The sequence below is a fragment of the Gossypium raimondii genome, chromosome 8, assembly GCF_025698545.1.
Source record: "Gossypium raimondii isolate GPD5lz chromosome 8, ASM2569854v1, whole genome shotgun sequence".
NCBI lineage: Eukaryota > Viridiplantae > Streptophyta > Magnoliopsida > Malvales > Malvaceae > Gossypium > Gossypium raimondii.
This window is the reverse complement of record NC_068572.1, coordinates 59,380,889-59,452,100: the sequence shown is the minus strand read 5'-3', so window position 1 is coordinate 59,452,100 and position 71,212 is coordinate 59,380,889. Positions and strand designations below refer to the sequence as shown.

The following is a 71,212-nucleotide window of genomic DNA, read 5'->3' as shown; positions in this document are numbered from 1 at the left end:
AAGGATCGTTAGGAACCTAGTGCTGCTACCCATTCGTTTTTATCAAACACCAGTTTGCATTAGGGAGATAGAACGAAGTGATTGCAGCTGCGGAAGTGGTGGCAGTGAGCCGAAAACGGCGGCAATGGCTCGTCGGGCTATAAACCCTAGAAGCCTATAATACGGGTTTTGGTGGTGGAAGAGGGAGAGAGTATTATCTTCTAGAATCTGCTTCTGCCTTCTGGCTATGAAGCAAGTACAACAAAGGTTTTTTTTTTTTTCCCTCTATTTTTTCTTTTTTTTTTTCATTTTTGTGGGCCGAAGAGATCTTTGAAAAAAAAAACTCCAGCTACTATTTTATTTTTCCAACTATGAAAAATTAGAAAATGATGAATTAATTATTTAATTTATTTTTTTGTCATCTAATTATCTTAAATTTTTAGGTGTTTTCATTTTACTTTAGCTAGTTGGTGACAAAAAGATAAAATTAAACAGTTAATAACTATTTTGTAACTTTTCATAATTATGTGACAATAAAATACTAATAATTAAATGACCATTTTATATATTTTTATAATTAGGTGAGAACAGAAAAACTAAATAACCTTTATTGTAGTTTGCCCAGAAAATAATACGTTCTAAATAGGTTTAATATGTCAAAAGTCACAAATTTAATCATATATTTTATTTTGATATATTAAATTCCTATATTCTTTTAATTTCAAATGTAAATCTAAATTGTATATATTTCTAATCCCAAACATAAATCTAAATAAGTGGTTTGATATGAGATTATCGTTGGAAAAATACAAAAAATTCAATTATTAAATTATTTTCTTGTAAATCTTAGGATTTTGAATCTATTTTATTTTATGTATTTTCTAAAGAGCAGGGACTAAATTAATAAAAATTATAAACATTAAGGGTTAAAACTTTATTTTATCTTTTTATAATTTTCACATCAACAACTCTAATAGCAAAATTGGATGGAGGGACTAAGATTTTTAAATAAAAAAGTATTGCAGACATGGTAATCGGCACTGTACCGATACAGGCTGGTACATACCGTTTCGGTCAAAATTTCGATGCGTTTCAGCCAGTTTCAGTCAATACCAACTTGTATTGTTAAGTACAAAAATTTGGTATTTTAAATCAATTTTTAAAATTTTTATATTAACCATTTAAATTTTTTTTATAATCATATTTAAAATCAATAGTTGTTAAATTAAATTATTCAACCTAATTAATAATCTTAAAACTTATATTATTATGTATATAATTAAGATATATTTACATGTATATAACATATAATTTAGTAAGAAACTAAAAATTAGACTATAATTATATATATGAAAAATATTAAAATGTATTATAATTTATAAAAAAAACTAAAAATAAAACTATATATATGTGAAAAATATTTTAAAACATGAATAATGCTGAAATAATGCACTGAAATATGTCGGTACTAATATGTATAAGTAGTAAGACAAAACGAAACACCCATTAATATGGTACTAAATATCTTGATTGTAAGTCTAAAAATTAAAATATAGGAACTAAGTTTTAAATTTAAAAATATAAGGACCTTAAACACAATTAAACAGTTTTATTAAAAAATATTGGTGTTTAAATTGTAATCAAGTTATTACGGAGTCAAAATGAGAAAGAAGTGATAGGGACTCAAGTCTAAAAGGTTAGCCCATCATGAGTAAACAACTCAAATAGGCCGCTATGATTATTTTTAATACAGTGTGTTTAGATTTCAAAGGATCACATACGTATCACCATTCAAAGGATCACTTCGTGAGCAAAGCGCGTGTCGAGTAAAGGCAGCCGCTGTTGACGCCGACACCACCAAACACAATCTGGTGTCCTAAACCAACGCAGGACAAAAAATAAGATTAACTCACCCGCCACCCCCACTCCACTTGCATGCTAATCCCAATAACTTTATGATTATTTCGTAAATAATATGCTATACAAAATTTATGTCTGCAATCTTATGATGGATGTACCATTTTTCTTCCTTTAAAGAATATAAACGTGCTTCATTGAGGAATTCAATCAAAATTCTGACAACTCAAGAAATTTTAACTCCTTCATTTACTTCAAGATGAGTACATATTTCGATTTATTTGAAGATGAAACTCATTTAGTTAATAACTCTACAATTTTTCCTAATTTCTCCAGCATTTCCAACAAGAACTTGAATATTCCCCATCTTCACCATAGCTTGAGCGAACCTTGTTCTAAACAAATTCGCATTTGAAGCAAATCTCGATACGATTCCACTCGATAATCTATCATCAGCCAACTCTTGATCTATCTTCATCACCCCTTTCTTCCCCCGAATCTGCCTATAAAACTCATTATCAAAACTAAAAGACGTGCCCTGGTCCAGAAACGCCGTAGGGTTCGATCCATTACCACAAATCCCTTTCAGCGTAGTCACCAAACCCGCATCCATACTCGGGTCGGGTTTCCCTGTCCCTTGGAAATTCGTAAGCCGACCCGAGAAGAAAAAGCAATGTGCCACACCAACTGTATGGCTACCTAAAAGTGTAACCATATCGTCCATTGTCAGGCCTTTATCCTTAAAAGATTGGAAAGCTTGTGAAACCGATAACGACGGTCCCGGTAAGTTAACTTCGTTGATATTCGAGACCCGACCGTCTCGTCTTCCCGTCGGAACGTCGTAAGACGGTCCACCGGCAAGAACAACGGAGTCTCGGGTGGCTAGGGTTATGATGTCAGCACATGAAACTTTTGATGGGCAAACCTTTTCTAAGGCTTTCTTTGCTTCATCGATGAGCTCGTATCCGCGTACTGTCAAGTTGGGACCGGATTCTTTCTCTGATCGGCTTTGATTGGTCGAATCTATCAGAATCGATGCATCACATCCCTACATAAAAGTAAAACTCCCATTAGCAGAAAATATCAGGTGACTATATGAACCAACGAGTAGATTTAAAACAGCTCTTACTCTAACGAAACAATCATGAAAATGCATGCGAAGCAAGGCGGCAGTGATGGATTTATCAGTGTTGAAACGTTTTTGAACAGCGGCTTTAACAATGGATTCAGCTCGAGGACAACTTGTCTTGTAAAACCCTACTTTTAGTTGTGCTAAAGCTAAAGGAAGAAGAATCGTGAAATAAAGCACAAATATAATCTTCATTCTTCTCTTTTTTTCTCAAGAAATCACTATATGCTTGTGAGTATCAATGTGTGCTTGTGAGCTATATATATACACACATGTGTGTATATATAATATAATAACATAATTGCCTAATTGGGTTGTGGTTGGCCATGTTGAAACGTGCAAAAGGTCAAAGTTTTTCCAATATGGAACACGGTTTCTGAACGAATCACGGGCAACTATGTGATTCCTTTTTCTTTTTTGTTTACAATTATCATAAACATAAACTAGACGAAAATGGGGGTAGTAAGAGTTCACTTACGTGTACTTTTTTGTTTCTATTTAATTTCTGTTCTGGTTTATCTTGTAAATCGTGTTTATTATATTTTCTGAAGTGAATAAAATTTTGTATGATTATATATTAAACAAATTACAACAGAATAGAGATATACTAAAAAATTTGTGTTCTCGATCTGCATCATATGTGTTAGATTTAGGGGCGAAGTTAGAAAATATTTGTAGGGATCTGAAATTAAATTGTAATTTTCATAATAGTTAAAATATAATTTTAATATTTAAATAGTCTATATTTTATAATTTTTAAAAGATTAAATCAAATTTTTATCATTTTTAACGATGCAAACTGTAATTTTATCTTTATTAATTTCAAATTTTAAAAATTTTAAAGAGCTTAAATGAAATTTTTTCATTTTAAGAGACGTCGGGCACCTTAGATATCCCTTAAAATGAATGAAGGAGAGTCTCCACTACTAAATCTAGTGATTTATTTGCTAAAATATTGATTATAATTGATTTAAAATTTTAATGATAATACTAATAGTATAATTTACAAGAGTTTTAAAGGCTAAAATGTAGGTTTTAATTCTTTTGGATTTCTCTTGCAAATTTTAGTTTTGACCCTATATACTTTAAGTTTAATATAATTTAATCCCTTTAATTTTATAATATCATTAATTAATCTAAATAATAATATTGTTAACTATTTCGATTAAAATGTTGACGTCAATTCTTTTTAAGAACATTATCCAAACAAAAATATATATTATATTTTTCATATTGAATCTACATCAACATTATCATCATTATTTTTTGTTATATGATTTTTAACGAGTAACTTTAGAAAAAAAACATATTAATTGCATATGGAATTTAAACATTGATTTATTTCATAAAATAGTAATTCATAATTCCATTCTCATTCAACACGGTTGGAAATTAAATAAGTAAATATTTATATTAGATAAAAAGAATTTACTGTGATCAAATAATGACCTCTCTATATATAAAGGTTTTAATATGGTATCTTGTTATTTTTGTTTAATCTTGTATTAATATATACTTTATAAAAGTTATATATTTTGGTAGTCAAAAGTAATGGTGCCGTTGATGTTTTAGTGTTTAATTCGAGTTTTGTAGTTGATTTGATGAAAGTTAATTGTTAATATTATTAAGTTTGATTTTTTCAAGATATTTAGAATAATAAATTTATTGTTCATTGTGAATTTGTTTAATTTGTCAAATACAGATTCGATAGATGTTTTTTCGTCAAATCAACTCTAAAACTTAAATCGAAATTAAAACGGTAGCATGTTACCTTTAAGTGTCAAAATATATAATTTTTTCAAATATAAATATCATATTGTACATATTTTTTAATACAATATACTTCAACATACTCAAATCCACGTTGTCATACATTCACAACAACACCTTCCAAATAATTAAGACATTATATATAAGATTTTATTTTCATATTGATCTCTAATTATTAGTCTCGTTTATAAATTCATGGAAGTTTGGGCAAAAGTATTAATATAAAAAATAAAAATTTAGACAAAAATTCAACAATACAAATGGTCTCTTTCTTTGGAGTAATTGCAAAAATAAAGTAAGAAATGAAGCTGCAACTCACTTTCATTAAATCAAAATTATTCTGACCTTTCCTTGTAATCAAAGGCTCACGGGATGGAGGAGAGAAATCCATGTGCCAATCATCCCAAACCCTAATTTATATTATTATTTTATTCATATTAACAGCTTGTGTCGTCAAAAGTATTTTATTTAAATATTCCTTTATCCATGACTCAAAATAAAAATAAAAATGTTAATTTATAATTTTATACCCACCGCTTTTTCAGACACGTGATGTACGGACGGAGTTTTTAAATGGCATAATTGCAAAACTCACCTTCAAGTTTTAGGGGTATTTCACTTCAACTTTTGTTAGTCCACAGCATTGTAAAAATTTTCAAATAACACCAAAATTGTTAGGCCATTAATGGTCAACCATTTTGTTCAATGTGGCATGACATATCAGTTGCTGACATGGCATGTGTTATTAATTTGTAAGGTTAGTAATAAAGAATTTAAGTAGACGATTTTTTATATTGATCGCTAATCATTAAATAAGTGGATTTATCTATTTTGCTTTATGTGAATATTTTAAAGCTAAAAAAAGGCACTTGGGCTTTAATTTGTTAGTGCAAATAATTATTATTATTTATTTGCATCTGAACAATTATTATTTTTATTATTGTAGCACATGTAATAAGTGTTTGTATATAAAATTCAATAATGTCGTTTTAACTATTTTGTTTTGTTATTTTAAGATTAGTAGTATCCTAGAGGCAAGATTAAAGCCTTAAGGACGGTGAATCACACTTTAAGTTTAAGTTTCTTTCTTGTACTACGATTTTTCTAACAGCATGACACGTCACTAATGACCTGTCATTTTGTGGATTAAAACTATAAAAAGAATACTTGATTGAGGTCAAATGGGCCCACTTATATTGGATCGAGTTTGTACGAGGCCAAATTCGGAGTCAAAATGCAAATCCTAACTCAAATTGTCAAAATAGAGTATTATGTCCCAAGGCAGTGAAGTTGTGTCTCTAGAAAGTGATGCCTCCCCTATTTCAAATCTTTTGCTTTGAGGGGTTCATGACTTGAGAAAGGCCTCGAGACTTAACTCCTCTATTTCAAACCCTTAGTTTCAATGTTCTCTATCTATAGACAATGTACTACATTCTCGACACATGCTCATTGTGTCTCGAGACCACCGTCTAGAACTACATGAAACAATCAATTTTGTTCTTGATATCTCGAGACGCTAATGCATATATGCAGAATTTAAACATTCTAAAGTATGAAAAAGGATAAAAATAAATATTATTTTTGTATATCTTGCATGTTTTGTTAAGTATACGTTAGGCATTTGTTAAATAATAAAGGACAAAATAAAGTAAAGAACAATATGAAAAGTTTATGTTATTGAAAAAATCTGGTTTAAAGACGGTTTTTTGTCATGGCGGAAAATTAGAAATTCAAAAACCGAGTTGGTTTGTAATATTTATAGCAACAAATTTTTCCCAAAGAGTAACTGTGCTTTGAGCAAGACAGATCATAGGCATTCCCCGCTTTCAACCGAATGGCCTTCTCCGCTATTCTTGTACCACGGATTGTTTCGAGTGTGGACTCAAACAATCATGAACCAAACACAGATGCATAAACGATTTATTATTTTCAATAGGGAAGTAATTTTATCTTAATAGAAACCAGTAGAATCTTTATCCCACAAAAATAGAATTTATACTTAGAAAATAAATTCTCACTATTTTTTAGTGGAATAACAATATCTCAGAGTTGTGTGAAACTTGAGTAAATAGCTCTACCAAGGTCATCTATTTATAAAGAGAGATGTGAGAATTGGTAATTAAATTAATAAAATATAAAAACATTTATTTAATAGAAAAATTAGTCTTAGTTAAATACACTAGGAAGTCACCCTCAAATGTAATCTGAGGGAGTTTGGGCCTTTCTTGTATTTGATCCAATTATATGTACTTTCTTAATTTTAACCCAACACTTTATAATTTAATTCAATCTAATACACGTTTTTTTTGAAATAAATATGATTTACTTAATTTAATTTAAATAGATAAATTAATTTTCCAATTAAATAATTTTCTCAACTCAATTCTAATCCGTTCAAATCATAACAATTTTAACGTAAAAGAATTTATGAAAAAATATATTTAATTTTTATTTTGAACAAATTCGACTAATTAATTTAATTTAATTTTTTCATTTGCGAAGGTGGGCCTTTTAATAAGATTCATTCCATTGATTTTCAAATATATCCCCTACTCCACTTCTGTGGCAGTCACAACAGTATTCAATGCATTAAACAGCTTTTGTGCATTAACTGTTTTTAGGCATCATGGATTTAGATTTGGGTCATATAAGCGTTTTCAGTTGGAGTTGTGGATCCTGTATTATTAAAATTAATTGTAATGACCATTATATCTATTATTAATTTAGTTAAATTTAATATCAATGTAAAAAAAGTCTACGTTTATGAGCCAATTTTAGTCCACTAACGCTGAGCGAAGCCGACGTCGGCTAACGAATGACCTCTCCTGCTCAACCTGTGATGCTGTAGTGGAAACGGTGTCGCATGTCTTCATGGAATGCCCGGTGGTGTATTGTGTAATGCAACAGCTGGTTCCAGGTCCCTTGCAGTGCTGTTTTTTCAATTGTAGCATGTATGATTGGGTATGTTGGTAACCTTAGCATGAGTTTCAAATGCTGCTAAGACCGAGCTACATGGGATGTGCTCTTTGGGGCGGTGTGTTGTATGCGTGGAAGGACCACAATTACTTGCTATTTGACGAGGGGTTTCATGGCCGCGACTCGCTGCTTAGCAGATGTATGGCTTGGGCTATACATATTTCAGCCTCTCTGCTTGTCTCCACTGCCCATTCTTGTCGTTTGGAGCGGAATATCAAATGGGAAGCACCGGATGTTGGGTGGATAAAGCTGAATACTGATGGGGTGGTGGCAGTGCCGAGTGGGGCTAGTTCGCCAAGGGGAGCATTCCGAGACCATAATGGGCTGTGGTGTCGTGGTTTTTTGCAGGCACTTGGGGAAGACGGATATTCAGAATTATGGGCTCCTTTTACCATTCAAAAAATTTATTTATTTTTTATAATTTTTCAATAATTATATAAAAAAAAAACCACTTCTAAAACTATCATAACCCCTTCAACTTTATTAAAAAAATATTTATAATATTTAGAAAAAAATATTTTGATATCATAACTCCTTCAACTTTCTTCTTTTACAAAGGGGTAAATTTTGTTTAAAAATCAAGTTTGGGACAAATATCAACTATAATTTCTTTTTCTAATTTAAAATACAAATTCTGTCCAGACCATAGATGTCTTGTTTCTAAAGTCTCATCTCATGTTTAAACATTTTCTTGAACTGCTTGTTGGATATCATGTTTTTGTCACGTCTTGAGAGCAGTTTGAACATGTCTTTAGAACAACTCAAGATCAATATAAGTGTAGGTGTTTTTTTATTATGTAATTAATATTTGGCTATGTTTAAATGTTGTAAGCAACAAATGAAAGGGTAATTTCATGCTACACCATGGAATGGTACTCTTATCAAGAAAAAGGAGGAGAGTTTCATGATTGAATATATTTATCTTGTTATTCGTCTTATCTGAAAATAGAGGTGTTGAGGGTCTGAAATCTGAATCGAGTTGAATTTGAACTTTATTTAAATATAATATTAATATATTTTATATTTATTTAAACTTTGTTCGATTAGAAATATAAACTTAAAATTTTGTCTAAACCCACTTATATTTACAAATTATTAACCTAAATTCATTTTTGACAAATCTATGTTATTTTCTTAAAAAATTTTAAATTTTCATATTATTTTAAAGTTAATGTTTAATAATTTTATAATTTTTATTTATTTATATAGGATTTTGAACATTCTTTTAGTATTTACATTACAACATTATAAATTTAGTTTTTATGTGTCATAATTTATATAATATGTATGAAAAATAACATATTACAATATAGGGGTAATATAATTTTTAGTCCATGGACTTGATAGTTAGGTTCACTTTAGTACTTGTACTTTCTTTCTCCATTTTGGCATCTGAACTTAGCAGCTAAATTCATTTTGGCCCCTCAACTTGAAATTGTGCCACGACACTTTGAAATTGTGCCACAACATCATTTGGAACTTTAACAAATTATATAATTGTTTAGGTGGTGATATGGTACAATCTGAGAGTGATACATACAATATTCTAATAACCAGACAATTACAATTGGTTCAAGTGCTAAACCATCAATAATTAAATATTCATAAAAGATAAAATTGAAAATAAAAATAGAACTTATAAAAATAGATCAATGTGTTCATCCCCTTTATTTGAACTAATATACCAACCAGTTCTTAGTCTAATCGACTCGACCAATTAACGCAATCATATTCCAAGAACATTGGATGAGTCATCAAATCTTAACGAAATCCAAGTTGGACCAAAATTGATTTATTTGTCAAGTTTAAGTATCAAAGTGAACAAATATGGGCCTAGTTGCCAAGTTTAAAAATAAATCGAGAAATGTTCAGATTTGGATGAGTAAGAGATGCAGTGAAGACGTTTACGTTTCAAACCCAATCCATACTGAATCAAAGCTTGCACAAAATTTATTTGAGTAAATCGGGGCAATTTAGATTTTATCATATGTTGAAATTATCTTCCTTTATGGTCAAAACGCAAATACGGATGTTGATATTGGAATAATTTAATCAGAAGAGAAAAAAATACACAGGACTATCAAATCAATATAGTTTCAATGACTTATCATAGAATAATGAAACACTATTTACCATGAAAATTTTCTTCCATTTTCAAAATTGTTCATATTGTACACAACTTTTTCAGAATAAAGCAAACCTCTAAACATGGGTATCCGTTAACAATCAAATCGATAAGAACCGAAGGACAATCCGATCAACTTTCTTCTGCTTTTTGGTTTCTTGTTTGTCAAGTTACGTGGAAAACAAACATGCAAGTGTACGAAATGTCTTTCTTTTTTTTATATATATAATCGCTCCGCAGATGATGAACACCACTCCAATCATTGTTTCTTCTAACTATTTACAGAATTCTATCTTTAAAGGAAGAGTTGAGACATTGCTTACCTTGTCAAGAACTCAACAAGTGATGAAACTTGTTCGTTTGATGATCCTCATGTGCTCTCTGAAAAGGGTGCAGGGTTTGCTTCCAAAATATGATTGCCGTCTGGTATATGGTCTTGGCCTTCTGCTTTAGATTCGAAGGAATCGAAATCTTTGCCTTGTAAAGGATCTTTCTGTGCGGGTCTAATACCTAATGTAGCCCATATAGGACTCCTTGAAGCTTCGTTCGGATCATCCATTCTTAATGTCTTTGGAACCAGAATGCACTTCTCCGGTTTCTCCTCCTCGACAAAATTTGCCTCTCTGGAATGTTTGCCTAGTGTCGGTGAGACATTGCCCGAGCAGCTACTGTTACTAGTCGAGGATGATGGAGATAAACAACCATTGGAGCCACTGAACGATACATTTCCCCCGGAAGTGGTCCATAGAGGCATACAACCCCAATAAGCAGGCACAAACTGTACCGGAATGTTTGGTGGGCAAAATCCAGGGACGGCCACCAATGGTGTAGGACACCATTGAGGAACAACATTGGAAGTACTACTATTTGGTGCACTAATACGATCAGAAGAACACTGAACGGCTGCCACGGGAGCTACATTATTCGGACTTTGATTCCAAGGAAAAACCCAGGGTGGAACAGGATAGCACTGTGGCAGATGCTGTGTATTCCGGTCATTAGGTCCAGTCACACCTATTCTCTCTTTTTGCATGACATGTCCAGGGAATTCATTCCCCCGTATGCTACAAGGTGCCACTGAAGATCCACACGAAGAGGGTTCCTTTCGTGTTTCTCCACAACTGACCATACCAGTCTCAACACATCTCTTCTGTTCTCCAAGGCTAAGCGCAGTCTCCATGGATTCACAAAGTGGTGCTTCAGCGCCAAATTTCAAAACTGTTCCATTCCCCATGGAAGGCTTGAAAGCAGCTGTAGATTCACAAGGAGATACAAGTTGATTTGCTGAGTCGGGGGTTTCTATCTGAGTCATCGGTACTCCATCGGAAGAAACTATTATCTGACGGTATTGCGAGGTCAAGTGCTTATTCTTCCTTCTCCCGGCACCGATAGGAACATTTCTCATTGTTCCACCAGCTGTCCAATATCTCTGGCAATTCTTACAGAAATGTCGAGGTTGGTTGACATTATAGTTATTGAAATAACAGAATTTCGTGTCTAAGCTGTTGCACCGTGGACATGGAAGGATCTTGTCTGGCTTCTTGAAAACTATCTCCTGATCTGTTCTATTCGTCTCTGGCTGTTCGTCTTTGGGGTTAATTTGTACCTCATCCAGTTTCATACAAGTTTGAACTTCTTCCTTACCATTTTCCACCCTAATGGACTTATCTGGCTTACCAGATGTATTTGTTTGAGAAGTTTCAGTTCCTGGGTTTGTTTCCTCACCACATGTATCCTGAAATTCAAAACCAGAACAGCATTAGAAACTTGGTGAATCGAGGAAAAAACTTTGGAAACAACATCTCCAGCTCGATTATCATTAAACGAAACATAACAAACGACATCCTCAGCACGATTATCGTAAAACATCAGTTAGTTCACGATAATTCCATTAGCAACATGTAAGAAAGTATGACTGAAATACTTACACGATCAGCTGTTTTTCGCCATCATCCAAAGACAATAAATACATACACAAGTGTATATATATCTTTTTAAAGCTGTTTTTCAATACGAAAATTATTGTTTTCTAAGCAAATTTCATCAAAAAGAAACAATGGTCACTTAATTTTGCTACAATGAACAACTCCTTGATAGAAATGGAGTTCTTATACATAAAAATCTGTATAAGAAATAAAAGGAAAAGAGGCATCAATTACTTCAGTTTCCTAAATAACCAAACTCTATTTTTTTTTTTGCTGCCAAAACTCAAAATCAATTTTTTCTCAAAAAATTAAGGTATGTTTAGTTCATTTAAAACCATAAATTAGAGAAATGTAAAGTTAAGAAAGGAAACAATTTATCATTTATACCATAAAAAGCAAGCAGATTCATCCCAAAATGCAAAGTCAATCAATTCTTTCAATAAAACAAGAAAATATGGAAAAAAATGCATTTTAAGTCATAAAAACTTCAACTTTCAGTGCATACAATAGCTTCAAAGGTTAATATTTTCCCCAACAAATCATAAACAAAAAAACCCAGAAATATTAAGCTAACAACAACAGCTAAAATTGTGGACAAACAACACATATATACATTAAACCAAAATAAAAATAATATAAAAATAAAAAAATGAACTTTGAATATATGTAAGCTTACCCCAGCATGAATCTGAGGTTCAAGCACAGGAATCTTCCTTCCAAAGAGCTTGAAAGCTGGATCTCCACCGTTCATTTTTTTTTTTTACATACAAATTTTGATTTTTTTGCAGGTATGAAGAGCAAGAACCATAACTTTTAAACCCCAAAAAAAATTAAAAAAAAGTTTATTTTAGAATGAGTAAAAGAAAATAAAGAAGACTCTTTTTAGAAGAAAGGAGGCAACTTTTTATAGTGTTTTTACTCTTTTTCTCTAAAATCCCACAAAACCCCATAAAAACACAAAGAAAAATGAAAAAAATATTAAAAAAAAAGTGTCTGTGATAAAGCATAAAGAACGTGAAGGATCAGAGTACAATTTTAAACTTTTCTGCCTTTTGTTTTCTATTTGGAAATTATTTAATTATCAAATTTGTTCCTAAATTAGTAATTAAATAAATTATAATCACCAATTAAAGCAAATCCTTCTTAATAATGTTTTATCCATCAAATAATGAATAAAGTTGTCAACATTCAGCAGCAGCATTTAATACAGTAATAACAATATGATAAATGTTACAGATAATATTTGATAATGGGTTAAGATGATATATAAATATATAAATGCAATTAATACATTATGTCTTATTTCAATGCTAAAAATTTATTAAATAATTATATAAAATACTATATTTGATTTTTGGCTCTTGGCATGGTTATAAAAACTAGGCCATGTTATCTTATTTTTATAATAAAAATTGGGTACTCTTATTATATATTTTGTGCAATTGGGTACGGATAAATTATTTGATTAAAATTATAGAATCATTTTATGGTATCTTGGAATTAAAAGAGAAAATAAAATTGGAAATAAAACCATTATTAAATGTTGGAGTCTTATTTTAAAAGAAAAAAAAAAGTAGTGAATTTTTTAAATATATCTCCAGAATTATTGAATATTATTATGCTATATTTTTATGATTTTATGGTTTAATTAAGGGATTTGAACATTTAATTAAATAAATAAATAAAAACAAATAAATTGTTAGAGTGTAATATAGAATTAGCTGGATTAATTGAGAAGAGGGGGTTGGTGCCAGCTGGCATCCGAATCAGCAAAAGAAAAAAGGATTTGGATGTAGTGGCTAAGGATGATGCTGATGTAAGAAAGACAGAATGAAAGGCATTAAAAAGCTAAAAATACCCAAAATGTGGGGCCCTCTTTTGTAATAAAAATAGTCGCTTTTTACGCCGCCTTCAATGTCTTTCCCCGTTTGCTTTATTTTTCTTACCACAGGGACCAATTTGCATTCCCGGCATTGTACAAGGACCTTTGAGTAAACTTTCACCAGCTCATGTCATAGATTAAAAAATGCCACGTAATTTTTCAATATCCACGTCATCAAGCCAACAGTCTTATTGTTTAACTGTTACAAAATTCACTGCTTCACTCAAATAATGTTATTACACATAATTAACATTATATAGTAATCTTGTGACTATGAATTAAATTCTTTAATAAAATACATTGGATATTCCTAATGAAATTTTCATTAAGAAAACAGCTGGCTAAAAAGAGGTAAGCAGGGGGAACATTGGATTTGGATTTTTGTTGTTTATTTTTATTTTGGGTACATTTTTGTTTGGTAATTGGGAGTCCAAAATTTTGTTGCATTTTGCAAAGCTTGAGGTTCATTATATTAGACATAAAGAAGCTACCTACCTGCAAAACATTCAACTCACATCAATGTTTTAATGCATAATATCAAGTTTAATTCTTGAATTTGTTTAAATAGACTTAATTGGTACTATTTTATCGTCTAAATTGATACTTCTACATTAATATTGACATCCCCTCACTATGTCACGTGGCAGATATAAATTTAAAAAATTATAAATATATAAGCTAATAAAAAAAAGTATACTTATTTTTCACATCAAGAATCAACCTGGACAAAAATTTATACTATTTTTTATTAATTTATTTTTTAAATATATTTTTTAAAATTTATGCTCGCCACATGGTATTCTGAGAAGCTGCCACGTGTCACCACCAAATTGGCTATCAATGCCATGTTAGTAAAACTAATTGTGTTAGACTGGAGGTACCAACCTGAGTGACAGAATACAAATTCAGATACCAATTAGGTAATTTTAAACAAGTTCTGAGAGTAAACTACATATGAGCCCATGTTTTAATAATAAGACCCGTGATCATTAATTTTAGTTTTGATTGATTCGACCGCCAGTCCAATATTAATTACATAAATAATTAAAAGATTGAAAAAAATATATAAACAATTTAAAATTATTAAAAAATTATAAAATCGATTCAATTCCAACCGTCTATTTTAAGCAGTTGTATTAACGGTGGGTTCAATCCGATATACCAAGATGTTTTCATTGCTGTGGGAAAAATCACAACTTTGGAAATTAATGATGAATTTTGATAAGTGGGGTTATGAAGAAAGATGCAATTTTTTCCCTCCTCCTTTTTAGTAGAAGAATAAAATATGATAGCCTTACTATTTTATTATCATTACATCTTTTTAGAGCTTTATTGTTTTAAACATGTCCCATTGTGTGGGATATCATTGGTGTTGGATAAAACAAAATATTGGTTTATGTTAAGATTTTATCAGGTGCAAATTACTATTAAAACTTATTTGGAAATAAATTAGAGAATAATTAAAACTCATAAAATGGAGGGGTTTCTTTTTGTTATTTTAACCTAAATATAAAAATACAAAATTTTTAGAAGTTTATGTTAAATAAAACAAGGAAAGGGTGCATGCTACAATTTCTTAAAATATGTTAAAGGATTAAGGCAGGTATAAAATTTGTAATAAATTTAGTTTTGAGGTTAAATTAAGAGGAGAGGAAGATATAAAATTTGGATGAAGTCCCACATAGGTGAATATAATGGTAAATTGGGACCACTATATGTGGGCAGGGATTGGAGACGAAGATGTCAAAGTGATGGTGAGAAATGTAAGAACAATCTCATCCTCAATTTAGGGTTTAGTGATGGCTGCTTTGGGCAAAAAAGTGATCCCCATCTCAAAAAGTTCTTATTCACACCCCCAAAAAGCCAACCTTTTGTTGTGATCTAGAAAGTAAGCACTTTTGTCGTCCCCACTAATATTCCTTTTTAGCTTTTATCTTTGGACTTTCCTTTTTCCTTTTTACTTTACTTCAAGAAGTAGCAATAAATTGGTGTGACAGTATAACTAGCTCTATCTTTGTTCTTTATTCTTTATTCTATATTTATATTTTTTAATTTATAATTTTTGGGGGCAAAGTACTTATATGACAAGTTCACAAATTTGGAGGACTACAAGAGGAATTTTACCAAACCAATGGGTTCAAGGTACATTTTTCCCATTTAATAGCTGACAAGATTACAAATTTAGAGGACCTAAATGAGGAATTTTACCAAATCAAGGGGACCAAATTTTATTTTTACCATTTAATTTAATGACAAGTTTATAAATTTAGAGGACTAAAAGAGGAATATTTACCAAACCAAGGGACCAAGTCCCTTGCTTGCCCCTTTGTGCTGCCCTTGGTTTTAATCGATCTGTTGATTAACATTCTTTTGGGAAATTGTTAATCTATTTTTAAAATTTAATTTGGATTGGATTAATTGAAAGAGTTAATATTTGATATAACGGGAATGCATCTTTAAAAAATTGTCACACTGCCTTTTTTTTTTTAATATTTTACTATATCTCTATATAACACTTGTCAATCTCTAAACTAAACGAGAATCTATCAACTTGATATTTTAACTGAATCCTAAATCGAATAAATCAAAATAATCAACTTAATTGAAAGCCCAAAACGAAAAGCTAACGATTAAGTAAATTAATTCGATTTGCACTTACTTTCTGGATTGGAGTTAATTACAATTAAACTCCTATTCTTTCTAATACAATTTTCCTATTTGTACATTAAATTCCTTTATTAAAAATATGACCATACAAAATAATTATATAATTAAGTAATTAATAACAATTTTATTATCAAAAACTTAAAATGAAATTAATAATAAGACTAACATTATTTATTAATAATTAGCAGACATGTTAACCAACGAGATTGATTATTAGTCGATAATTTAAGCCATCACATAAGATGCGTTAATAAGGTCTTAACTTAATGGTACCAAAAGCCATAAACTGAAAAGAAGAAGAGAAAGCTGTCAAAATTTTCCAAAAAAAAAAACCGAAAGCAGCCACTTTTTTGACCATTTAAAGCAAATATTGAATTGAAAGCAAAAAGGACATAGCCATATGGACTGCTCCTATTTTAAAAAGGTTACTGTAGAGGGTCAAAAATAATGACGTCTTCTTAAAAATTAATTTATGAAATATCAAAAATTTAAATTTAAATTATTCGTAAATTAAGAACAAATAAAATACCTTAGACTCACGACCTCCTGCACTGGCAATAATACCATCGAGTTAAAACTCAATTAACACTTTTTTTATTAATTTTTAAAACAATGTATTTTTGAATATAATCGTAAAATAATATGTAAAAAACAAATATATATATATATATATATACCATTACTTTTAAATGGAGTTACTTAAAAGTTACCCAAACGAGTAAATATGGCAATTTAAACCATAGAAAGCTTTTTACGTTATACTATTTTTTAATTTTAATTTTAATAATTTTGGAAATTTTATGTTATTTTAATTGTTTATAATTTTAAATTACTTGTTACCATAACATTTATCATAAAATAATGCACAGACTACCATATCAACACATGGTCTAATTTCTTACGATTCCATTAAATTATAACGAAATTTATCCAACTTGATGAAAAAGGTTGAGGGTCAATTAAAGAAAAAATGAGTTAAAATACACAAAAACTATAAAATTGAAGACTAAATTTATGATTATAAATAAATTTTAAATGAAGTTAACAAAAGAAAAAGGCTACTTAAAGGATAGAACGCGAACAATTCAAAAAGTAGAGTTATAAATGACATAGTTAGAGGATAAAACACATTTAAATCCACGTCTTACAATAGTAGTAATGATATCTATCAAACTAAAAATCAAGCAACGCATTACTTTTAAGTTTTTATTAATATTAAAATTGGAATCAAATATATATTAAAATAATTTTAATGAAACATATGGAATGAAGGTGTCAAATATATATTAAATTTGGTTGTGATTAAAAGCCCAATATTAATACGAATTGGGCTTGAAATTAAATTAATTCATATTTTATATTCCACTTATTTTAGCTAAATAATACTTGAATATAAATTTGGTAATTTGTGTCTAGGTTAAGGCTTAAATGGTAAAAAAAAGTTTTATAAAAGTAAATTCTTAGATGAAAATAACACTAGATTGAGGTTTTAATTCAAATTTAAAAATTAATTAAGCTTTAAATTTTGTGTTTATTTATTGAAGTTTTTATTATTTGTGATGATGATGTGGTAAATGATATGGCAATTGATAGAAATGATGACGGGATGGGGTGAGTAAAATTTTTACTTGCCTCGACCATGACTTGATATTGCGAAAGTTTAATCTAACTCCAACTTTATTTCAATTTTACCTCTCCCATACGTAAATAAATACTATACTCGACTTTGACTTCACTATAAAAAAATTATTTCACATTTAGAATGAATCTAGATAAATGATTGTCTAGATGTAATTTTTTTTTGGTAATTTTGTATATTTTTCTTATAACTTAAAAAACTATAAAAACCTAATGTTTCAAAAAAAATTTAGTATTTTAGATTTTTTTATATTTTTAAAATTTTATAGTAAATGTAATTAAAATCCAAAATAAAAGAAATTTTCATAACACAAATATGAAAGTTATAAAAGAAAATTGAGAATTTTTTGAAAGAAATCATTAGATGAAACATCGTGCCTGAAATTTTTGCAATTGTATGAGATGTAGTTATAATTTTTGAGTTAATTTCCATGTTTTATAAATTTTTTCTTTTGTATTACTTTTATTATTTTATAAATTTTTAAAAAATTTTGCCACTTCACTTGCTAAATCATCCCTCTAGTCAACACAAAATTAATGACGTCAGGAACTGTGAAAACTTAATTAATGGTTAGGTTACATTTGATAAATCAGGATTGGATTTCTAATTAATATATGTGTCTTTTAATTTTGGTATTTAAATATTTCTTCCTAATTTATACCCAAAGTATCATTCTATCATAGATTTTAGTTCAACTTTTAAATGATGTGTTAGAGGCATGCGTGAGGAAAGGGAAGTTTAGGTTAAGCTTTTAATTTTTACTTTTTCAAAATATAGTTTTATTTTAATAAAATTATTTTATGAATTACATAGTCAAAATTCAACAATTTTTTTTGTTAACGTCAGTTATGTTTATAGGAAATCGATTTATTTAGAAAAAATAAAAGTATTTTTATATTTTAAATTAATTTGTATATATACTTATTATAAATCCTCTGATTTAATTAAAGTGGATATTACATTATTTTCAAGTGTGAATATTTAGTAGATATACATTATGCATGCGGTCATCTAGGTCACTCTTATAAGTTCTATTTAGACCACATCATGGGTCAGGCTAAGCTGGGTTCGAGTTGGATCGATGTAAAATTTTAAGTTTGTTTTCTAAGCTTAGCTCTGGCTCGACTTGAAAATAGGCCTAAAATTTTGTCCAAGTCTAGTCTAAATTAAAAATGTTAAATTCGAGCTCGATCTAGCTCGCCCGTATTAAATTTTTAATATTATTTTTATATAAAAATAAATTTAAAAAATATAATACGTCATATGCACTAAAAATATTCAAACAAATGTTTCCTAACAAATTAAAAATATATTAAAAAATTAACAATAAAATAGAGTTATACAATATCCAAATAATAACAATAAAATAGTAGTAATATAATAGCAAAATATCAACAAAACGGAAGTAAACAACAACAAATTTGAAAGTTTAGGCTGATTCGGGACGGGTTGGGACCAAAAAAATCCTACCCAAGACTTGACTCATTTAGAAAACGAGTATTACTTTTTGTCCCAACTCATTCTTTGAGTTTATATTTTTGCTCAAATCCTTTCACTTTTCGGATGGACCCTCGATAATGAGTTTTAGTACCATTCTACCATTGAGGAATGAAAAAGGAAGAAAGCGTACGAATGAGGAATTTGTTGAATTCCAATATTGGAGAGATGAAACTTAGATTATTGAATTATCCTAGGAGAGTAAGCTTGAGGGATGAGGTGTAACGACCCGATAATTACAGGTGTCGGAAAGTGCATTTTCGAGACTCCGTAACCGTAAATGAACTCGTAAATATTTATTAAAAATATTTACGAAGCTAGTTATGTAGTTAATTAGGTTTTGGTTAGGTGAATTTGTATGAATTAAGAGTAATTAGGTAAAAAGACTAATTTGCATAAAGGGTGAAAGTTGAATTACAGATTAAAGAAAAATTAAAGAGACTAAAGAAGCAATTATGCCATTTTTCTTAAATGAGACGACATAAGTAAAAATATATGTAAAATTTAATATATATTATAATAAAATATATTTACTTAACATTTAAGTATATATATTATAATAATATATTAATGTATAATAAAACAAATAAATAAAGAAAAAAGAGAAAGAAAGGTAGAAACAAAATAGAGAGGAAAGAAAGAAAAGAAGGAAGGAAGGAGAAAGACAAGACTTAGGGTGAGTTTGGATGGGCGGTGCGTTTAACTGCGGTTAGTGTAAAAACAACGGTGACAGTGAGATTAGATGCTGTAGCGACACTGTAGCGTGAGACAAAAAGTAAACTAAACGCACCGCACCGCACCCAATCGCCCATCCAAACCCACCCTTAGGGTTTCAAAGTTCCAAGTTTAATTGGTTAGTCAATTTAGTCCCTTTTTCTTGTAATTTTTATATTTTTGGAATTTCAGTGTTAAGTACTACTCGACCCATGTCAAAATTTTAGAAATTATTGAGTTTTAAGTGTTGTCTATGTTGAATAATTTTAGTATTAGGGATTAAATTGATAGATTTTTAAGCTAGAAATGAAAAAGGATTAAATTGTAGAACAAATAGTAAATTTTGAGTAATAGGGACTAAATTGTGAAATTTTTGAAATTTAGGAATTTATGTGAAAATAGGGAGTTGAATTTAGTCTAAAGTGGAATTTGCATAAAATAAAGAATTAAATGTGAAGAATAAAAATTAATCTCGGTTTAGGGACTAAATTGGAAATTAGGCAATATTTGAGTAAAAATTGAAATATTAAACATGCAATTGAATTGTGTTGTATTGATGATTTTTAATTGTTTTAATTACGTAGCTAACGTCATACAGGAACCCTCGACTAAAAAGGGAAAAGATAAAGTCGACGAGGAATAGCTCAAAATTTCTAGTTTGTATTTCTATAATCCGAATTTAATTGTTAATTGTTATAATTAAATTTAATGTATATGGTAAGTGTTGAGGTGAGAATTATTGTGTTTTGCAATTGAAATGGATTGATTTAGTATGTGATAAATTTATTGAATTTATATTAATTGAATTGGTATATATATTGAATATATATTGATTATTTGAATTGAATTGAATGTTGGTTGTATTTGAAAAGTGAATTGAAACCCTATTAACTATATCAGACTGAGTCGGATATAGATGGCATGCCATAGGATTGGAAGAGTTCAGGGATTTCTTCGACTTTGAGTCGCTGAGACACTGGGTGTCAATTTACTACTTCGAATTAATTCGATGAGGCACGGGGTGCCAATTCACTTTGTTTTAACCGATGAGACACTGGGTGTCAAATTATTACTTCGAATTATTCGATGAGGCACTGGGTGCCAAACTGGTGTGTTTTGGTTGGATCCGTGTATCCGTCCGAGTCCGAGTCGTGTTAATAGGGGTAAATGAATAATAAAAATTTATGATTGATATTGAAATGGCATTGTATGAGAAATAGAAGTGAAATAGTGAATTGGAAATAGAATGTGAAATATGTTGCAAATATATGGAGTATATGAGTTATATACTCATGAAATGAATATGGAAAGGATAATGCAATTTCATAAAGAAATGTGAAATAAATTGTGAAAAGTTATTTATATAGCAAGTATGAGAATTGAGATATTTGTGAAACAAATGAAATATGATATGATTGTTGTAATAATTAAATATTAATATGTGTTTATATTTCAATTCTATATTTGTAATTACTTATCTTTAAATATTCGGATTATAGAAATACTACTGAGTTTTACTCAACGTACGGTTTGTTTTCCCTGCGCAGGTTAGGTACTTAATTTTGATCGTCGATCCAGCATCCAACAACAATATCCCGATCTCAAATGTGGTGATGTTTATGCTTTTGTGTCGGCATGTACCTAGGGTGTCTAACTATTAATCATTTTGTGGATTGATTGTAATAAGGTTATAAGTTAATATTGGTTGGTTATATACATATAAATATGTATTTATGTTTGAGGTCATATTATGACATGTTTAAGTTAATGTTTAAATGAACATGAAATAGGTAAAAATATAGATTGAATTTGGCATATTTACAAATTAGACTTGATTGATACTTTGATGATATAATTTTGGTACCAATGAGGGTACATTGGTTAGACACCTAGGATGTATGTTTTGATATGATTTGGATGTGTTTGGTCATGTGAACCTTGCAACTTTGAAAATTTTTAATATTTTGCTAAAAATTCTCTGAGTTTCCGAATTAGTCTCGACTTGTTTCTATCACGTATTTTGGGTCTCGATGGCTCGAATAAGGGACAATATGTATAAGTTTGATTGATTTTGACTTAAATATTATATGATATGAAATGTTTTAAAATCATGTTTGTTTGATCGGTAATGCTCCAAAACCCTATTCCGGTGAAAGATGTGGGTTAGGGGTGTTGCATGAGGAATTTGTTTTTCTTTTCTTGTTTCAAAACCCTACAATGGAGGGAGAGTCTTGATTGAAGGTATAGATTGGTAGGCTGTTGTAGAAAGAGTGTTGTCGGTGTTTTTGGTCGTGCTTGGTTATAGTTGACATTTCATTAAAGTGTGATTGGCCTACATCTCTGCATGACCATCTTAAAATACTTGTATAATTGGGAAGTGATGCTCTCACATGCTTACCATCTCATTTCTTAATGTCTTATGGTTTTTCTTTTCTAATTTCCTTTTGGTTTTTGTATAATGCCACACTATTAACTAGTTTGGCTCAATCATTTTTTTAAGGCATAACTTATTTCATCTTAGTAAAGGCAAGAAAAGGATCACTTTAGGAACATTCACTTTATTACATACTTCAGCACACATTAACTTCCATTAATATATTTTTTATATATAAAAAAAGTAACAAAATTTCTTGATCTAATGACAACTTTGAGTTCAATTTATAATAAGCACCGTGAATCCATAATATTCTTAATTTACAACATGAACCCACAGTTTCCAAATTAATCATGTTAGATTATAGTACAGACATTCTTTAAACACACAATTACAATAAAAAAAACAAGTTTAAAACATAATTATGGATACAAAGAGAGACAACCAAAAGAAGAACTTGTCGTAAACCAAACCCAGATCCAAACTCTGAAATTTCCCTCATTCTATATAGATAGATAGATGATATGTTTTTTAACCTGTTCCTGGAGTTTTAGGATCATGGTTCTTGTTTGCACCAGGTCCTGAATAATCTGTGCTTGCCAATAACATCCTTTCATTATTTAATGCTTCCCCTTCCTCACTTCCACTCAATTTCATTACATCCTGCCCCAAAAAAACACAACAAACCAAAACCTTAACCATGTTATTCCATATATAAACCATAATGTAAAAGGATAAAAACCCTGTAAGAATATCAATTAGGGCTTTCAGAATACCTGAACAACTACATCTTGAACACAAGGAGAAGAAGGGATGAAGCATCCTATAAAAAAACCAAATCAATTTAAATATCAATAAACAAATCAGAATTAAAAGCTACAAAAATTAAAATATTAGCCTTACTTGTTACAGGAACAGCAGCAGAAGAATTGAGGAGATAAGAAAAACCCAGGAAAATGATCATCCAACTAACAACAAATTTGTTCTCTTCCATTTTTAATGCTTTCAACAAACTCACAATGATGACAAAAGAGAAAAATAATTTCGATGATGGCAAAGGGAAGCATGTGAGTTCCCTGCTTTATATACCTAACAAGCAAGTGAAGAATCTTTTTTATTTTTTTTTTTACAATTTATATTTGATGATTTATTCGTGTATTCACAAAAATAATATAAATAATATTTGATTGTCTCGTGACACTAAATTTTATAAAGAAATTAATATTAAAATAATTTGATTCACAATTCTAAACCTTATAATTTGTATATTCAATTTTTTCATGTGTTAATATTTTTATCAGATATTAATTATTTAATCAATAAATGAAGAATTTGGGGAAAAAAAGAAGTCAACTTCTTTCTACCATTTATTTTATTTTAAAGTGTGGCTGAGTTCCACTTGCCTAACAGTCCAACTTTATATCCTTTCCTTAGGTCATTCACTTATCATTAAAATTAAAATAATTTTAACATAAGATTGCTTGTAAAATAAAACAGTGAATTGAATGTGTGCATTAATTAATGTTTACATTATATAACGTAAATATTATTTATCTTTAATATAATTAGCATAGGACAACAGATACGAACAAACAGCTAGATATTCACGAGATTGAATTTTTGTAGTGTCACACATTGACTGAGCCACTGAGGTTTGTGCATTTGTATTATATTTTATATGGAATAAACGTCTAAAATTATTTATTTTTTATATTAAACAGTTTCTTTGATTATAAAATTAACATATTATTAAGTGTAACATGTATTGGTTTATAAATATGTTTTGGTAATTCAACCTTAAAAAGTTACAAAATAATCATTGAAATATTTAGAAGTTTTCATTTAAGTTACTATATTGTTAAAACTGCTATTGTTATAACATTCTTTGTTCGCATCACTTACACCATCGAGAAGTCCCCTTCTCAATTTATTTTCATGAAACAATTTTGAACGTCACGAATTTACAAACTAAAATTTAAATAAATTTATTTTCTGATCTTTGGCATTGACCATCAAATTGACTTGAATCCAATGTATGTTCTTTCTACTCCTTGATAGGTATTGATCCGCCGTCCCAATTATCGAATTATCGTTTGGAGCTCGCTAGCTAGAGTTAAAAAAAAAAAAACTTAACAGCCTAGTGACTTAAATAAAAACATTAAAATAGTTTAGTAACTTAAATGAAAATTTTATAACTTTTTGAAGTTAAGTGACTAAAACGTAAACTTACTAATAATTTAGTGACCTTGGATGTATTTCACCTTTAATATAATCATTAAATTATATTTTAATTCTCAAAAAATATAATTAAATTATATTTGAAAAGTTGAATTTCTAACTTTGCCTATGTGAGTGATAATGATGAAAAAGTTTTTTTTTACTCAAGTGTCTATCTTCAATGGTAATGACTAATCCTCTCGTCGTAGATGCTTTTTAAAAAAAGTAAACAACTGGTCATGAAATGTGCTCCATTCCCATGGACAGGATCAAACCCCTAATCTTATGGTTAAAGGATGAGATGAACAATCACTACATTACACCTCATAATTAAAACATAATAATGTAATCATTTAATTCCTTGAATTTGTATTATACTTGTGCCTCGGTCTAATTTCATATTCTAAAGAAAACAAAATATACAATCATTTGTTTTAACTTTTAATTTCAAGAAATATCAATTTATTTTTTAATTTCACAATAAAAAATAGATATTCTAAACTTGTGATTCCCTCTCGTATTAACCAACGGAGCTCTGATACAATTGTTAAAGGTGAAGATACTCAAATTTGAGATTTGCCAAGTAGCCAAGCTTGAAATTTTAATTAGTTTTAGCCTAAATTATGTTATAATTATTTAACTTTACATTTTATTTCTGTTTTAATCCTTTTATAACGTAATAAATTGATTCTATATTTTATAATTATTTAAATATGTACATATATTTGTATTTTGATTTTACCGTGAATTTTTTTAAAAAGAAATTCAACACTCAATTCACGTGGTATCGTGTTTTTTTTGGGGGGGGGGAAACGAATTCACGTGGTATTGTAGAACATGGATTAATTAATCAAATAATTTAATATTAGAAAAAATGAAAAAATAAAAATAAAAATGGAGAAGGAAGAAAAGGATGATGAATGGAATATAAAGGAGTGTATGAATAATTAATGTAAGAGCTTCCAAAAATTGAGTTTAGGGCGGTGGGAAGATAGCGACAACATCATTTGTCATGCGGTGGATTTTATGTGACATCACATACTACATTTTCATTTTTCTTCACCTACATAATACAACATACCCAATAAAAATTTAAATTTTAATTCAATTCTATCTAATAGATTTGAAGTTTGAATTTTAATATATATGTAACTTTTCTATTGTCATTTTATAAGAAAAAAATGAATTTTTTTATATAACAATCGATAATTATGGGTGTCGAAAAATGTACTTTTGAGACTCTGTTTTCCTAAATTAGACTCGTAAATATTTATTAGAAATATTTACGAAGTTAGTTGTATGGTTAATTAGGTTTTAGTTATGTGAATTTGCATGAATTAAGAGTAATTAAGTAAAAGGACTAAATTGCATAAAGAGTGAAAGTTAAATTATAGATTAAAAATTGAAAGGACTAAAGAAGAAATTATGCCATTTTCTTTAGATGAGGCGGCATAAGGATGAAATATCCTAAATTTTAAGTTAAAATATATATTATAATATATTACCTTAAGAATTAAGTATATATATATTATATTATATTATAATAAAACAAATAAATGAAAGAAAAAGAACAAAGATAGAAACGAAACACACGGAAAAAGAGAGAAGGAGATCGAGAAAGGAGAAACTAGGGTTTCAAAGTTCTAAGTTTAATTGGTTAGTCAATTTAGTCTCTTTTCTTGTAATTTTATATTTTAGAATCTTAGTGTTAAATACTATCCGACCCATGTCAAAATTTTAGAAATTATTGAGTTTTTAAGTATTTTTTATGTTGAATAATTTTAGTATTAGGGATTAAATTGATAGATTTTAAGTTAGAAATGAAAAAGGATTGAATTGTAGAATAAATTGTAAATTTTGTGTAATAGGAACTAAGTTGTGAAAAATTGAAATTAGAGATTTAAGTGAAATTAGGGAGTTAAATTTAGTTTAAAGTGAAAATTGAATGAAAATATAGAATTGATTGTGAAGAAATAAAATTAGTCTCGGTTTAGGGACTAAATTGGAATTTAGAAAAATGTTGAATAAAATTTTAATTATTAATTATGAGATTGAATTGTGTTGTATTGATGATTTTTTTTAATTGTTTTAATTCCGTAGCTAACGTTGTACCAGAATCCTCGACTAAAAAGGGGAAAGATAAAGTCGACGAGGAATAGCTCGAAATTTTTGGTTTGCATTTCTATAATCCGAATTTAGTTGTTAATTGTTATAATTTAATTTAATGTATATGGTAAGTGTTGAGGTGAGAATTATTGTGTTTTGCAATTGAAATGGATTGATTTTAGTATGTGATGAATTTATTGAATTTATATTGATTGATTTGGTATATATATTGATAATATTGATTATTTGAATTGAAATGAATATTGGCTGTATTTGAAAAGTGAATTGAAACTCTATTAACTGAATCAGGCTGAGTCGGATATAGATGGCATGCCATAGTATTGGAAGAGTTCAGAGATTTCTTCGACTTTGAGTCGATGAGACACTGGGTGTCAAATTACTACTTCGGATTAATACGATGAGGCACTGGGTGGCATTTCACTTCGTTTTAACCGATGAGACACTGGGTGTCAAATTATTACTTCGATTTATCCAATGAGGCACTGGGTGCCAAACTGGTGTGTTTTGATTGGATCTGTGTATCCGTCCAAGTCCGAGTCGTGTTAATAGGGGTAAACGAATAATAAAATTTTATAATTGATATTGAAATGGTATGGTATGAGAAATGGAAGTGAAATAGTGAATTGAAAATAGAATGTGAAATATGTTGCAAATATATGGAATATATGAGTTATATACTCATGAAATGACTATGGAATGGATATTGCAATTGTATAATGAAACATGAAATAAATTGTGAAAAGCTATTTATATAGCAAGTATGAGAATTGAGATATTTGCGAAACAAATGAAATATGATATGGTTGTTGTAATAATTAAATATTAATATGTGTTTATATTTCAATTGTATATTTGTAATTTCTTATCTTTAAATATTTGGATTATAGAAATACCACTGAGTTTATACTCAGCGTACGGTTTTGTTTCCCCTGCGCAGGTTAGGTACTTAACTTTTGATCACCGATTCAGTATCCAACAACGATCGTGAACTCAAATGTGGTGATGTTTATGCTTTTGTGTCGGCATGTACCTAGGGTGTCTAAATAATAGTTATTTTGTGGTTTGATTGTAAATGAGGTTATAAGTTTAATTTTGGTTAGTCTTATACATATAAATATGTGTTTGTTTTCGAAGCCATATTATGGCATGATAAATTGAACTAAATCTAGATATGTGCACGTGAATTTAATTCTATGTTTAAGTGCTCATGAACTAGGTAAATTGATTTGGATTTGGTATGTTTATAATTTAGATTAAAATGATGCTTTGATAACTTGTTTTGATGATATGAAATGTTTGAAATTTCTGTTTGTTTGATTTGTAAACTCCAGTAATGCTCCATAACCCGGTTTCGACGAAGGATACGGGTTGGGGGTGTTACATTTTAGTCAGCAAAGATAAAACTATAAAATTTTAGGGGAGAAACAAAATTAAAATTTTGGGTTAAAATGTTTAAATTGAATTGTTAATTTTCCAAAAATCAAAATTGTAAAATTTCCACATTATTTTAATGGTTAAAAAGGTTTAAATTGATAGTTTTAATTTTTTAGGGGGTTTAAAAAGAAAAATTTTCATTTACTCAATGAGTCCAAGGCTTTTGTATGTTACCTGTTCAAGGATTGGATTATCCATTTAAGACCGAAGGTTTACCTGAAATTTAAAGGGGTTTGAAAAAAAAAACTTCAAAAAGAGGCTTGGACAAAATATTAAGTTCGTTGAAGATATGGGTTAGGCTCAGGCTTCAGCATTCAAAGCCTAAGTCTGAGCCTGACTCGATCTATTTTTAAGTTTGTAATATATTATATTATATTATATGACTTAATGGTAACAAAGGTCCTCAACAAAAAAAAATCAAGGGTAAACTATACTTAATGTCACTAAACTATTAGTTAGTTTACGTTTAAGTTATCGGGATGTTAAAATCGTTGTTGTATGGCCTTCTATGTTTGCACCACCTACACCGATTGAAATCGAAAGCTCTTCTTCCCCTTTTTCTTATATAGTGCATTTTTTCGTGAAACAACTTTAAATGTCATAAATTTGCAAATCAAAATCCAAACCGTTTTCTCCTTCAATCTCCGACAATGATCGTCAAATCGATTTGGATCTAAGGTAAGTTATTCTACTCGTTGATAGGTACTGGTCTAATGCACGAGTCGTCAAATTGTTGCTTGAAGCTCGCTAGTTGGCTTAAAAAAAACTTAATAGCCTAGTGATTTAAATAAAAACTTTCAAATAATTTGATGACATAAATGAAAATTTTCAAATAGTTTAGTAAATATTTTGTAACTTTTTGAAGTTGAGTGACTAAAACATACGTACTCAAAAATCAATTAAGCCCTCATGAGAAAATGGCTCCCAATTGAATACCCTTAACTAACATTGACCACTATTGATTGTGATATTTCTATTGATGTGACAAATGGTCCAAGTAAATAGTGACATGTGATATGCCACGTGGACAATATGTCAATGTGACATTTTGTCGCGAAGACAAAAACTTTTAAAAATCATTAAAAATAAATATTTTTAAAAAAATTATTTAAAATAACTCGTCGAAAAGTTTTTTGGACAATCACTTGTTAGACATGGTTGTTTAGATAATTACTAATTTTTAAAAATAATGGAAAATTATTAATAATTATAAAAATTTAAGATAGTATTTAATTTATATTTTAATTAAATAAATAATGATTTATTATTTAAAAAAATATTGATATTTATTATTTATTCTTAAAAGAATTTAATAAGATAATGTGATATAATTTGTTACAAATACGTAAATAGATATCAAATATTTAAATGTAAAATTTATTATACATATTAAATTATATGGCATCTATGACATGAGAGAAATATTTAAATAATATTTTACATATATGATTATTTTTAATAATTCTTTAAAATTTTGAAACTTTTAGTAATCATTTAATTTCTAATAAATTTAAGAATTCTAACAATTTTAAATATAAAATATATTTAATAATTACTTAATTTTCCATAATTTATATATTTTTTGTAACTTTTCGTAATTATCTAAAGAAACTAGGTCCAAAATAAACTTGGGTAAGCGGTTCTCTAAATTCAAATGAACTTGAACAACCATTTGTCCAAATTCATTTTAAATGTGATTTTTATCGTTTTAAATTATTTTATTAATTTTTAATAATTTTTGTAGCTTCATATAATTATTCATAATTCCTTTTGTAATTTTTAGTGATTATCTAAAGAACCACATCCAAGTTTCACCGAAACAAGTAGTTCAGATTCAAATGAACCTTGTCAACATTTTGTCTAGGTTCATTTAAATATATTTTTTTAAATTTATTTGTTTTTTAAGGATTTTAATTTTTAATTTTTTGTTGACATGATAAAATGCTATGCCAGATCTACATGACATGTCATATGTTACTATTTGATTGGACCATTAGCGACATCAGCAAGAATGTGCTCAATATTGAGGGCTTCATTACTTATTTTTTCAACTACAAAGATTCATTTGGGGTGTAGTTTTTCTTGAGAGTTTAATTGATTTTTTGAATTTTTTTGTTGAAAGCTTTTTTCACCAATAAACCTAATTAGATATTATATAATTTCATAACACAAAAATTAAATTGGTAATGTATAAGACAATTGAAGCGGTGAGAAATCTATCAATAAAATGCCTAAACTAGTATACTTATTTTTAAAGGGAAGGATATTACATGTTTAAACTCACATATTTTAAATTAGTAATGTATAAAGCCATTCAAGTTTCTTCCTTTAATGCTTCAAATTCTACTTTTATTAGAAGAATTCATCAACCTTTAGTTAATATTGTAGTTTGGGGCACGCAACACATATCCATGGAGTTCAATAAAATTGTTGATTGTATCGTAAAAATAACTTTCGATACAAGATAAAATGTGGAGGTGTTTGAAAAGATCCCAAGAGAGATTTTAGCAATCACTGATGTTGTTAAAGCAAGTGACAGTCTCGCTCAAAATTTTACGTGTAGTTAATTTTTTTATTCAATTTATTTTCTTTTCACCAAAAAAATTTATTACAATAACAACTATTTCAATCGAATTAAAATTCATTAACAAAGATTTATTCATTATTAATTTTCATTATTATGAAAGCAACAGCACTATATGTATGTGTTGACGATGCTGATGATTGATGATCGTGATACCTTTGAGAAAAAGGATGAGAATGTTAAAAGTTTAAATAACTGATGATATAAAATAAAAGAAAAGTGAAATGTGATTAGCGATTAGCGATTAGCGATTTCTGAATAAATACTGCTTCATAGGATACCGAGGTAGAGACAAAGCTAACAATTGTGTGAAGCGCATTATCCACTTATTTATGAGTTGAGAGGGACTATAAATAATTGTAAATATTATATCAATATGATCGGAATTTAAAATGAAATTATTATAAAAAATAACCTTTCCTTCCTTTGCTTCCGTGCAAGAACAAAGCTCGGAAAGGCAGATATTTGCAATTATAATTCTTAATAATAATTAATTAGTTTATTTCAGTTTTTTCTAATCCTTTGATTACTAGAAAATTGTTGCTCCTCAGAAAAAAAGCAATTCAATTTAAACCCTTTTAATATATTTTCAAAATTTTATAATTTAATATCGTCCCTTTAAAAAATTGATTTCGTCTGATTTCGTATGGATAACATCAGACAAAGTTAGGCTGTTTCAATATACATGAAATTAAAAAAAAGAGAGTTTTAAATAGGTTAGAAGTTTCCACTTTAATTTTGAGATATTAAATTCTTGTATTTTTATCGATTTGATCCCTTTATCTAATTTTTGGTTAACCCGACTATTATAATAAAAAAATTTAAAAATAAAAAGTTATAGGAAAAGAACTAAAAATTTTAATTTCCATTTTGATAATTTTAAAAATTTGATGTTCATTATTATTATTATTACATTTAACTACTCTATGTAATTTTGATTTCGTTCGAGTTTTAAATCCTGCAGAATGTGAAGATATTTAATCCGTATTTGAAGAGACATGTAAAGTTGGGTACAGATAAAGGAATATTCCATGCCCTTGAGTTTTTCTTATGTTTAATGGATAATATATCATATTCGTAGTTAAATATATGCCAAAAATAATTATCGAATATTTTTGAAAGAAATTTGATTTTCTTCTATCAATCCCTTATCCAAAACCAGAGTAAAATTCATAAGAATTTTGTTTATTTATTTTTTATATTTAAATGCTGTTGTGATTTTGAAGGTTAGTGGGAGTGTTGTCATAATTGCAACCATATATTGATATAGATGCTTTGTGATTTATATTTTTTCACATTTATCGATGACTGAATTAATCAGACTATTGATTTTTTATTAGATCAGTTTAATTGGTTTATCCAATTTAATTAAATATATTATTGTTACCTTAAGTTGTTTATTTGCTTAACATAACAAGTGCAATGGAAATACTAGATTGCAATGACCACTACGACTTGACACTGTAAAACTGTGCAAATAGAATAACAAATAACACAAATTAATTTTCCTATACCTGCATAGCCTACCTCAGTAAGAAATTTCACTGACTCACACTCTCACTTTCCAAGTATAGAGATCTCACCCTCATACCTAAATACTAGAACTCTCACCTTCAACTCCTCCCCTGAAAATTTGGACAGTAAACACTCTCAATAATTTTTACAATACAAACTTTGCACTCTCTCACACTCTATAAGCACTTTAATGATCTTTGAAAATAATTAATACAATCAAAATAATCAAAGTATAATCTTGTAATGATCTGATTTTCAAAACAACACACAATTTTCACCCATCCTCCATATTTCAAGAAATTATTTGACGTTTAATAAATGCAACTTTTAAAATAATTAAGTTTTTATTTTATGTTTTTATCCTCACTCTCAAATATTTTATGTTATTTTAAACAAAGTTAACTTTTGAAATAATGGGAATAAATTAGTATCATTAAATTTAAATATTATATATGGAAAAATATAATTATTATATCGAAAACAATGTGTAATCTGAATTGAATGTTTTGAAAATAATTAATGGAAAAAGAAGAGAAATGATTCATAAAAAGAAAAATGAGAGAGCAAATCTATGTAAAGGGTAATGTAATTTTAAAGGAATAAATATTAAAATTATACATTAATTTTATTTAATGTGCAATTTGATATATAAATTTTAATTGATGCAATTATACGTATGAAATTTTGATTGTGGTTCAAATGTATACATGAAATTTTAATTTTGATTCAATCATTCACATTTAAAAATAAATAAATCAATTTATTTTTATGTTGGATAAATATAATTACATATGTATGTAATATATAAACATGATGCTATATCAATAATTGTATTAATAATTTATGAGAATTTGATCAAATCAAGATTTCATGTATAAAATTACGCATTAGACTAAAGTTTTATGTATAGTTTTGAGATTTATCCTAATTTAAAATAAATTAGTTATCATTCTTAATTTTTTTATTAAAATATCTATCAATTAATTCCTAACGTATTTAAAATTTAAATGACTAAATATTAAGCTTTCAGTGGCTAATCAAACAGGCCTGGATTTAAAAATTGGGATCAATTTAATAATATTAATTGGGCTTTTGAATAATATTAATTGGCCCATTAAAAATGAATGAAAATGATTTAAAAATCAATCCAAAAGCCCAAATCACTTAGAAAGCCCACCTACCCAACACTAAAAACAATCTAACTAACCAAGTGTTTTTTCTTTCTAAAATCGAAATTACTTTAAATAAAAATAATTCATTCACAAGATTTTGATATTTTCTTATCGATCGAGTTTTAGCTTGATTGGCATGAATATTACTGTCAATGCAAGAGGACGTGATTCAAGTGCCTTGAAATTCATTATCCTTCTATTTATGGATTGAGAAGGGACTATGGGTAGTTCTAAACATTGTCTAAAAAAGAGCATGTATGATCAGAACATATAATGAGATTGTTCAAAGAATTCGATATTTTTTTCAATATATTTTCTATTACTTCAAGTGTCGACTTTTGTCAATCCGAATGTTCCTACGTGAATGGGAATTTGAATTAAATTAATTATTTGTGAGATATGTGATTAAATTAAATATTTGAATTTAGTAAGAAGAACATTTAAATTAAAATGGATAATAGGTTATGATAATCAAATATAAATTCTTAATTAGAAATGACATCAGATATACTTATTGAAATTTATAAATCTATTTATTATTAGCATATTATTCGAATGTTATTACCTAAATCTGACACCGATATATAATAAATGAAAAGCAAATATGGAAATGTATAATCAACAAGTTGAAAAGAAGAATATGGAAGGAAGGAAACTAACCGAAGCTCATCAGATTCCAAAAAGCTCATGGCAATGGCATGCATGTGAGCAAAGAATACAGCATCCTTCAACCAAGCAAGCGGCCATCTACCACCGCCATGAAACTTCCTTACACAGTAGGCGGGGGTGAGCATTAAACTCACACCGAGTGGTTACTATAAATCATGGAAATTCGAGCCCTTTTTTTTCTATAATATTGTATCAGAAAAGAGAGTGATGATCAAATCCCAAAGGAAATAACCAAAGCAACGTTCATTTCTGGTGCAGAGTGGGTGTTGCAGTTGATGCTTTGCGTTCCCCACATGCAGTATTAAACTAATGCCATCGCTCTCACCCTGCTTATCTTAGCTACATGCCAAATCATGTTCTGAAATTTATGAGAATCTTCATCTTTTTTTTTCTCTCTCTTTATATAATAATACTACATATTCTTCTTGTTTTCAGATGTAAATCTTGGGTTCTGCATCTATTATTTTACCACCTTACACCCTCACTCTAATTTTTATACTGACTGGCTAAGTATAATGTGTTCTCAATATTGGCCTGCTAGTATAATTAGATCCCAAAGTATTAAGGTTCAAATTTTATTACTTTGATTTGTGGAGTGATATTGCCGATTGAATCTTAATTTAATTGGTATAGATATTATTGTTAATACAGAAGAATACTGGTTCGAATGTACTAAAACGCATTATCCTCCTATTTATGGGTTGATGAAGGGTTATAGATAGTTCTAGACATTGTGTAAAAAAACACAGATATGATCAAAATCTATAATAAAATTGTTAAAAAAAATCAGTGATATTTGACCCACAAAAAAGTATGATTTAATTATTTTTGTATTTTTTATTGAATTTGATTTTTTAATATTTATTATATATCTATATATTATTTAAGCTCTTAATTGAGTTGGTGTTATAAGTCAACCGAATACTAACTCGATTAAGAAAGTTACTGAAATATTCTTTCGTGATTAAAATAAATTATATTATTTGAGTATTTTTATTTAAAATAATAATAAGAATGTATATATGGTAAGATTTATTAACCAAATAAAGCTTTATTTTAATATTTTATACACTTTAATTTTATTATGCCACAACTCACAAGTTAACTTAATCTTGACTCAAGATTGATAATAACACCATGATAAACAATTGTATTAATTTAATATTCTTAGCGTGATGTATTTATATATTTAAATTTTGATTTACTCACAATTTAATTTAATTTTTTATTTTAATATCATACATATTATTATTAAATTAGCTTAAAACTATATATTTTATTATTTATTATATGTTTCTTTTAACCATATATTTATAGGCGTAATAAGATTTTTAGTATTGTATTATATAAAAACTTTTATGCATGCAATATTTTTACTTTTTAGGTTGATATTGTGAAAGTGATGTTTCCAACCATATATTTTAAATATTAATTGACGGTGTGTATAATATATTAATGCATAAATATTTTTAACAAGTATCTTCTTAGTATATCATTTTCATTAATATCGTTTAAGAAAAAGTTTAGGGTAAATTGTTAAAATAGTTACTTTTATTTGTCTCAGGTTATATTTTAGTCACTGAGTCGTTAATTGTCGTCAACAGTGTGACGGTAAGCTGACGTGGAACGTTCTACAATTAATCCTTATATTTTCTTTATTTTAAGCAATTTAATTTTTTTTCTTTTATATTCTTTTATTTTTCTGCTTCTCTCTCTGTTTTCCTCCCTTGTTAATTTCTTTTAACGTAAATTTTCTATGTTTTCCACTTGTTAAAACTAGTCCACAAACTCACCTCTCTCGAAGAGAATAAATTGTTCAGAAAAAATGTAATATAGTATATGATTTTCATTAATATCGTTTTAAAAAAAAATTATCCAATAGTTTTCATTAAAAATATTTTTATATATAATGACCATAAATTACCTTAATAGCTTCCCATACATTTATTAAGACTTTTACGATTCCTTCCTTCTCTCCTTCTAATTAATCCCCAAAATTCATAAATATCTCTAAAAACACATGAATAAAATAATATTTATATAGACTCACCACCTGGGGGACTTTGATCCTGTCTCCACAAACCATCCAAAACCAATCACGCCCTCCAAGATCTTGCCACGCGTCATCTGAGTCATTGCTGATTTGTCCACTCTCCACCCTCTCTCTCATTCAAAGTCTCCCCCCTATTTAATCCCCTCACTTCGCCCCCATTTCCTTCACTTTTTATTCACCAAAAAGCAAAAGAAAAACACTCAACGTCTCTCTGTTAATACTCGAAAAAAGCTCTGTTTTTTCATTGTTTATTTTGCACAATCACTTCAAACCCAGATCTATAGTCCCACTGTTTCACCAAAAAAAATATGGCTGAAAATTGCACTAGAAAGTTGATAGTCGAAATCTGCAATGCCAAGAACTTGATGCCAAAAGATGGCCAAGGAACAGCCAGTGCTTATGCCATAGTTGATTTTGATGGTCAAAGAAGGAGGACAAAGACCAAGTTCAGAGATTTAAATCCTGTTTGGGATGAAAAGCTGGAGTTTTTAGTTCATGATATTGAATCCATGGCTGCCGAGATGTTGGAGATTAATTTGTACAATGATAAAAAAATGGGGAAACGAAGCACATTTTTGGGTAAAGTGAAGTTGGCTGGCAGTGTTTTTGTTAAAGCAGGGGAAGAGACTCTGGTTTATTATCCGTTGGAAAAAAGGAGTGTTTTTTCTCAGATTAAAGGTGAGATTGGAGTTAAAGTTTTTTATGTTGATGAAGAAGCGCCGCCGGCACCGGCGGAACCTGCGGCTGAGCAGAAAGCAGAGACGGCTGAGGAGAAGCCAAAGGAAGAGGAAGATAAGAAGGAGGAAAATGTGGAGGAAAAGAAAGAAGAAGAAGAGAAGCCTAAAGAAGAACCACCCAAAGAAGAAGAGAAACCAAATCCACCGCCGGTGGAGGCTAGTAAGTCCGAAGACACAACCGCAGCTGCTACTCCGCCGCCGCCGCCGCCAGAGGTGGAGAACCCTCCAATAGCACATAAAGAAGAAGCATCATCAACGAAGGTAGTAGCAACAAAAAGCAAAGCTGAAACAGGTAAAAGCAGTCAGCTTGTGATTAACGAGTTAGAACTCCGATCACTTTCCGGCGACCACAACCGTATCGCATACGACCTCGTAGACCGTATGCCATTTTTATACGTCCGAGTTGTTAAAGCAAAACGAGCCAACAAAGAACCAGCTTGTCCCCTTCATGCAAAACTGGTTATCGGTACTCACAGTATCAAAACCAAAAGCCAAATCGACAAAGATTGGGACCAAGTCTTCGCTTTCGACAAAGAAGGATTGAATTCAAGTTCCTTAGAAGTTTCAGTCTGGGCTGAAGAAGAGAAAAAAGAAGAACAAAAAGAAGGAGACGCTGCCGCCACTGCTTCCACCGTGGTGGTGGATAATTGTCTCGGAGCGGTGTCGTTTGATCTGCAAGAAGTGCCCAAAAGGGTTCCTCCCGATAGTCCTTTGGCTCCTCAATGGTATAGTCTTGAATCGGAGAAGTCACCTGGAAATGACGTCATGGTTTCTGTCTGGGTCGGGACTCAGGCTGATGAAGCTTTTCAAGAAGCTTGGCAGTCGGATTCGGGTGGGTTAATACCCGAGACCCGAGCTAAGGTTTATTTGTCTCCAAAGCTTTGGTATTTGAGATTAACGGTTATCCAAACCCAAGATTTGCAGCTTGGTTCGGGATCTGAATCTAAGGTTCGGAGTCCTGAGCTTTATGTTAAGGCTCAGCTTGGGGCTCAATTGTTTAAAACCAGTAGGACTCCGGTTGGTTTAGCTTGGAATGAGGATTTGGTTTTTGTGGCGGCTGAACCGTTTGAGCCGTTTTTGGTGGTTATGGTTGAGGATTGGAGTAACGGGCAGTTAGTGGGTCAGGCTAAAATCCATGTGCCGAGCCTTGAGAGGCGAACCGATGATAAAACTGAACCGAAATCAAGATGGTTCAATTTGGTTGGTGCTGAAAATAAACCGTACGCAGGTAGAATACACGTGAGGGCATGTTTAGAAGGTGGGTATCATGTGCTTGATGAAGCTGCTCACGTGACTAGCGACGTCCAAGCCGCTGCTAAGCAGCTAGCTAAGCCTCTGATTGGGTTGCTCGATGTTGGGATTCGAGGGGCGAGTAACTTGTTGCCTGTGAAGACCAAAGACGGTACACGTGGCACAACCGATGCATACGTGGTGGCTAAGTATGGGCAAAAATGGATCCGTACACGTACGATACTTGATCGCTTTAATCCACGTTGGAACGAGCAATATACTTGGGATGTATATGATCCATGTACAGTGCTTACTATTGGGGTATTTGATAATGGAAGGTACAAGCGAGATGAAGCAGGGAAGCCCGGTAGAGATCTACGCATCGGTAAAATACGTGTACGGTTGTCTACGCTTGACACAAATAAAGTGTACTTAAATTCATATATGCTTACGGTATTGTTACCTAATGGGGCCAAGAAAATGGGAGAGATTGAGATAGCGGTTCGATTTTCTTGCTCATCATGGCTAAGTCTAATCCAAGCCTATGGCACCCCATTGTTACCAAGAATGCACTATCTTCGTCCATTGGGTCCAGCCCAGCAGGACATACTTCGCCAAACGGCTATGCGCATAGTGACAGCTAGGCTAGCTCGGTCCGAACCACCTTTGGGACAAGAAGTAGTTCAGTTCATGTTGGATACAGATACACATGTGTGGAGCATGAGGAAGAGCAAGGCCAATTGGTTTCGAGTCGTCGGCTGTTTGTCCCATGCGGCAATTTTGGCACGTTGGTTAGATGGGATTCGCACGTGGGCACACCCGCCAACGACTATCTTAGTTCATGTTTTGCTTATAGCGGTGGTGATGTGCCCACAACTAGTCCTCTCCACCATATTCATGTATGCCTTCTTAATTTTGGCATTGAGATTTCGTTACCGCATGCGAGTCACACACAATGTAGACCTAAGGCTCTCTTACGTTGACGCTGTCGGTCCTGATGAGCTCGATGAAGAATTCGACGGACTTCCAACCACACGATCGCCAGACACAGTACGGTTTCGATACGACCGTTTACGCGCATTGGCAAGCCGAGCACAAACACTATTAGGGGATGTAGCAGCCCAAGGGGAACGTTTAGAAGCATTGTTTAATTGGAAAGACCCAAGAGCAACAGGCATTTTTGTGGTAGTTTGCCTTTTCGCTTCATTGCTATTTTATGTGGTACCATTCAAAGTCTTTGTGTTAGGGTCAGGGTTCTACTACATCCGACACCCGAGATTCCGAGGTGATATGCCATCGGCTCCGCTCAACTTCTTCCGACGACTGCCGTCACTTTCCGATCAAATCATGTAAAACAAACCGTCGATCCAGACCGACAAGTGTATTTTCGATACACTTTCTACCATGCTGTTGGTAGCTTTATATTTTATTTTTTTGGTTTTATGTAATAAAAAGTTGATGTCGGAATTTCCATTAAAGTAGAAAAAGTGACCGTTGATGTTTGGGCAGTGGGACAATGGGGATTTTGAATATTTAATAGGACAAGCTGACCGTTGGATGGATCCCATTATATACGGGAACATCATAATAAAAAGGGAAAATCTTGGTAATTTAAAACATGTCTTCATACTTCATTAAAGAAAAAAAGCCGTTGGCGCAGATCAACTAAAGCAAAAAGAGAAAAGATCCTCATGTTTTTATTTATTAATTTATGTTTTTTTGGTTATATAATTCCATAATTATATTGGATTTGTGTTCTTTTTGGTCATTTTAATTTTTTGTATTAGGTTTACATTAAATGACACGTCCTCTGTATCCATTTTCTAATAGTTTAATGTCACGTCAGTATTTTCATCCTGAAAAAAATTAAATTTAAATGAAAATTTTGAAATTCAAGACGAAATTGCTGATGTAGCATTAAACTATTAAAGCGGGGTAATATCCTTATTTTATACAATCCTTACTCTTACGTTTACATAGCTATAATAAATTTAATTTTTAATGTTTACATTTTTTGTTAAATTGGTCCTTGTTTTTTGGAGCAAAAATTTGGCACTTAACTATTTAAAAGGAATCAAATATAATCAACCTTTTAAAAAAGAGTCAAATTGTTAACAAAAATATTGACTAAACGTTAAAATTTTAAACATGATAGCCCATATGACAATTAGAGGTGCTCATGGGCCGGACCGGGTTCGGGCGGGGCCCATAAAAAATTTCGGCCCGGGTCCTAGGCCCGGGCCCGGCTCGGCCCGAAATATGAGCCTAAGATTTTGCCCAGGCCCGGCCCAGGAAAAAACCATAAGCCCAGGCCCGGCCCAGCCTGGCCCATTTTTATTTTAAAAATTTTAAAAAATTTTAAAAAATATTTTAAAAATATTTTAAAATTAAAAAAAAGTATTTTAAAAATATTTTAAAATTAAAAAAATTAAAAAAAGTATTTTAAAAATATTTTAAAATTAAAAAAAATTTAAAAAGTATGTAAAAAATATTTTAAAATTTAAAAAATAAATATATTTATTATATCGGGCCGGGCCGGGCCCGGGCCGAAAAAGTGGTGCCCGAGACCCGGCCCATTTTCTAAACGGGCCTCATTTTTTTGCCCAAGCCCATATTTCGGGCCTATATTTTTACCCAAACCCTCCCATATTTCGGGCGGGCCGTCAGGCCTGGCCGGGCCGCCCGGCCCATGAGCACCTCTAATGACAGTATACATGTATTTTTTAAAATATTTTTATAAATTTTAAATTATTTATTGATGTGACATACAAGACAAATATATTCATGTTAATATGAAGTACACCAACCTCGTTAAAAAACTAATATTTTAGAGTCTTGACTTTGCATGGTGTGATAATTAAAATTCTTGTCAAAGACCCGTTTAACACGGGTTTGAACCATGTTACCTCATCCCCACCTCTATTGTAGTATAAAAAAAACTAATGCTTTAGTCAACATTTTAATTTAAAAAAGAATAAACTACACAGAACTAACTCAACTATTGCCCCTTTTTCTTTTTTTAGTCACCTAATTATCAATTTTTTTAATTTAGTCACCCAACTATTATTTTTTTAAAATTTAGTCTCCTAACTAATTGGGATTAGTTTTTTGGGTCCATTCTCTGACGTTAAGAAATCGGTATAATAAAAACTTTGTTAGTCAAGTGACCAAAAAAGAAAAAGGATAATAGTTGGGTGACATGTGAGGTAGTTTACACTTTAAAAAATATTTACAATTTTTTAGGCTAATGATCAAATGTAACTAAAAAAAGGGTAAACTATACAAATGGTCACCCAACAATTCCCGCATTCTTATTTTGGTCACTCAACTTTAAAAGTTTTCAAATTAGGCACTAATGTTTGAATTCGTTCCTGTTGGTCACCCGCCGTTAGATTGATAACGAAAGGCCTTTTTAACTGGTATAATAACATATTTAGCTCTTAATACTTACATATCCTATCAATTTGATCCTAATTCTAAATAATTCAATAAATTTAACCTTCACATTTACAAATTCTATAAATTTGATCCTATAATTTCCTAACTAAAACTTTCAACTTTTAAATCAGGGGCATTCCACATCTATTAATTGTTTTATTTATGGTTGAAATTATCCAATTCGGTATATAACCCTTTTGTTTATATTTTTAAGAAGTTAGTGCTAGAAATTAACTAAACACCATTAAAAATAATTGAAAATACAAATTTTAAAAATATAATATAATATATAATAAAATTATGTAAATAATTTAATATTTGTAAAAAATATTTTTTCACCTTGACTAGCATAATTTTAGTTTTAAATTAATTTGGTAAATGATTTGACACCAAATCAAATTATTAGTTATATGTATAACTTATTGTGGATTTAAAATTAAAACAAATAATTAAAAATAAATAGAATTCATAATAATCTCTTAATCAGTTTATAAAATTAAAAAATCATTATCAATGTAACAAAAGGAAATTTAATTAATTCTTTCACTTTTTAATGAAAATTTAAATGTACATAATTTTTTCTTATATAATTATTGGTTGAACAATTGGTTATTTAAAAGCCATACTTTTAACTTTGGATTTAATTTTCAATTTTAAGGGCCAACTTAAAGGACTATTTCTATATACCTTGAAAGAAATATCATACGGGTAACAACAGAGTAAATCTAAAGTAATTTTTTAAAGGTTTAGCCAAAATTGTATCAATTAAAGGGTTATAAAATATTACATTTAGAAGAAAACTAATGAAAAAAAAGAGAAAGGAAGTAAAGTTTAAAGATAAACTCATTGGTATTAAGAATTGGCTCGGAAAATGGTTTGTTAGTTGAGAGAAGTTTTTCTTTTTTCTTTGTTGCGTTTTACAAATTTATAAGTATGGAATGTTTTTGTTTTAAATGCTAAAAACTTTAGTTAGAAAGTTTGAAGATCAAATTGATAGAATTTATACATGTGAATGGTTAAATTTATTGAATTATTTAGAATTAGGATCAAAATGATAGAATATGTAAGTATTGAGGACTAAATGTGTTATTATACAAGTTAGAAAAAAGTTTTTTTTGTTATCAATTTAATGACGGTAACTAAAACAAGAATGAATTTAGACATTAGTGCCTAAATTGAAATTTTTTAAAATTAGGTGACTAAAACAGAAATGCTGGCATAATTCGTGTGTGCCAAGGAAGACAAAGACCAAGTACTAAAAACTTAACAAAGACCCGATTATTTTATTAATATTATTTTTCCAGAGCGAAGTAGCCATCAGAAGTGGACTTCAATCTGCAAAACTTCCACAAGGAGACTCACTGACTCAAGAACAAAATAATTTCATCCACAAGCATTTGTCAATAATGCCACTTTCCAACTCCATTTCTTCCTTATTTTTGTCTCTTAGTCTTCTTAATTTCATCACTTCTTCATTCTTGTTTCTCAACTAGAGGTGTAAGCCGGACATCTTTGCTTGCAAGCTCCTCGAGTTCAGCTTGATTACACCCAACCTCTAATCTTGCTGCCTGTTTTCTGTTTTCTGATTCCTCATTTTCTTGCAACTTGTTACATCGGTTGGTCCAAACAAAACATCTTTTCTTGTAAACTACCAGGGACAATCCCGGGTTCTTCGATAACTATCTGTCAACTGGCTTGCAGATAGAAGCCGCAACGGTGGCAGGGCAATTAATGAGGAAGTTGTTCCAAATCATTTTCTACATTCAGTTGATCTTAATCTCCATCTTGGTAATCGTCTTAACCATCCGAGGCTTTGTCTATGCCGCTAGAAGTACCAACCATTTCCGCCCCGAGAAATGGTACCCTCCACTTCTGGGTTCAGTGGCTTCGGCCGGAATTGTTTCTTACCTATGGGAATGGATCTCTTTTCATGATCCATCAAAAGCTATCAAAACAGCCTTCTGGGTTGGCCCCTTCTTAACATGTGCGGTTGGTATTCTCCATATATTGATCGGATGTCCCATAAGTTTAGCAATCAGCACAATCGCAATCATTTCCAGTGTGATCCAATCCCTCTATACTTGTTGGGTGAACCCCAGATTTGATTACGCAACCAAGATCCTAACAGTTTACACATCCTTTCCTCCTGATAAAACTGCTACATTTGTGATCCTATCCATCATAACCTGCCTAGTGTACTCATCTTTCTTGGTGACCGGAATTGGGGGAGCAACCGCAACTGGTACTGGCTTAGACATCTTGTTCATCATAGTAATCCTGCTTACCTACACATGGACTATGCAAGTTATCAAGAACATGCTGTACGTTACCATCTCACGAGTCAGACACATGAATTTTGCTTGTGGAGCTGATATGAATACTTGGATTGCTTTCCGAGACACGGTCCAGCATTTGGTAGGAAGAGTATGCATAGGCTCAGCAGTTGTTCCGGTTATTGGAACCATTCGGGGCTCGGCCAGAGTTATGAAATCAGTTGTGGGGGGCACAGACGAGTTTTTGTTCTCTTGCGCTGACTGTTACTCTAGAGTTGCTTCAACTCTTATAACATACGGGAACCGCTGGGGCTTTGTTCATGTCGGGGTTTATAACAAAGGTTTCATGCAGGCATCGGCTGATACCTGGGGAGCATTTAAAACAGCAGAACTGATACCGTTGATTGATTCTGACCTCACTGGGGCGTTCTGTTTCTTCTCTGGGGTTGCAGTCGGTTCGATATGCTCCCTTGTAGGAGGAACATGGGCGCTCGCCATTCATAAGAGCTATGCTACAGAAGTGTCCATCTATGCATTTTTCATTGGCTATTTCATCGTAGGAGATTAAACATTTTTTGAAAAGCTAGAATCATTACCTGGCATGAAACTTATAAACAAATTTGTTTTGGTATTGCAGTGTCGAGTCGCATTGGCCTCGCAACAAGCTTGTGTTTCAGCTTATTATGTTGCTTATGCTGAGAACCCTCAAAGCCTCCAGTTCGATGCAACGATCCCAGTTCGCATTCAAGAGCTTCTTCAAAGATACAATGTTTAGTGGTTAATTGGAAGCCATAGAAAGAGCAGCTGAGAAATTAATCAAAGGAATTCATTGTTCAAAATACAGAAAGTACACTGCTGAAACTACCAACATATGAGAAAACTTACAATTTTGGCGAGCCTGTCTGGTTTTGAGAATTCCGCTTCTCTGTAAATTATATGCATTACTGTTGTATATTTGTAGCATCATCTGAGATGAACTAAATTTCAAATAAAATATCTTTCTCGTTTGTTTGCTTTGGAAAAAGATCATTTTCAATACAGTTCCAAAACAATCAACAAACCAGAGGGATTTTAAAATGAAGGCAAATGCCATTAGAAATTGCAGGAGTCAAATACATCAATTTAATGTAAAAGAATTACACAGCTAGAAACAAAATGAAATTACAATGTGTAAATGCTACATATAGAAGGCTGCCAACCACAAGTTACTTGGGCCCTCGATGACCACGGCCACTGCATTCTGAGCACATGACATTGCTGGTTCCTCCACAACCTGAACAGTAACAAATATATTACTACTATACTAAATCATATTGGCCACATGTAAATATAACAGCCAAAACTGTATAAACAAAAACTTAGAACACACAATTCTTTCAAGTTAAGAAAACTTAAGAGGCCCTCAATGGCAGAAAATATAGTAGCAATGACAAAACCTTCTATGAATGTCCGTGGTGATTAGACAAAATGACAAGGACCTTAATGTTTATGGGTAGAGTAGTCAAGTCAATCCACGTGCATCAACTAAAATGAAGGTCATTTTGGCAATGAAAACACAAAATGCAGCAAAGCAGGTTCCTATTTCACAATGTTTAAAGCAAAGGATGCACAAGCCTTACAGCAAAAAATACCCTATAATGACGTTTGACGCATCAATGTAAAACCTTACTTTAATCACTTCAAGACTTCTCAACAGAACAGACCTGTTTTAAGGATACTAGTTAGAATTTTATCCATCTGTTACGCAGAACCAGACTTTTGGAATCGAATATAGTTTGCCTTCTATAACAATATGACATAGAAACATAACAAATGTAGAGCATGACTGCATAAACATCCATGACACCTATTTACAAATTAAAGAAGAGAAAATTTTCACACCTAGGCAGCGGACTTTGACAATGATACCCTGGCTCTCCAATATCGAGTCCACATATAATCCAGAACCAGCACAAGTGGTACAAAGGATGACACCTTTGGCCTGACAAGCACTACACCGGGGATTATCTCCAACTATTTTTTCAGCCAAAGATACCCCAACTGGTTCTTCAATTCGTTCCTCGGGGATAGGCTTATCATAACAAAATAGAGATTCTAGACGACTTCTTCGTCCATACGCATCTCCCACTGCCCTTGACTCAGCCTGTACATCAGAATTTACCATTTCAGTTAAACACAAACGATAACCGACTTGTTTCCAAGGCGTATTAGCATCACAAACAGAAATTCCAAAAGTTTTCGAAGTGAACATCCTCAAAAGTAAAATCTAGCACCGATTCTAACATACACCTTAAATACATCACCAAAATTGTGAGTTTCTCGAAATTCTTAACTGCTTAAAAACATTATTTGCTTTTGAATCCAATTTGAAAAAATAGAAGTGAACTGATAAATGCAAGATCCAAAGTGTAAAGTTTAGCTGCTAGTTATACTAAAATTGCCAAAATAAGTGTTCTCTAAGGTGACTGAAGATTAAATACGAAACAGAGCACCAATTAACATTTAAAGCTTAATGCATATAAATGTACAAACTTGAAGTTCAACAATTCATCAAAGTTGAATTTCAGGCAAATCAAAAGAAACCCAAAAATGGAGATATGAATTTCACATAAATTAACATATAGTAGCATTTTCTACAGGAGGAAATATCATATTTAATTCAACAAACAACAAACTGACTGAAATTAGAATAAAATGAGCTTCTTTTTCATTCTATAATTTGTCGATTAAGAAATTTCTATAGAGTTGAATAGGAATATACATACAAAATATGAAAAAAGAGGAAGAAATGGAACTAACCCCATGAGAAGCAGAGCCATTTGAGAAAATGCCGCTGATTTTGGAGATGGAGTAGCTTCCATTGGATACAGCAGACCAATACAAAACTTCGTTATATTCATGTAATTTTGGTGTTGAATTTATAGGAAATGTTATTGAAGACGAAATTTTCATGGTTGATTCCATTTTATTTATGAAAACCTGGGAATTGAGAAACGGGCTTTGAAGTAAATTGAGAACATTAAAAGAAGAAATCGAAGATTTAATTGAGTTCCTCCATTTTAGGGCTTTTTTTTCACTTAAAAGTTTTTAATTTTTATGAATTATAAAATGGATACTTTCTTTATTAATTTTATAAAAATTTTACATTAAAAAATATTTGAGTATCTCAGCACTTCAATAATTCGAGTATAATTTTTACTTTTTTAATATGTAATTTTTAAGCTTTATATTTTTTTGTCCGCGTTAGTTATGTATCCACGTTCTAACAAAAATACTTGTATGCATCAAACTGCTCGAGTTTAGCGGGGTAAATACATTAAAAAATGGGCAAATTTTAGCAAACGGTGCTGCTACGGTTGGTGGCGAGCTTGCTTTGGGCAAAAACATATTAGTAGCTTATATGCCATGGGAAGGTTACAATTTTAAGGATGTGTTACTCATTAACGAGCGTCTAGTATATGAAGATATTTATATTTCTTTTCACATACGAAAATATGAAATTCAGACTCATGAGACAAGCCAAGGTCCTGAAAGAATCACTAACGAAATACCGCACCTAGAAATCCATTTACTCTGCAATTTAGACAAAAATGGAATTGTGATGCTGGGATCTTGAGTGGAGACAGGTGATATTTTAGTAAGGAAATTAACATCTCAGGAGGCGAAAGAATCATGGTATGCTCCAGAAGATATATTATAGTTAAATTATCACTTTGATACTTGTATTATTTTTAATAATTTAGTCTTTGTACTTTCATTTTGTTTAACTCGTTAATTAATCTAATTTTTATTGAAAATTAAATTAATCAATGACAATTTGTTACATGTCAAAAATAAAAATCTTAAAAATATTAAAATTTGGAAATTTATAAGAATGGAAAAATAATAATAATCTATTTTTGAAAATTATTTTTCAAAAACTAAAATTATAAGTATGTGGAACTTCAAAAGAAAATGCATTTGTTTGGAATTTTAGGTTTTAGAGAATTTTAAAATTTTACGAAACTTTTAAGAATTTTATGTTTTTATTATTATAAATTTTAGGGATTTTTTGCATTTTATTGCATTTTATAAGGAATTTTGAGATTTAAAGTAAAAATACCATAAATTTATTTAAAATCTCATAAAATTAAAATTTTATAAAATCCCTAAAATTTCAAACAAATAATTTTTTAAAATTTTTATGATTTAAAAAATAACATTACATTATCTGATGCACAAAATTGTTAATTAAAACCCTAGAAATTATATTCTTATATTTGTTTCCTAAACACTCTACAAGGAATGTAACATTAATTTTAAAACTACTCTCATATAATAAATTAAAATTTTATTATTACTAAAGTTATTTTTATTATTAACAAACACATAACTTAATCTATTTATTAAAAAAAAACAATACATCTACCTTAAAATTAATATATAACTAAGTTAAAAATAAGTTTTTAATATTAAACATGTATTTAAATTTGTTGAGGGTCAACTCCTTCAAAAGAAGTCTTCAAAGTATTATTCACTGGGTAGTCGGTTGGTCCCCCAACAACCAACAGTATTGTCCCTCGATGGGAAATTTTGTCTCTCGTGCTCTTTCGAGAGTTAGTGTTTCTAGAGCATGTGTTCAGAGGGACTTGGTTTACAAAGTTGAGAGTACCACAATTGGTAGACCTGTAAAGCTTAATAGCAATATGTCAATATAAAGAGTGTGAAAAATTATGAATCTCACTTAGATGTACGGAGACTTGTTAATACAAAAACGATGACTTATTTGGTGGGGAAGAAAATGTGGATGATATGACTGTAGGGACTATTAAAGAAGATAATAGAAATCTCAACTATAATTAATTACACAAAAAAGCCCCTAAAATCAAAATAAATATCATAGCTAATGGTGATATTAAGTCAAAATTAACCACAATTATTAATGAAAATAATTAAGTATGGACGGCTAAAAGCAACCAATGTGAAAGCTAATCAATTTGTCGTTTTACAAAAGCTTTCCCATCACCTATGGCTATATTATTTAATTATTCTATTCACAGAAATGGTGATATCCCAATTTCAAGTTCTCATTTGTTTTAGGATAAACAAGAATTTCATACATCAATTTCTTATATGTCAATACAACGTGTAAATATTTATAAATATGATTATGTTCATATTTATATATAATATATATATTTTTAAAAAGTTGTGGGTATGTCGGTATTCTTCTCCCGATTAAACTCTGTTATCTTTTTCAATTAAATTTTGATTATTTTAGTATGATTAGAATTCTATTTTTCTAGGCGATAAAATGCGGTCACATTTAAATTTTAGTGAGAGTTTCGTAGTAATTATGGTGAATATTTTACACCACTTTTGTGGGTGCATTATGAGGTTTGCTATTTGGAATTTTGATTTTTATATTCGGGGTTTTGGATAATGTACATTTAGGTTTATTTTTTCTATATTATACTCTCGTTTATTTACTTATTTAGTGAAAAGTCGAAGCCTCATTTACTTGTGATTTTTTCTTCTTTTAGGGTTTTTTATATATATAAAATATGTGTTGGTTGAAATCAAAATTATAAGTTCATATTAATACTTTAAATGTAATTATAAAAAATCAAAATTATGGCATGGACTCATTGATTCTTGGCTTCTTCGTTGTTCCACAAAAAAGCTGACATTTGCGCTTATCCTAGTACCATTGCTTATATGCCAGTCATCTTCATAGCTAATTATAATTTTTTCTTTGTACCAATTTGTCAAAAAAAAAAAAACTTGTGTTTTGGGTGTCAGTCTGCTCAAATGTATTTTTCTTAACCAACTTGAATAAGATATCATAAAAGGATAACATGCTTAATCATCTACAGTAGTGTAAAATGTAAGAAATTCAATCTTAATTTTTAGTTTTATTGTGTAATGGGTTATTTATTATAAAAATAGATTAGTTCATGTCATGTGTTGAATTTTATCGATTGGGAAGGGTTGAGAGTTGATATCATGGGTAAATTAATAAATTTTTGGGAGTCGAAATTAATTAGTTGTGTATTTTATGTAAAATAAAATATAAATTTATCGTTGTATTATTTTATATTTTTATAATTTTTAAAAAATTAAATTAAAAATTTTTAATGGTTGTTTTTACCATATTATTATAATATCTAATTTTACTATATTCATAGTAAATAAATACGATGCGTCAGTTGTCAAATTCACGTGTATGGGTCCATTTCAAGAGGAAATGAATTTGGTACAAAATTAAATACATAAAAAGAAACAGCAGCCCCACCTTCCATCTCTCTCACATATTTTTCACATTGCTTTTGAATTTCATAATAATGAACCTATAATGATCATCAGATTAAGATTATGGTACATCTATTACGTGAGTAATTTTAAAAAATAGATGAAATTTTTTTTGTTTTCTAATAAAAATATAAAAGAATAACATTATACTAATATAATTTATTTTATAAAATATATAATTTTTAATTAAATTGGTGCGGAAATAATATACTAATAACACAACTATAATAAATCCATCCGCAAAGATTATATAAAACAAATTATAAAAATATGATAATTATTTAATAAAACATGCAAATAACAAATATCACATTTATTTATATAATTAATTTTTATTATACTTTATAAAACTCTTATCGCATCCTAAATCCGTTAAACACAGACAGTTTTCCTAAAAACATATACAAATATAATACATAAAGTAAAAATTAGACACACCGGCAATTAGATAAAGTGAAAGTAGCTTCTTTTTCAGACATTCATTTAGATCGAGTTTAATTACCCTTCTCTCTCTTCCTTTTTTCCCCTTTTTCTTGTCTTTTCCTTTTATTTTCTTCCAACAATAATAGAAGAAAATTGGTAATTCGTTTCCTTCTGTTTTTCATGTTTGGTACTGGTGTCCCAATGAGGCGAAATGTGCTTTGTTTACTTAATCCTTACGAATATTTCTTTAGCCAAGTCGGCTGCCATAAGCATATTAATAAATTTATTTTTTGAAGAAAAAGCATATTAATAAGTTTTCTCCACTCTGTTGTGGACTAGAACCCTCCAAAGTCCAAACTATTTGTTTCTTTTTCCTGAGCCAACAGAAAACCAGCAAATTTTCCTGGGAAAACTGCTTTAACCCCAAATTAAGGTTCGTTCCTATATTGGGTTTGTTTTTCTCTTCCAACCTCACCTAACAGGGAATCAAAGTTCCAGACTTTCCAAGTTTTCATAATCATGATTTAGTACAATCCTTTTTGTGCCTGTAAGAAAGTTTTTGGTTTTCTTTAATGGGAACTTGGATTTCAAAATCTGGGAACAAAAGCAAAAGGTACACAATTTTCTTGAACATTTCATTTCTCTTAGTAGCTTGTGTGTTCTTGATTATATGTTTTAGCTCTTCAAGACTTCTTGTTGTTTTAACCAGCAGCAATAGTCAACAAGATTGTAAGACCTTAGAGAATTTAGATGATTACAAAGCCAAATGTTCTTCCCTTAAACTCAACAATCCATGTGTCTCTCAAGGCTATATTGATTATCTTTACTTTTTTTATTGCAATTTTGGAACATGTCCCCTTTTAGGTCATTGTCTTTTGATCCTTTGGCTCCTTGTGTTGTTCTATCTTTTGGGAAACACAGCTTCTGAGTACTTCTGTTATTCCCTTGAAAGCTTGTCAAGCTTGTTGAAATTGTCTCCTACACTTGCTGGTGTTACACTCTTGTCATTAGGCAATGGTGCCCCTGATGTGTTTTCTAGCATAGTTTCTTTCACGGATAGTGGAACTCAAGATATTGGCTTAAACACAGTTCTGGGTGGTGCTTTTTTTGTAACATGTGTTGTGGTTGGAACCATAAGTACTTTGGTTCACCATAAACATGTCCAAGTTAACAAACCAGCTTTTGTAAGAGATGTTTGTTACCTTCTCACGGTTATTGCAACCTTGATTTTGATGTTGGCTTATGGGAAAATCAGTCTTTGGGGAGCAATTGCATTTGCTTCTATGTATATGGTTTATGTTACCCTTGTTTATGTCATGTATGTTGTTTGGAACTCTGGTGATATGGACAAAACGGATTCCGATTCGAGTTTGAATGTACCAATTTTGAACAGAATCGAGAAAGTAGAGCTCGGTTATGTCGAGGAAGGGAATGTGAAAGATGATCATGAGAAAGGAGTTTGTTTAAGAACATCAAGTTCTTGTAAATTGTTACTTTGGATCCTTGAGATGCCTCTTTATTTACCTAGGAGATTGACAATACCAATTGCTTGCCAAGAAAGATGGTCTAAGCCAATTGCAGTTGTTTCAGTCACATTGGCACCAATTCTCTTATCTATACTTTGGGATCTTCAAGATGACAATGTTAATCTCAGTCTCACCTTCAATTCAGGCTTGGTTTATGGAACGGGGGTCTTTGCCGGAACTGTCTTTGGGGTCCTTGCATATTTGAAAACCGAAAAATCAAGCCCGCCGAAGAACTGTTTGCTCCCGTGGTTAGCTGGAGGGTTCTTCATGAGTGTGGTTTGGAGTTACATCATAGCTCAAGAACTAGTCAGCTTACTGATTTCGCTCGGCTACATAATCGGAATCAATCAAGCCATCCTCGGTCTCACTGTCCTGGCTTGGGGAAACTCACTTGGTGATCTAATAACCAACTTGACGATGGCATTGAATGGTGGTCCAATAGGTGCACAAGTAGCCATATCAGGCTGTTATGCTGGTCCCATCTTCAACACCCTGTTTGGTTTAGGCATGTCCCTCATTGGCTCTGCCTGGTATGGATACCCTTCACCTGTTGAAATCCCTAAAGACACTCATCTCCTTGAAACACTGGGTTTCCTAATTGCTGCCTTAATATGGGCACTTTTGGTTCTACCATTGAGACACATGAAGCTTGATGGTGTCCTTGGAGGTGGTCTGTTTCTCATCTACTTCACTTCCATGTCTTTAAGGTTCATCCAAGTAGTTCGGGACCCCTTACCTAATACTGTTTCTATCACTTGAAATTTGAAAAATTATATACATATATATGTAACTATTAGATGCATAGATAGCATGCCTTACTGTATAGTAGTAACCAATTAATTTACTGATTTATCTTTTAATTGACTGGTATTTTCTTATGTTATTCGGATTTAGTGTCGGATATGAATGATATTTGATGTGTTTTTTTAGTTTTGATGTCACAAACAAGCTAAACCCGAATTATATGAAATGAATATATAAACAGGACATAAATATATGAATATATATATGATTCATGTGAAAATATAAGTAAATGTAACATTGATTTGATTGTAACGAAAGAAATATACACCATTTGTTAGGTTAAAAGAAGGAACAATGACAGAAGCAAATATACATGAAAAGAAGTAAATGTCAATTTCGGCTTTGCCTGTGTTGCTTTGGCAGTTTGGAAGTTTTGGTCCCACTTTTGAAGAGTTTGATAATTCATTATTCAATTTGCCTTAATTCGATTAAGATGAATATTGTTGCCAATCCTTATTTATGGATTAAGAAAAGACTATAAATTTAAATATTCATTTACAATTACATTCTGAATGAATAAATGCTTTCAAATGCTCAACTCATATTTATAATGTTTATTATATAAATTTATACAAATCTTTAATACTTCTCGATCTAATCTTCACAATCTAAAGGATTTAATACGAATAATCCGATCTACTCCGATCTAATTACATGAGTTTAAACATATTTAAACATATAGTGGAGATAATTTAGACATGATACAAAAACTATTCTATTCACCCATATTTTTGTTTTAAAAATAAGAAAAATAGATATTCGAATACAATGACGTGGCGCAATACCATCTGTCCATGCAGTCACGTATTGACCATTCACCGCCCATATTTTTCTTTTAATTCTCTGAAACAAATTATTAATAATAATAAAAGAGAAAAAAACAAAATAAAAAAGAAGAATCAGCTTGACCTCCCTTTTGTGAAGCACCCAAAATCTTAGAGATGGATATTTGATAGATTTCCCTTTGATCTCCTTTTCTCTTTAAAGAAAAATTGGTTTTCGATTCCATTTTCAATTTTATATATTTTGGATTAGATTCGGTTGGTCTTAGGGAAAAACAAAGGAAAGGGCAATGTCAACCCCAGCAAGGAAGAGGCTGATGAGAGACTTCAAGAGACTACAGCAAGATCCACCTGCTGGTATTAGTGGGGCTCCTCAAGATAATAATATCATGTTTTGGAACGCTGTCATTTTTGGGTATTTCTCCTTTTTCTCTTTTATTTGCTTTGGTTTTCATTTTAGGTCTTTTTTTCCTGAATTTTTGGGTTTATTTTTGCAGGCCTGATGATACTCCTTGGGATGGCGGTAAAATTTTATTCTTTTGTTGTTGAATTTTATGAACTTTGTGTTATTTGTTTTGCTGTTGATGTTTTGTTATGGTATTTTGTTGTAGTTTGTGAAATTTGAGCTGTTAATTGTGTTAGTTTTTATGGATTTTAGGTGAAAAATGATTAAATTTGTGCTATTTGCTGTTTTAGTTTTGTTGAGGTCTCCGCCGGTTCTGGGCGGACGACACTTCGCCGAGTGGGGAATCCCTCAACAAGTTCTTACTGCTTTTTTAGTCATTTTGCCTTGAAATTTTTGAATGAAACTGTATTAATACATCATTCGAACACGCATGGTTTCTCGAGTCAATGAAGGTGAGTCATGGTCGAAATCTTGCGCAATCTGTTTTATAGTCAATGAACTGTTTTCAGTTTATGGCTCTAGAGTTTTATCCTTTTTTGTGTGCTTCTCGTTTGTTTTCTATTAATGTTCATGACGATTAATGCCAATTGATCATCGCTTTTGGCCGTAATAAGAATCGCCACTTTTTACTTTAGCCAGTGTGAAGAATTAACAAGTTATATTCACTGCTGCTTGCCTGTTTGTTCGAATTTGTTTCCTTGTTTGAAATCATTGGTATCAAGTATGCTTACAGTTGCATTTTTCATGAGCTTTGGTGAGAATTGAATATAAAATGGAGAATTTAAAACATAAATTTATATTGTAACTTATAACTAACTTTATGGCATGTTAATTACTGGTATCTTATTTGTATATCTTATGTAACACAACGTTTTTATTGAGATTTCTCAGGTACGTTCAAGCTGACTTTGCAGTTCATGGAGGATTATCCAAATAAGCCTCCAACCGTTCGGTTTGTCTCACGGATGTTTCATCCAAATAGTATGTACTTGATTGTTTTCATTGGTTTTATCTGTGGGATTATATGCAAATTGTTTTTGTTTCGTTTTCAGTCTAATGATCTGTCATTGTTCGATCAGTCTATGCAGATGGGAGTATTTGTCTCGATATTTTACAAAATCAGTGGAGTCCTATATATGATGTTGCCGCTATACTCACTTCGATTCAGGTGCAGCATTCTATGGCTTTTTACTTTTTTTTTTTAATTTTTCTTTCTGAAAAAATTTGTTTCTCACCAATGGCTGCCCCTAACTTCGTCAAATTTTGGAACTTTATGAGTTATACATATATTTCTTTACATGAGATTTTTTCCCTGTGCATCTGCTTCCTGCTACATAATTGAAAATTTTTCATTGATGCAATAACCATACTTTTCATTGACATATTTGTCCAGTTTAGAATGCTTAATCGAAATTTTTTTGGTTATCAATATTAATGTCGTTCAGCTATTGCTATGCGTCTGTGTCTGTGTTCGATGTTTATGTTTGAACTGGAACATAAATACGGTTGACCGTTTTATTTTGTTATTGTTTTCTTGAATCATGGTCTGAGATTGTATAACTGGTAGTGTTCTCTGATCATGTTACTTTGATTTGGGGGCGAATGTCAGTTATAAATATGAGTATGCATCTAGTATGGGTATGCTATTTTTCAATTATTTGAAGGACCATACTCTACCTATGTCCATATATAACAGATATGGGTATTTTAGAAAAAATGAGAGTTCGGGACTGTTTGTACATGGTTTTTCTTGTTTACTATTGTTCCGGGACTGTGTATAAATGGTTTTTCTTTTTAACCATTGTTACACAGTTTGATTGACATGGTTTACTTCGCTTAAAAGTATTGAGGAAGTGTGAATCTGAGCTTCTCCATTAAGGTAGATTAAACATGAAAATGACATTGTTTGTGCTTTTGCCAGTCTCTTCTTTGTGATCCGAACCCGAACTCTCCAGCAAACTCGGAAGCGGCTCGTATGTTTAGTGAGAATAAGCGGGAATACAACCGAAGAGTGCGCGAAATAGTGGAGCAGAGCTGGACTGCTGACTGAATTGCAGTATTAGCAATGGTAACCTGCCATCATTCTCTGAAAAATAAGAAATGCCATACTGGCAGTGCTGCTGCTGTCACCGCCACTGCTGCCAGTGCCGGTGGTGGTGAACTCGAAAACCATTTCTCCATCCTATTATTGTACATTTGTTGGGTGATTATTCTCTTTGAATGACTTGATTTCTGCCTCCTAAATAGCCCCTGCCATTATTGGTTTCTTGAATTCTAAAACTATTCTTTGCTCTTCATTCCTAAGACTAAAAGTGTTTGTTTGGTAATTTTTTGTATGATTAATATTTGCTTAATCCGATTAATCTGATTGTTGTCTTTCATGTTCCGAGTAAATTAAAATTATATTTAAAAAAAAAATCTGATGGTGAAATATATAGTGAAAATATTTAACTTCTGTATTAATATGATAAAAATTATCATATTGATTTGAAAATTTTTATATATGGCAAGTATAATTGTATTGCTAAATCCAATAGTTGGTTATTGAAGTATCAATCTTATGTATTATTAGTAATGATTAATTACAGTTATAAATTTGAAAGTATCTTTGCTTCGAGGAGGAAGGATTGATTTGGAGAATCGGCAATGGAGATAGAGTTCGTGTTTGGGAAGATAAATGGCTGGTTGGTTTGGTTACAGGTTTTGTCCAAACCCCTCATAATTTCTCGTGACCAAACCTCAAGGTGAGCGATCTTATGCATCGATCCAGGAGTGGTTGGAATCGTGACTTAGTGATGACAACGCCAATGCGACATTTAGGCTACCGATCTCCACTCACAATCGGCAAAAGACGATCAATGGAATTTACACTATCAAAACAGGCTACAAACTCCTTGGAAGAATGCAAGGTATTGGCAGAGTGGAGCAAAACTATTCGGACAAGGAGGGATGGAAACTGATTTGGCTATCTAAGTTACCACCAAGAATTAAGATGCTCCTTTGGAGAGCTGGGAATAACATTCTCTTGATCAGCAATATACTAGCTCGACATAGAATTTCGATGCCTTTTTCATGTTGCATATGCCGAGATGGTGATGAAATAAATTTACGTGTTGCTCTCTTGTTAAACTTTGGGACTTCTTGGCTTTCTCATCTAAAGTCTTTGAAGTTGAAGGAAACTCTTTCTTTGAATGGCTAACCAATTACTACCCAAAACTTGGAATTGAGGAATTTCGTAGGTGGTGTGAATCGATTTGGACAGTTTAAAATAGGAGGAAATTTGGAAGGAGGTGCGATGATGCTTGCGAAGTGGTGGATTTTGTTAGGATGATGATTTTGATGCATCCTTTATTGTTAAAAACAACTTTGCTACCCATTTTCCCAACAAATGGAAGCTGCCACCGAGAGGACCTATGAAGCTTAATATTGATGCTGCTTTGATTGTTGATGCAGGGGTGGTGCTATCATTCGTGACTCTGATGGAGCTCTTGCTAGGAAAGTACCTCAATTGCAATCGTGCAACGCGGGTGATGACACCAGCACTGCAGTGTTCGTCTGGGGTTGGATTAAGCTAGCGTAAAGCCAATCCACGTGGTCACTGGAGCTACAGAGCATGGGGATTGTTATGTTCCATGCTGCCCATAGATTTAGCAAATTTTGCTTTGAATGTTAGTTGATGAATTTGTTTGGATGGAGGAAAGTCCTCTTTTCTTGGAGGGCCGTCTTCAACTGAATTTCTCTAAAAATTATATTTTCATTAGGGTATTTTTGTTTTTTCATATAATAAATCAAGATTTTAACCTAAAATACCATGATAAACAATCAACTTTATGATTGTAATAAAAGCATTAATTAATTTTTATGTGAAATTTTAATAAAATATATTTGTTGTATAATTCTTTTTCACCCATAAATATAATGTTTATTAGATCTTCACATTAAGTTTACTTAGCTCTATTTTTCAAAAATTTATACTTTATTCAGAAATTAAAAATATTTATATGTTTTTCATGACCACATAAAAATTAATTGATTTATTACTTTATATACACCATTGGGTATCAGTAGGTTATATTAGACAAAATCATATATCTTTAATGCTGAATGTATAATTAAAGTACATTCGTTGAACTTCAGACTTAGAGATACATTAACCAAATGATTCATGTACCAAAAGAGAAAAGACAAGACACATACTTTAGAGGTACATTGAACTTATCACATCAAAATGGAGAGAAAGAACAAAACATGTACATTGATACTATAGAAGATTATCTCTATGTAAAAGACCTTTGGTTGCTATCATCACCTGAATCAAGTCTGGGAATTTTCCTCGGACAGCAAGAAGAAACAAGATCAAATTCATTTGAAAGTTTAAGTGATGGATGTAATGATAAGGTACAATGCATTTCTTTTCATGTATACGAATTTTAAAAATAATATTATTATGAATGACAGCCACGAACCCCAAATACTAATTATAAAATAAACATCAACTATAAATAATAAATTAAATTCCAAAATAAAAATTGACAATTTTCAAAATAATTCTGACTTTGCCAATATAATATAACCCTGTTGACAAAAGATTGGGTCAAATTTTGGGCATAAATCTTAATTCTGAGCCTCAAGCAATTGTATTTTTGAGACCAAATAAAAAATTTCCTAAACCGTGAGCCCAACCTGGCAAACCAGAAAAAGCTATATCCAAAACGTGTATTTATTGAATCAATCATTCGAAATTGTTGGATTGGATTTGTTTTGGGTAAATTATACTGTTGGTCACGTTATTATTAATAAACTTTTTGTTTTAGTCACTTTATTATGAAAATTTATAAAATTAACCTTTTTTTTTTGGTTACTCATTGTTGGTAATGGACTGATGATGAGTTTCATTAGCTTCTTTTCACTACTACTTAATTTGGCCCTTGAAGTGTAGTTAAAATGTCAATTTGATATTTTCCATTTTTTATTTTTAATGATAATTCTAAAAAATTCTAAATAATTACAAAATTATTAAAAATAAGAATTCACAGCTTATTTTTGAAATTATAAAATTATAATTATGCAAAAATGTTAAAATTCTAAAATTTTCATAAAATTTTAAAAACAAAATTAAAAAGTCTAAAATTGATTTTAAATATTAATATTTGAAATTATAAAAACGGAATAGTATAAAATTTTAGAAAAATAGAAATTAAAAAAATCTTAAATTTCTTTAAAAATTAAAAAATAAAAATTTCATAAAATTATAGAAAAGTCTTAAAATTTTGGAAATAACTCAAGAACAAAGACTTTTCTTTTTCTTTTTCAAAATCATAAGTCAATATTTATTTGGAAAAATTGTAGATCAAAATCCAAGCACTTGCTGCATTCCACATTCATTCTAATTTATGATTTAATTTGAAATTTGGACAAAAATCACACGAGTTTAATTGATAAAAGTATTATGAAATTATAGAATATATTTTACCTCATTTACTTAAAATTGAATAAAATAATTCCTATGTTAGAAAAAAATCCTTTTGTAAAAATTTTATTCCAGGTCATTTTGAAAATCCAAACTTTCACTTTGATATAATTTTATAATGCTTTTATAAGATAAAGAAATAAAAAACATCCAAGGTAGATTAGTTATCGACTAACAACATAATAATGACAATGTAAACTCTTGTATTATCATTACACCAGTGGCTAATTAACATTTTTTTAATATTTAACAAAGATTAAGTAGAAATATGTTTGTAATAACGTAGATCCTAATCTACGATCTGAGGACCCCAGTAGTCAATTCTCTCCATGTGTGAATCCTGGGGCACTTCAATTTCTTTCAACCATCTCAAATAATCACTTCCTCCTTCATTCACTCTACTACTTTCTCCATCTGCACATTCCACAAGCAATCAAAGTATGTATTTGCATTCCATGCTTTTTTCTTGTATATATTTATGATAGTTTGTAATGAAACATCATGGGGCAAAGCTTTCACTTACTTGACAAAGCCGAGTGTTGCAACTCTTTGTAATAAGAACAATCACGGTCGTCTTTAGAGTAAGGAGGGCCGAGAACATCGAGCACCGCGCATGGTGTTACGGCTCTAAATTCATGGATGTTACCTCCTGTTGTAGGATACAACACTGAGGTCTTGCATGGCGCTTTCAACACGCTATCGACTTTCAACCTTGCCAATCTCGCTGTAACGCGCAAAAGAAATACATGAATGGATTGCCTCAGTCCGGATGCTCTTGCAAGCAAAAGATAGATTCTTACGCTGGGATTCAGGTGGCGGCATAGAATCCACCCAATCGTACGACTTTATATGCAAATCTCCCAGCAAAAGCTTGCTGAAAACAGTCATCCCTGGATGATTATGGAGAGGGATGACTGCATTTGCTGCAAGAAAGAAAATGCAAAGCTGCACCACAGCAAAACAACAACAACGTATTAATGTCTTTAAACATTTTTCATTTTTCTTGAAACATTCTGTGTATATTGAAACAAGGATATCAGTACAAGAAAATCTTTAAAATAATCAATATATATACACTTGCATGTATGCAACACTAATTACCACCTTCACCCTAACTTGTAAAGAAGATATCAATGCGTTGGTATGAACTCATACGAATCAAAATACACGATTATCACAAAACAAATATTTTAAAATAGATGAAATATTACCAAATTCATTAAATGAGACAGAAGAGAAGGCATATACTAACCGAGAACTCATCACATTGGTAAATGGGTGTATATGCAACACTTGGAGTTCCTTTCTCCACACTCTTAGATTTGAAGAACTGCATGTTTTTGCTAAGCCCCACATGTTTTGGCTTCATCTCATCTACAATAAATAACCAAACTTCTTTTATACATATACATATACATAAACATATACAAATTGAAGGTAATGCTTGATAAATTACTTGGTCCAATACATAAATGCATATATGATATACACACATGTTGTGGACCATAGTTTTTGATGAAATATTAGGGTACATCACATTGTCATGTGGGATATTGAAAAGGGACAAATATATGTGAAATCTTAAAGCAGATAATTAATCAAAAAAATGTTATAAACTCCAGTTTTTGTAATTACTCTTCAATTTCATTGATAAACACTAGCTAGGCAATCAGGATATATACATGATAGTACATAAACTTATCAACTTTATGCACTAAAAATTCCGAGACACCGACATGCATTTATGAAAAAATGCTAATATTTCGGATTCAAATTTGTTGAATATCATGTATAAAATCTGCATGAACAAAGCCCCCCCCCCCCAAAAAAAAAAAAAAAACATTTTTTTTTGCTTCTTTTAAACAAAAAATCAAACTGAAAGATGAACAGGGAATTTTAACTTAATTACCAAGAATGCTGCATAGCTTGTTGACATCAGAATCAGATGGAACAGTTTCAGGGCCTTCAAACACTTCCTTACATGAATCAAACAGCTTTTGTAGCACTTTAGGATCTTTTCTTTCCCTGTATGATGATCTGTTCTTCTTCTTCTTGATTGGTCTCTTAACGTATCTCACCTTGTTGTTTACATGTCTTATTTTCATAATACCCTTCCTTTGATCCATCAATCCACCACCATCCACCATCATAAAGCTTGATTTCATTCAACAAAACCCCGGAGTCTTAAAACTCAAGAAAAACAAAAAAAGAAACCCAACAAAGAACACAAAAATCCCACGAAGAAAAAGCAAGCCTTTCAAGGGTTTTCAATACAGATTAGTGTAAATGGGTTGGTTTGAATCAAGAAGATAAGCTTTGATATTGGCAAAAGACATAATGAAGTGTCAAAAGAAAATTGTGGAAATATGTGAAAAGAGTGTAGAAGACTGTAGGGAAAGACTGTAGGGAGAGAAGGTGGTATATATAAGGGTGGGAGAGATTGCAAAACTAGGGGCCATGAACACTGGGAAAAAGCTTTTATAGTTTATGGAATATTTTATATATAAATATATGAAGGAGCAAAGAAAACTATGGATAACAAGTGGGAAAAGATAAAAGAGAAAAAGGCTGTTTCCTATAGGTTTTTTTTTTTTTTCTGGGTAAATTGTAAAGCTTTCCCGCACCAAGATTGAGAGTTGAATACTGCCTGTAACCGACCCCTAGTTTCTTTTTCTATTTTTTGAATTTATGCATTTTTATTTTACTTTTTTTTTGTTTTTAATTAATAAATTCTATTTAAGAGTTAAATTATTTGTTTAAATGCAGTTTATTTTACATAAAATATTTAATAATTAAAATATTTTATATTAAATGAGTGCTAAAATGTTTTTATTCATAGATGAAAAAATGTCAATATGCATTTATTGAAATTATGGAATCACTATTTTAAGAAACGTTTTTTGCATTAATTACATTGCTTTATTGATTAAAAAAGTTATTAATTAATTATATTTTTCTTACTATAAAACCACCTTAAAATGTTAATAAATGAATTGATTTTATTTTGTTATTGACTTAAAAGGGAAAAACAACTCATTGTGATGATGTGATGAGCTAGTGAGAATATGGAGCTTAGATTAACTTTTTAAGAATTAAAAAGTCAAAATGATATTGGAATTTAAATTTTAAAACCCATAAATCATAAATATCCTCCAAATAAAAACTCAATAAAAAGTTTACGATATACTAATATCATTTTGGTTAGGCAGTTAGCATAATTGTTATTTTTTCTAGAGATGTGTTATAAGATTCACCGTCTATCTTTTGACAAAAATGGATGAACTCGTTTAATCAGAGTAAATTTTTATGCCCTCGATGAGAAGTTTTAGATAGATTTCACAACCTCCACATTATTAGATCGAATTAACACTATTTCATAATCTCGATTATGAAGAAGAGTTGACCCATCTAAGATGTCCCATAGCTCAGCTTCAAAGATTTCATACTCCCCCAGACATTTATTATAGCCTAAAATCTATTCTCTATTTTAATCACGCAAGACTCTCTCTGCATCAACAAAAGAAAGACATTTAGTGTAAAAACAATGGTCAAAACCCCTTCCCACTCTTGCCCTCAATGTGTATTTTTGTATTTTAAAAATTATGGCCTAAAAAGAAAATTGGAGGAAAATGTAAGAAAAATGAGGACATTGGATTCGAATAAGTAGTGTTTTCGAAAACATGGTGACAGCTTAATAAAAAAGGGTGATTAGTGATTGAATGATTAGAAGTTTTTGAGGTTTGGGAGATTAATCCCTTTCAACAACATCATCAATTTTTGGCACCGCTCCAATCTTGGTTCAACTCTCCATTCATTCCCTTTTTCACGTTTTTATCCAACCACAACACCGCTAATTTACACGTTTACTTTTTAATTTATGTTTTCATCCAAATTTACGTTCTTGTTGATGTCGCTATTAACGATATTTTTAGGGTAAATTGTTCGGTTGGTCACCCACTTTTTAGTGCGTTTTCTTTTTGGTAAAAACAATCCTTACAATTTCATCACATAACTTTTAGGGTGTTTTCATTTTAGTCATCAAATTATTAAATCCTTGACCACGGCTGATTGTACTTGCCCAAATCGTATTTACATTTTCATTTTGGTCACCAACTTTTAGGTCACTTTCATTTTAGTCACCGAACAAAACCTGTTTTTTAAGTCTTGATCGAGGTAAAAAAATCAAGGGTTAAAGTGAAAGATGATAGAATTTAAAACAATGCATTAATTTTTTCATTCTCGAAAATTTAAATTTCAAAATATTCATATCAATTAAATAAATTGTTGAAAAAATATTTTAGGGCGAAGTACAAAAATGGTCACTAAAGTATTGTCTGTGTTCTAGTTTGGTCATTAAACTATTCGAAATCAATTTTTTTGATCACCAAACATTAATAGCAGTTTGAAATTTGAGCAGTGCTGAAGTTTGAAATCAGACAATAGTATTGTTGAGTGCCCTGTTCATCAAAGGTTTATATGTGTGGGATGTGGAGTTCCATGGCATTCATCAATGAGTTGTGAAATGTATCAGAACTTCCAACTTGAGGAAAGAGATGCTGCAGACATCACCTTGAAATAAACTTTTACAAAAAAAAAAAAATCAAAATTTGTCATTTTATAAATGTTGAGGGCTAAATTTATAAATTCTTTTAGAATTTGAACTAAAATGACAAGTTTTACAAACATTGAGGGTTAACTTTGTTGATTTTTTTGATAAAATGTGTAAATATTAGGGGCTAAATTTGTTATTAGACCAATAAAATGAAGCTCACATTAGAATTGCCGTCAAATTTCAAATGGATGTTAACATTCGGTGACCAAAAAATTTGATTTTGAATAGTTTAGTGACCAAAATAGAAACAATTAAAAGTTTAGTGACCGAAATAAAATACGGGTAATACTTTAGTGACTATTTTTATATTTGAGCCAAAATTTTATTCCTCTGTAATGTCTAATTGATTTGCTACTATAATATTTAAATTAATTTAATCTCCTTATAAATTTTAAAATTTATTTAATATTTCTAAATTATCCTTAATGAAATCAATTTAAATAACTCATATTTAATAATTGTTTACGAAACTTAAATTTCGTTTGACTGTAAAATCTAGAATTTTCTATGCTAAACTAAAAGCAAAGAAAAATTCTTGAAATTAATTAATTGTTTGTTCTTTGAATAAAAAGTTATGAAAATAATTTGGGATTATGTTTCACGTTGAAGATAAATTTAATTCATTATAATTTTTCTTTACTTTTATTGGAAGATTTAACTTTCAAGATTATATAATTAAAAGAAATTTGGGTTTTATAGACAATTATTAAATATGAGTTATTTGATTTCATTTTAATTTGAAATATAAAATAAAATTTTAAATTTTAGAAGGAGATTAAAGTAATTAAGTAAATTAATTTCAATATTATAATAACAAATTGGCTAACATTATACGGGATAAAAAATTTCAACAGTTTATTTAATTGATTTTAATATTTTGAAATTTAAAATTTCAATATTAAAAAAGAAATTAGGAGGGCTCGCTTTGGCTCCCTTTAAAATGGAAAAATTAGTTCAGTCCTTCTAAAAATAATAAAATTATAAATTAATCTATGGTAAAGTTATACTTTAAACTCCTAAATATGATAAAAATTTATTTAGTCCCTTCAAAAATAATAAAACTGTAAATTAATGCATGCTAAAATTACTTTTGGATCTCTTAAAAATTTTATAATTTAGTTCAGCCGTCCTGAAATTTTTTTTGGCTCCGCCCCTGAAGGACAATGTAGTAAAATACGTTTTTAATTAATATTTCTTTTTTTCAATAAAACAATAAAAATTTGATATCTAACCAAATACAATAACATGTTATTCTTAATAATTTACTAAATAATCTTATATTCCAATAATCCTACTACCGGAAATAATCTTGGACCAAACACCTCTAATTTGATAAAAGGAATCTGCTAGTTTATTCAAGTTTTTAGCATAAAATGGTCAAAAACGCATAAAATTTGCTTTTACTATTACAAAATTATTTGAATAAAATTTACTTTTACCTTAAATGTACAGAAATCACAATTTATGATATTTTAATAAAAATAATAATATCGAAACTACCTTCATTCATAATTTATTTTAGGCTCATGGTTTAACTATGATATTTTGTTGCATGATAAAAGCCCTTAAATATAGCTTCTTTTTTACAGTTTAATTGTTCTAATTATGTTTTTCTTCAAAAGAGTTGAGTTGAGATATTGGGAGAAATTAAATATTTTATTAAATATATTAATATTTTGTTTTTATTATATATAATTATTAATTATATGATTTTGTTATATTATATGATTTTAAAAAAATAAAAATTAACTTTATTAAATTATGAATAATAATAAAATAGAAAAGTAAAATTATCCTCGTATCCAACTTATAAAATTACAAAATTATAATAACAATTCAAATATAATCAAATTTATAACAAAATCACAAAATGAAACAATAAAATCTAATCTTATCTCTTTTTTTCTTGTGAGGGTTTGAGATGTTGCTCGCCATCTATTCTTTAACTTTTTTTTTATGGTGGTGATTTTATATTTTGCGAATATGACTTGATGTTTGTGTGTGAGATGTTGCTCTCATCTATATATTTTGCGAAAGTGACTTGATGCTTATGAGGTCACCTGTGAGATGTTACTTTCCGTCTACACTTAAGAGATATTACCCGCACTTTTATCCTTCAAGTATTCTCTATATTAATTTTAAGAGATAAAACATCTCTCAAATTATAAGTTTATATCTATAGTCTAATTTTAATTAAAATATTAGTGGTTGTTACATTAAAAAATAATAATTACAGTTGTTACCTAAATATATTTTTTTAGGTGTAGTAGTTACTAAATGGTGAAATATAAATTCTATATATATATAAGTACAACAGATTTCTAGATCATTTTTACAACAGATTTGCAGATCATAGGCATTGATCGACAATTCGAACAGGAGTAGGTGGGATAGAATCCCACCATTCTTTCACTCGCCTTTCATTTTGGTTATTTTTCATGTACTTCCCTAGCTTTGACCTCATTATCATCCAATGAAATACAGCACTTATTATCAAATACTTCAATGGAGTTACTGCAAACAATATCGCCAAACCAGTGATGCCAACCATCATCACATTTGCATGCTGAAACAAAACAAGCAACCCTGTTAATTTGGTTCAGCAAAAAGATTCTATAGCATATAATTTTGTAGAATAAGTGAAATAAATACCTAAAAGAATGCATTTCATTGCATGAGTTATACCTTGGGTGCCCTTGAAACCAGGACTGAATGCAATTTCAGAATTGTAACATTTGCTTGGTGTATTATCTGGCAAATCGTCATATACATATATTGAGCTGAAACTATGTTCTCCCTCGTCGAGGCAGTCGTCTCAAATGCAGTGCACACGGTTATCTCCTTTTGTTTGTCTTTGAGCTTTTCTTGTCTAGCTTGGATCATTTTTGCCACCAATACAAGCAAGCCTGCAGATATCGCCTTGCCAACCCACTCCCTGCAGCACCAACGACATGAATGATAATGATTCATAGTTGTTTTATTATTTTCTCGGACTTGGATTTGTGTCAAAACCAACTTACTTGTACACAATTACTGTAACTATGGCAATTACGATAAAGGTTGTTCCCGGTCGTTCCCATGAAAGTGTTTTCCAAAACCACACGAATCCACTCTTGAGTGGCTTTAGTAGCTCCTATATTTGCCAAAGAAAGGGTGTGATACATACAAGGTTCTTGTATCAATCCTATGATCTATTCTTTAGAAAGCAAGATATGCTAAGAGTAATTGAATCTCGATTTCAACTGAAAAATAAAAAAGTTTACTTGGCTCGGAAACTGAATGATGGGCATTAGAGTGGAAAGAGTGTGTAATTACCATAAGAATGAGAGCATTTTCACTGATCCCTTCATCTTTCAGCCCTTCAATTGCTTCTTTAGCATTAACAACTTCCCTTTCTTCCTTTCTTGTTTGATTAATCGCAGTCTCTAGTGAAGTCTTATCATCGTTTTCACTGCCTGCAATAGTTTCCCTCTTCTCGTTCACTCCTTTTTCTTCTATTTCCGATATAGTTGGCTCCGAGAAGTTCATTTTTCTCAGTATGGAGTGTGCACTACATGGTTGTGCGATATTTACCTTATTTAGACTCTCGGCAAGCTGTTCGAGTACATAGTCCCCCTTAGGTAACTCGTCGTATAAGGCAAAAATCAAGAATTTTGTGGGATCTGGTGGACAGATTCTTAGCATTTCTCTTGCTGCATGAAGCCTTATGATGCTCAAAATGGTCCTCGCGTGCATCTCCCATGCTTGTATCGGACTTTCCGCCTTAAATTTAGATAAAAATTTGTGCATTAACAGTACCTCCTTTGTGAGTGCTAGCCAATGGTCACGTCTTGTGGAGCTTGTCATCTCTGGAAACTCCAGCAGAACTCCTTCTTGGCTAGAAAAATCACTGTTTAGTCTCTCAAACATCAAAATTTTCAACAACTTTGAATGTTCCCCATCAAACTAGTACTGACTCCAATTATCAAGCTGATCATTAATCTTTTACCTACATGTTATAATGTCTGACTTTGAAATCATAATCATACTAATGGTAGTATCAACGATATTCTTTGCAACCATATACTTACAACTCGGGTGACTCATAGATTATGGCTTTGTCGAAAAGTGGAGCACCCCATGGACCTGTGGCAGCTGGTTTAACACCATGTTCTATGTCCCTCGAAAGATCGATCTTAAGTGCATCATCATATGTCAAGACTCCAGAGGCCTCAAAGAAGAGAGCATGATTGGTCAACGTAAGCCTACCTGAAAAAGTAACATTTGAAGTACATAATTTCTAAGTGGCAATGACTTAAATGACCATAAGATAAATATTAGTTTGAATGCCTGCACATTATTACTGAACCAAAATAAAAGAAATCAAGCACGAACCGGGCCAACTTGTTCCTTCAATATGGCGCACTACTCTTTGCGTGGTAGCCGTTCCTTCGACATGCAATATATATTCATCATCAGCTAACTGTACACCTTTTGGTGGTGCTTGTTTCTGCAAATGCTTCATGCAACTGAATGAAAAAAAGGAACAAGTAAAGCACTTAGAATATTGCAACAACTTCCCCCATTGATGTTTGTGCCAGTAAGATGAAATTACAATTATATGAATGTAAGCAGTACCACCAATGACAATTATACTAATCATAAGTAATCCTCCTATGAAAGAATTTCAAGTTTTTTTCTTACTCATTCAAGCAGAGTTTCAAGGCTTACTTGTCAATCTCCTTTAGGAACTTATCATATGCAGGGAAAAAGAGCCGGTTTCCGGTCGGCGCGGTCAGGGTTTCGAATGTGAATCTTCCGTTAACGATATCTGCAACTAATGGAACTAATGATCCCAACCATACAAAAGCATCTTCCCCAACACTTGGTCCATCATTAACCTATCAACAAAGCACACTAATCACTATACCCCAAGAATGATAGACCGCTTTCTCGATACTAAACTATATAAGCAAAGCTAACAGGTTCATCAACACATCAATCTGCAAAAGGCTAATGACTTAATCAACTGAATTATGAGAATAAATAGACTTACGAGGAGTGGCATCATGTCTGAATAGAAAAGAGGGATATCATCCAGATCAGGTGGCAAATTTACGGATATTTTCGAACCTTCGTTCTCCTATGCATAGAGGAATAACATCAAACAGATAAGTTGTAACAAGTTCAGCACAAACATTGCAAAGTTAAAATCCATATAAGACTCACTGCTTGAGGCTTTTCAAGGAGAGCATCACTGGGGTTCTCCCAAGCAAGCATCATGTCATATGTGAACCGGCTATATGATCCATTGTTTAACCTTTCTTCTATGTTTTGACATAAACTGATAAGGGCTTTTGAGCTGCAAAATTCCATCAATTTTCTCGAATAATCACCAACTTCAGGGTTCCATCCAGCTTCAAATTCTTCCACCAAATGTTCCACTGAAGTACCTAGCTCCCTGTATATAAATGTAGCCTATAAAAAATTTTAAACCATGTACATATTAGAAATTAATATATATGAGTGTTTTGATATGAATATATACTGTGCAGTTGTTCGAAGAACATGGTTGGCAATGGAAGAAAGATGCTTCCTCTCCATCTTCAACCTTTCAACACTTCAAATTCTAACCTCACTTAATTTCTATTTTGTTTTTGAGGATAAGGAAAAGAAAAAAGGGGTGTGCCTATGGAATTTGAATGAATCTCCCATTTATATCGATGGATAAGGCAAAAATAAAACCAAAAAAGAAAATGTTGGGGTTTTGGTAGGCTGCCACGTTGGGTTTTGCATGCCAACAGCTGGTGGATATACTTGATGTTCATGACATCCATACATGCATATGCTAACATTTCAGACATTTTCATTTGGATTATATATTTATTGTAATTTAGAGATGCAGATTTTAGGACGATAAATACATTAGCTTAACAGATCAAGAGAAAAATGTTAAAAAAGTAGGCATAAGGTGACGCAAGCCATGGTTGTTGATGCCCCCCAACTTGGCATATTATTTATAACAAACGGCATACTTTATCCTTTCCACGCTTTATATTAAAAAATAGAGAAATAAATTATTATATCACGTAGATGGTTTAAATAAAATATATATTTTTAATAATTTCATTATAAATTCTGATTATCTCTATTCTAACGTAATTGAATCTACCTTTCAAAATAAGAGATAAAAAGAATTTTTCTTAAAAAAAGCCGAATGCAATTATTAATTAATTTGGTGCATTCATAAACTTGATTTGGGTATAGACTTGATCAACATTTTCAATCAATCTCAACAAGTTTAATGGTTGTTCATTTATTCATATAGGCAGGACGTAACCATCAACCCTTTATTTGATTTGGTGGTCGGTTCTAAAATTGTTGAAGCGAAGCTGGGAGGCAATGCTGGTACATGAATATCACGAAGGAAATAGGATGGCAAATGGACTTGCTACAATAGCATGGTAGAGACCGCTTGGATTGCATCTTTTCACCTCTCCACCGGATGAGGTTCTAGACTTTTGCATGAAGATGAACTTCCCAAGTGTTATCATCTCTTCTTTACCAAATTCTTTTTTAAGCAATTAGTTTCTCACCATTTTCTCTTTTGACAGTTTCTTTTGGTTCTCCTCTTTTTCTTGTTTTTTTAATAGCTTTGACTTTTCTTAGTGGATAACAAAAGCATGTGTATAAATAAAGCTCATTCTATACTTCTTTTGAAACCGGTAAAAGCGGCACTAATCTACTATGTTTTATTTGAAAGCGCTAACGGTGTTAGTAATTGTAATTTTTAATGTTTTTCTTAGTTGTTTCTTTAATTTTTTCTTTTTTACAACTATGAGTTCTTTCTTTTCAATTTTGTTTTCGATAAATTTTATTTTTAAAGAGTATCTAAAAAATTGGACCAACCTACCATCTATCAATTTAATATTAGAG

At 30.7% G+C, this 71,212-nt stretch overlaps 10 protein-coding genes across 11 annotated transcripts in view; 4 read left to right on the top strand and 6 right to left on the bottom strand.

The window, feature by feature from the left end:
- LOC105792645 (zinc finger protein VAR3, chloroplastic) overlaps positions 1-291 on the bottom strand; it is a 3,980-nt gene extending 3,689 nt beyond the window's left edge. The window contains exon 1 of the mRNA XM_012621307.2: positions 1-291. This exon is cut by the window's left edge and continues 419 nt beyond it. Coding sequence (XP_012476761.1) covers positions 1-33 — 33 coding nt within the window. The 5' untranslated portion in view covers positions 34-291.
- Positions 292-2,052: 1,761 nt separating this feature from the next.
- On the bottom strand, positions 2,053-3,202 carry LOC105792644 (peroxidase 57). Its single transcript, XM_012621306.2, has 2 exons — positions 2,966-3,202; positions 2,053-2,884 (listed from the first exon to the last, which is right to left on the bottom strand). Exons 1-2 carry the CDS (start codon positions 3,158-3,160, stop codon positions 2,135-2,137), a joined length of 945 nt encoding a protein of 314 aa, XP_012476760.1. The 5' UTR covers positions 3,161-3,202; the 3' UTR covers positions 2,053-2,134.
- A 6,637-nt stretch (positions 3,203-9,839) lies between these two features.
- On the bottom strand, positions 9,840-12,706 carry LOC105792643 (cyclic dof factor 2). Its single transcript, XM_012621305.2, has 2 exons — positions 12,438-12,706; positions 9,840-11,571 (listed from the first exon to the last, which is right to left on the bottom strand). The coding sequence occupies exons 1-2, from the start codon at positions 12,510-12,512 to the stop codon at positions 10,207-10,209; spliced, it is 1,440 nt and encodes a 479-aa protein (XP_012476759.1). The 5' UTR covers positions 12,513-12,706; the 3' UTR covers positions 9,840-10,206.
- A 23,759-nt stretch (positions 12,707-36,465) lies between these two features.
- LOC105792641 (FT-interacting protein 7) lies at positions 36,466-39,889 on the top strand. Its single transcript, XM_052634154.1, has one exon. The coding sequence runs from the start codon at positions 36,614-36,616 to the stop codon at positions 39,623-39,625; it is 3,012 nt and encodes a 1,003-aa protein (XP_052490114.1). The 5' UTR covers positions 36,466-36,613; the 3' UTR covers positions 39,626-39,889.
- Positions 39,890-43,441: 3,552 nt separating this feature from the next.
- Positions 43,442-45,007, top strand: LOC105792639 (protein PNS1). Its single transcript, XM_012621301.2, has 2 exons — positions 43,442-44,539; positions 44,621-45,007. The coding sequence occupies exons 1-2, from the start codon at positions 43,442-43,444 to the stop codon at positions 44,756-44,758; spliced, it is 1,236 nt and encodes a 411-aa protein (XP_012476755.1). The 3' UTR covers positions 44,759-45,007.
- A 45-nt stretch (positions 45,008-45,052) lies between these two features.
- On the bottom strand, positions 45,053-47,066 carry LOC105792640 (uncharacterized). The gene is made up of 3 exons (XM_012621302.2): positions 46,783-47,066; positions 45,865-46,126; positions 45,053-45,256 (listed from the first exon to the last, which is right to left on the bottom strand). Exons 1-3 carry the CDS (start codon positions 46,945-46,947, stop codon positions 45,189-45,191), a joined length of 495 nt encoding a protein of 164 aa, XP_012476756.1. The 5' UTR covers positions 46,948-47,066; the 3' UTR covers positions 45,053-45,188.
- Positions 47,067-50,873: 3,807 nt separating this feature from the next.
- Positions 50,874-53,106, top strand: LOC105792638 (cation/calcium exchanger 2). Its single transcript, XM_012621300.2, has one exon. The coding sequence runs from the start codon at positions 51,270-51,272 to the stop codon at positions 52,980-52,982; it is 1,713 nt and encodes a 570-aa protein (XP_012476754.1). The 5' UTR covers positions 50,874-51,269; the 3' UTR covers positions 52,983-53,106.
- A 794-nt stretch (positions 53,107-53,900) lies between these two features.
- LOC105792637 (ubiquitin-conjugating enzyme E2 2) lies at positions 53,901-56,596 on the top strand. Its single transcript, XM_012621299.2, has 5 exons — positions 53,901-54,224; positions 54,307-54,332; positions 55,107-55,196; positions 55,295-55,383; positions 56,137-56,596. Exons 1-5 carry the CDS (start codon positions 54,100-54,102, stop codon positions 56,263-56,265), a joined length of 459 nt encoding a protein of 152 aa, XP_012476753.1. The 5' UTR covers positions 53,901-54,099; the 3' UTR covers positions 56,266-56,596.
- A 3,190-nt stretch (positions 56,597-59,786) lies between these two features.
- On the bottom strand, positions 59,787-62,222 carry LOC105792636 (plant cysteine oxidase 2). Its single transcript, XM_012621298.2, has 5 exons — positions 61,595-62,222; positions 60,938-61,059; positions 60,486-60,630; positions 60,209-60,409; positions 59,787-60,099 (listed from the first exon to the last, which is right to left on the bottom strand). The coding sequence occupies exons 1-5, from the start codon at positions 61,848-61,850 to the stop codon at positions 59,975-59,977; spliced, it is 849 nt and encodes a 282-aa protein (XP_012476752.1). The 5' UTR covers positions 61,851-62,222; the 3' UTR covers positions 59,787-59,974.
- Positions 62,223-66,564: 4,342 nt separating this feature from the next.
- Positions 66,565-69,944, bottom strand: LOC105792635 (uncharacterized). 2 transcript variants are annotated; one of them, XM_012621295.2, is made up of 10 exons: positions 69,825-69,944; positions 69,506-69,737; positions 69,333-69,419; positions 69,008-69,177; positions 68,672-68,805; positions 68,368-68,545; positions 67,613-68,174; positions 67,318-67,430; positions 66,983-67,232; positions 66,565-66,863 (listed from the first exon to the last, which is right to left on the bottom strand). In XM_012621295.2, exons 1-10 carry the CDS (start codon positions 69,878-69,880, stop codon positions 66,648-66,650), a joined length of 1,998 nt encoding a protein of 665 aa, XP_012476749.1. In that variant the 5' UTR covers positions 69,881-69,944; the 3' UTR covers positions 66,565-66,647. The 2 variants fall into 2 exon arrangements, with proteins under 2 accessions (XP_012476749.1, XP_012476750.1); XM_012621296.2 differs by having other exon boundaries at positions 69,506-69,754; positions 69,825-69,926.
- Positions 69,945-71,212: the final 1,268 nt, after the last annotated feature.

Bases quoted from the DNA above. Each gene is read 5' to 3' on its own strand.
- LOC105792644 (XM_012621306.2), bottom strand. From the start codon at position 3,160: ATGAAGATTATATTTGTGCTTTATTTCACGATTCTTCTTCCTTTAGCT. The intron at 2,885-2,965 runs GTAAGAGCTGTT...ACTTTTATGTAG, and splicing joins TTCATGATTGTTTCGTTAGA to GGATGTGATGCATCGATTCT.
- LOC105792643 (XM_012621305.2), bottom strand. From the start codon at position 12,512: ATGAACGGTGGAGATCCAGCTTTCAAGCTCTTTGGAAGGAAGATTCCT. The intron at 11,572-12,437 runs GTAAGCTTACAT...TTTGAATTTCAG, and splicing joins AACCTCAGATTCATGCTGGG to GATACATGTGGTGAGGAAAC.
- LOC105792641 (XM_052634154.1), top strand. From the start codon at position 36,614: ATGGCTGAAAATTGCACTAGAAAGTTGATAGTCGAAATCTGCAATGCC.
- LOC105792639 (XM_012621301.2), top strand. From the start codon at position 43,442: ATGAGGAAGTTGTTCCAAATCATTTTCTACATTCAGTTGATCTTAATC. The intron at 44,540-44,620 runs GTAGGAGATTAA...TTGGTATTGCAG, and splicing joins TTTTCATTGGCTATTTCATC to TGTCGAGTCGCATTGGCCTC.
- LOC105792640 (XM_012621302.2), bottom strand. From the start codon at position 46,947: ATGGAATCAACCATGAAAATTTCGTCTTCAATAACATTTCCTATAAAT. The intron at 46,127-46,782 runs GTTAGTTCCATT...TCTGATGTACAG, and splicing joins ATGGCTCTGCTTCTCATGGG to GCTGAGTCAAGGGCAGTGGG. The intron at 45,257-45,864 runs GTGTGAAAATTT...GTTACTGTTCAG, and splicing joins TGTCAAAGTCCGCTGCCTAG to GTTGTGGAGGAACCAGCAAT.
- LOC105792638 (XM_012621300.2), top strand. From the start codon at position 51,270: ATGGGAACTTGGATTTCAAAATCTGGGAACAAAAGCAAAAGGTACACA.
- LOC105792637 (XM_012621299.2), top strand. From the start codon at position 54,100: ATGTCAACCCCAGCAAGGAAGAGGCTGATGAGAGACTTCAAGAGACTA. The intron at 55,197-55,294 runs GTATGTACTTGA...TTGTTCGATCAG, and splicing joins ACGGATGTTTCATCCAAATA to TCTATGCAGATGGGAGTATT. The intron at 55,384-56,136 runs GTGCAGCATTCT...TGCTTTTGCCAG, and splicing joins CTATACTCACTTCGATTCAG to TCTCTTCTTTGTGATCCGAA.
- LOC105792636 (XM_012621298.2), bottom strand. From the start codon at position 61,850: ATGAAATCAAGCTTTATGATGGTGGATGGTGGTGGATTGATGGATCAA. The intron at 60,631-60,937 runs GTTAGTATATGC...GCTGTGGTGCAG, and splicing joins ACCAATGTGATGAGTTCTCG to CTTTGCATTTTCTTTCTTGC. The intron at 60,410-60,485 runs GTAAGAATCTAT...TGCGCGTTACAG, and splicing joins GCCGCCACCTGAATCCCAGC to CGAGATTGGCAAGGTTGAAA.
- LOC105792635 (XM_012621295.2), bottom strand. From the start codon at position 69,880: ATGGAGAGGAAGCATCTTTCTTCCATTGCCAACCATGTTCTTCGAACA. The intron at 69,178-69,332 runs GTAAGTCTATTT...CTTTGTTGATAG, and splicing joins CAGACATGATGCCACTCCTC to GTTAATGATGGACCAAGTGT. The intron at 67,233-67,317 runs GTAAGTTGGTTT...TTGGTGCTGCAG, and splicing joins GTTACAGTAATTGTGTACAA to GGAGTGGGTTGGCAAGGCGA.